The 72,089-nt window shown below is 35.8% G+C and overlaps 2 protein-coding genes across 2 annotated transcripts; one reads left to right on the top strand and one right to left on the bottom strand.

Moving 5' to 3' along the window:
• Window positions 1–42,261: 42,261 nt before the first annotated feature.
• LOC132316343 (uncharacterized) lies at window positions 42,262–43,086 on the top strand. Its single transcript, XM_059814835.1, has 2 exons — window positions 42,262–42,582; window positions 42,763–43,086. The coding sequence occupies exons 1-2, from the start codon at window positions 42,262–42,264 to the stop codon at window positions 43,084–43,086; spliced, it is 645 nt and encodes a 214-aa protein (XP_059670818.1).
• A 9,170-nt stretch (window positions 43,087–52,256) lies between these two features.
• On the bottom strand, window positions 52,257–55,792 carry LOC132266676 (S-adenosyl-L-methionine:benzoic acid/salicylic acid carboxyl methyltransferase 3-like). The gene is made up of 4 exons (XM_059767634.1): window positions 55,642–55,792; window positions 54,855–55,262; window positions 54,432–54,686; window positions 52,257–52,924 (listed from the first exon to the last, which is right to left on the bottom strand). Exons 1-4 carry the CDS (start codon window positions 55,714–55,716, stop codon window positions 52,562–52,564), a joined length of 1,101 nt encoding a protein of 366 aa, XP_059623617.1. The 5' UTR covers window positions 55,717–55,792; the 3' UTR covers window positions 52,257–52,561.
• Window positions 55,793–72,089: the final 16,297 nt, after the last annotated feature.

The following is a 72,089-nucleotide window of genomic DNA, read 5'->3' as shown; positions in this document are numbered from 1 at the left end:
TTAACTTCTCTAGCAAGACATTGGGCTCTTTTAGCCCGGATCAAAAATCTTGTAATGCATCCCCTCCATGTTGGGGTCATAGATGCTTTGAACTCCACCCAACAAATGGTTCTTTGAAGAACTTGTTGGATTAAGTTCAAACGAAACTTTTGGTCCCTTATCAATGCAATCTTCTATGTGCTTATACATCGGGTCAACTAGATGTGCAGCTTCCAAATGTCTTTGAAAGACTTGACCCTCGATGTAAGGTTTCAACCTCTGTCCATTAACCTTAAAAATGTTTCCCTTCTTCAAATTTTTGATTTCAACCCCCCCATAAGGTGCAACAGAGATGATTTCATAAGGACCCTCCCATTTGGTTCTCAATTTCCCAGGAAAGAGTTTCAATCTAGAGTTGAAAAGCCAGGTTTTTTTACCGGGTTCCAAAGACTTTTTCACAATATGCTTATCATGAAAGGCTTTGGTTTTTTCTTTGTAGAATTTGGCATTATCATAAGCATTGTGTCTCAATTCTTCTAACTCACTCAATTGAAGTATTCTCTCCGGCTTTATCAAGGTCAAAATTGAGCTTTTTAACTACCCGTAAGGCTTTATGCTCTAGCTCAACCGGAAGATGGCAAGGCTTTCCATATACAAGTCTATAAGGAGACATGCCAATGGGAGTCTTGTATGCCGTCCGATAAGCCCACAAAGCATCAGTTAGCTTCCTTGACCAATCCATCTGGGTGGTGTTAACCGTTTTCTAAAGAATAAGCTTAATTTTTTGGTTAGACACTTCAACTTGCCCACTTGTTTGAGGATGGTAGGGAGTGACTATTTTATGAGTGACAGAGTACTTAAGAAATAAGTGCCTCAAGAATTGATTGCCAAAATGTTTTCCTCTATCACTTATTATAGCCCTTGGCATACCAAAACAAGCAAAGATATTGGATTTAATGAATTAAAAGACCACAGAGTGGTCATTTGTTTTGGTAGCACATGCTTCCACCCACTTGGAAACATAATCAACGACAAGAAGAATGTATTGAAAACCATAGGACATAGGAAATGGACCCATAAAATCTATGCCCCATATATCAAAGATCTCAACAACAAGTATATTGGTCAAAGGCATCATATCACTTCTAGACATTGTCCCCATCTTTTGACATCTCTCACATGATTTGCAAAAATTGTAGGCATCTCTATGAATAGTGGGCCAAAAGAGCCCACTTTGAAGAACCTTTAAGGCGATCTTCTTTGCACTAAAATGCCCACCATATGCAAGAGTGTGACAAAACGCTAGGACGCCATCTTCTCAATAATAATTTCGGATGTTGGCAAAGAAACGATATAAGACAGGGTCTTCCTAATAATAATTTTGGATGTTGGCAAAGAAATGATTCTTTTCATTCTTCGACCAAGAAGTTGGTAGCTTGCCTACTGCCAAATAATTCACAATGTCGGCAAACCAAGGCATTTTTCCATTAGAAATTTGAAAGAGTTGTTCATCCGGAAAAGAGTCACAGATTGGTAGACTAAGGAAAGGCTCTATCGATAACCTAGAAAGATGATCGGTAACCACATTTTCGATGCCTTTCTTGTCCTTGATTTCAAAATCAAATTCCTGAAGAAGCAAAATCCATCTAATTAGCCTAGGTTTTGTTTCCCTTTCTATCAATAGATGTCTCAAGGCAGCATGATCAGAATAAACAACAACCTTGGACCCTAAGAGATAGAAACGAAATTTATCAAGAGCATACACTACGACAAGTAATTCTTTCTCGGTAGTGGAGTAATTCAATTGAGCTCCCGAGAAAGTTTTACTTGCGTAGTAGATGGCACAAGGAAGCTTAGCCACTCTTTGTCCCAAAACTGCTCCCATGGTATAGTCAGAAACATCACACATGATTTCAAATGGCAATGACCAGTTGGGAAGTTGCATGATAGGAGCAGATGATAATAATTCACCCAATTTATGAAAATCTTCTAGGCATGCTTGGTCAAAGACAAAAGGGGACAAGAAGATTGCACAAGGGTCGAGCAATTTTGCTTAAGTCTTTGATGAAACAGCGATAAAAACCAGCATGACCTAGAAAGGAGCGAACCTCTCTCACTGTTGAAGGTGGAGGCAATTCAGAATTAAGCTTGACCTTTGCTTTATCTACCTCTATTCCTCTCCTTGAGATAGCGTGACCCAAAGCAATACCTTCTTGAACCATGAAATGGCTCTTTTCCCAGCTAAGTACAAGGTTGGTTTCACGACATCTCTTAAGCACTAGATCTAAATTTTTGAGGCATGCATTAAATGAGGACCCAAAAATAGAAAAATCATCCATAAAAACCTCTAGATACTCTTCCACTATATTCGAGAAAATTGACATCATACATCTTTGGAATGTGGCAGGTGCATTGCACAAACCAAAAGGCATCTGTCTATAAGCAAATGTGCCGAATGAACATGTAAAGGTGGTTTTCTCTTGGTCTAGTGGGTCGAGGGCTACTTGATTGTACCCCGAATAGCTATCAAGGAAGCAATAATATTGTTACTCGGCCAATCTCTCTAGAATTTTATCAATGAATGGCAAGGGGAAGTGATCCTTCCTAGTGGCGGCATTCAATTTACGGTAATCAATGCAGACACGCCATGAATTGGTGGTACGCTTAGAGATTTCCTCACCCTTTACATTTTCCACCACCGTAATCCATAATTTTTTAGGAACTACTTGAGTTAGACTCACCCATTTACTGTCGGAGATTGGGTAAATGATTCCGGCATCTAAAAGTTTGACAACTTCCTTCTTAACTACCTCCTTCATGTTTGGATTAAGTCTCCTTTGGGCATCCCTAAAGGGTTTTACATCATCTTCCATAAGTATACGATGCATACAAATAGAAAGGTCAATTCCCTTAAGATCCGCCACACTCCATCCTATGGCTTCCTAATTTTCTTTAAGCACACTTAAGAGAGCATCTTTTTGGTCTTTTTCAAGACTTGAAGAAATGATAACCGGAAGAGTCTCTTTTGGTCCTAAGAATGCATACTTGAGATTGGAAGGTAGAGTTTTAAGCTCAAGAATTGGTGGAGAGACTAAAGATGAGACCGGTGGAGTGCTAGAGAGTGGAGGAAGAGGTTCTATTGGAGTTTTCCAAGATGGAAGATCCAAGCTTGCAACAGATTCCATAAGATTGCTTACTTCATTCATTGATTTTTCATCATCGAATCCACAACTTCCATACATTTCAAGAAGACAAGAAGCAAGAGGATCATCAGATAAAAGAGATGAAAGACTATCCTCAATTGGTTATTTCATTACTATTATTGGAATCGATTCCTCAACAACCTCATCTAACACATCAACAAGGCAACACTCATCTTTATCTATGGGATGTCGACTTGCATAGAAAATATTGAGTTTGACCATCATATTGCCAAAAGAAAGGTCCATAATCCCGGATCTACAATTAATTATTGCATTTGCGGTGGCAAGGAATGGTCTTCCCAAGATGATTGGGATGTGGTTGGAGGGATTAGCAACCGGTTCGGTATCAAGAACTACGAAATCAACCGGAAAGTAGAATTTATCCACCTTGACAAGAACGTCCTCAACCATGCCCTTAGGTGTTTTGACGGATCTATCGGCCATTTGAAGCACCACCGAAGTTGGCTTCAATTCATTCAACCCTAATTGGACATATACGGAGTAAAAAATCAAATTTACACTTGCACCTAAGTCAATAAGAGCTCTACGAATTTCATGAGTTCTAATTACACAAGAAATAGTTGGAGCACCGGGATCTTTGAACTTAAGCGGAGTGTTTTGTTAAAGAATGGAACTCACTTGCTCCGTGAGGAACACTTTTTTAGGGCTTAGTCCATTGCTCTTCCTCTTTTGTGTGCAAAGATCTTTCAAGAATTTTGCATAAGGCGGAATTTGCTTAATAGCATCCAAAAGAGGAAGATTGATGTTGACTTGCTTAAAAACTTCCATCATGTCATGTGTTTTCCCTTCTTGCCTCCCATAAAGCGAAGTTTCTTTTAAAGCATAAGGGAATGGAGCATTTGGCTCACAAGACTTTGGAATTTGAAAGGATGATGGAGAAGATTGAGAATTCTGGTTAGGAACATCTTCATTCAAAGGAGTAGGAGTGGAATTGGGAATTGGATGGGTGACAACTTTAGGTTGCACCGGTTCACTATCTTCCTTTGGTAGTTCAACCCTATTGTCCACTTGCTTACCACTTCTCAAGGTGCTGATGGCTTGTGCTTGAACCTGGGAAGAATACCCCGATGTAGGGTTTGCTTCCATACAACATTGGGCCTTTGGATTCCTCTCGGGTTGACTAGGTAATTTCCCAATTTCTCTTGCATTCAATGCATTAGCTATGGTCCCAATTTGGGATTCAAGCTTTGATATGGATTAAGAGTGGGAATGCAACAAGTTGGTATCCTTTTCTAAGCTACCCAAGGCCATCAAAACCTTATCTTCAAATGTAGAATTACTAGAAACTGTTTGAGGATAATGGAAGCCAACTTGGGAATCATACATTTGAAGATGTGAGAGGTCATGCATTCTTTGATGATGGAAAGAGGGAGAAACAAACTCTTGAGAACCTCCATTTCTTTTATGAGGTGGAATGTATTTTCTTTGAAAATTTTTAGCTTGATAAAGGCTTGAGCTTTCATTCCACAATGGAACATATGCATTTGAATAAGGGTGAGCAAATGTAGCATTAACTTGTTCAAAGTGTTCATTAACAACATGTCCATGGGGACAATCGAAAATAGTATGCAAAATACTTGAACATGTCATGCAAGGTTCATAAAGATGAGTTGTACAATGAAAAGGAGATGCATTGATAGCCGGTTTTTGATTCAACAAGAATTGATCAAGTTTTTGAGAAAAAGTTTTAACCTCGGCTACAATTTCCCTTGAACTTTCAATTTGACACACTGTTACACTTTTCTCCTTTTTATTAAAACCACGATCAAGCCGAGAAGAGTAACATTTGTGCAAAGAATTTTCACTCATTTTTTCAAAGAGGTGCCAAATGTCATCTTCATGTTTTCCAAAATACGAACATCCATATGAGGTATCAACTATGTCCTTTTGCATGTCGGATAGGCTTTCATAGAAGTATTGGACAACTTGCCATTTTGGAATACCATGATGTGGACACTTTCTTAGCAAGTCATTCAATCTCTCCCAAGCCTCACGCAACAACTCTCCTTCCCTTTGAGAAAATTCCCTAATTGAAGCGCACATTACATTGGTCAAACTTACGGGGTAAAATTTTTTTTAAAACTCATTTTGCATTTGTGCTCAAGATGTTATTGAATTTACCCCTAAAGTATTGAACCAATGCTTTACTTTATTTTTAAGTGTGAAAGGGAAGAGGAGTAATTTAAGAACTTCCTCTAGGACATCCATGTACCTCACGGTTGAACATAGTTCAAGAAATTCATTAAGATGCTTATATGGTTCTTCTTCATCTAAGCATAAAAGAGTGGACACATTTGAATGGTCTCGGGCTTGATTTCATATTGATTAGCTTCAAAATTAGGCAACACAATGCAAGTAGGTGTATGATATACATGAAGATTATAATGATCACGAAGGACCATTGGAGGAATTGGAGCTTGAACTCTGGGGTCATGTTGATTAAGAGGTAGGTTTTGCATGAAGCGTGGGCCTAAGTAGCCAAGATTACCCTATAGATTTTTCATGTGAATGCCTAGAATGTATGATATGACAAGGTCTATTCCCGACTACAAGCGACATACAAATCACAACAAAACAGGCAAGCATTCCTCATTCGCAACAAATCAACAATCAACAAACTTCCTCCACATACAATGATCCCATACTCCTATACTCAAACAATATGCAAGAAAAGTAAATTGCCTCCACGAGGGCTCACGATTTATCTAAGGAATTGAGTAAGAAAGTCTCACAGAGGTCCTTTAGCACATCAACTCCAAATTTAAAGCTTAGCTTAGCAAATTTTTTAAATTTTTAGCACTTTTCCTTGCTTGCTTAGCTCCTTTGCTTACCTCCTAACTCAATGCTCCTTGTCAAAGATAAACAAACATAATAAGTAATCAAAAGAAAAATAAAAACAAAGTAAAGACACGATCAAAAGAGTACTAATTCCTAATTGATTCCACAAATACAATGTTGCCTAATCCCCGGCAACGGCGCCAAAATTTGACTGGTGTGTCGCCGCACCACAAGCTTAAAGAGTATGAATTTTATGCAATGGCCAAGTTTTACATTTATAAAAGTCACTACTACATTCACTAAAAATATAGTTAGGGTGAGTAGGGATCGTCCCAAGGGATTGGAGTCGTACTTGGTTATGGAATCGCTATTAGGGTTAGTAGGTCGAGTGATCAAACAAATAGTTGGTTGGTTGATTAAACTAGAGAGAAAATTAAACTAAATAACTGAATGCAATAAGGAGTAAGTAAGAGAGAGAAAAAGCTTGGGGTTTAGAGGTCACCACCAAGCAATGCTTTTCTATACCCTTAACAAGTGATTAATGAGGGTAATGTGTGTTGTAATATTGATGTGTGTGTGTGTGTTTGGTTGATTCAATTAGCAAGGGTGACCAATTAAGTATACATTGTCTAATCAAAATGTGAAAAGCACAATATATCTACCAATTAAGTATATATTGTCTAAATAGCATGTGAGAAGCACAACATATCTAGCAAGTCATTAATCCTTTCATTAAGCTCACAAGCCAAATACACCACAAGGTTAGAGACTTATGCTACTTACATTCAAAAGTATGGAACATCAAATAACAAGCATGGGTTGTCCTTCTATCTAACAACTATGCTACCACTACACTATAATTAAGCTAATGACATAAAATTAAACTAATTAAGCTAAGGGAGAGGCACAATCCATCAAGAAATGAGCATGGACCATCTAGAAAATCAGAAGAGCATTCTTTTAAGCACAATGTTTTGACAATCTCTAGATTTATAGCATTAATACACATAGACATGCATCAATAACACAAGAAATAGAGACAAACACATGAACATCTATTCTAGCATACATAGACATATGGATAGAATAAAATGATCAATTGGAAGCATTAAACCACATAAATCATTGAATAAACAAGATCTATATATATATAAGTGTCAAAACATGTATTACAACACTAATCCCTCAATAATACACAAGATTAAGATATAGAAAGCATGCTTGGGGCTAACTCTAGCCCCAAGAGGATTTCTAGCCACTCATGGTGAAGTTGCTCGAACCCTCAAGGGCTAACTCCATGGTTGAGAGTTGCTCCTTGGATGATGATGAGTCTCCAATGGTGTCTCTAGCCTCCTCGTCCTCTTCTTCCTCCCTAAAGCTTGCCTCCTTTGAGAATAATCCCTAGAATTGTATATCTCTCAAAAAGTGCATCATATTCCTTTTATAGGTAGGTCAAGTGACACACAAAATGAGCTGGGGTCGTGCAAAGAATATTCTCTAATGATTGGATAGAGGACGAATTGAACAAGCTGACTTTTTAACTTTTTTGCACTAGAGGAAGTTCGATCGATCGAACCTTGGACTTGGATCGATCGAACATGGCTGAGATTTATCGAACTGAGGCTGGATCGATCCAACTGATTGAGCTTTTTGGGAAAAGACAAATCCGAGATATTTTGGGAGATATTTTTAGGAAAAGGACAAAAGTGGTTAGTGGGTGGTACAGCTGCGGATAAGATCAATCATTTGAGTAAGGACAAAAGTGTTCGATCGATCAAAGGGTGGTGTTGGATCGATCGAACTTTAGACTTTCTGCTTTAGGTCAAGGTTTGGATCTATCTTGAAGTACTGAGATCGATTAGTGTTCGATCGATCGAACCTTGAAATTGGATCGATCGAACTTTGCTACTTCCCACTTTTGGCTTCATTTGCTTTATTCTTTCTCCACTTTGCTCCTTTCTTTGTTTAATCCCAGAATTGCTTCAATTAAGCTCTTATTTGGCTAAGTTAACTTATTTTCGGGATAACTGCCTGAAAATGGAAATAATTCGAAATCAATCTTAAACGGTAAAGTAAGATAGATAAAGGTACTAGAATACTTAAGCTTAAGGGGTTTAAATACGCACCTTTCAGCGCTCATCAACCCAATAAATGATCCATCACTACTATCCAAATTCATCTCCTCTTTAAATTATAATTAAACTTAAAATAAAACAATTAATCATTTAAAACTAACAAATAAAATCATTTAAAACTAATATACAAGAAACTTCACATAGTTCAAATAAACAACTAATCATTTAAAACTAACAAACAAAATCATTTAAAACTAATCAAATAAACACATAGCCACCTAATTACTAAAAATGCACAAGAAATAAAAATGTAAATTCCAATTATATCCTTTTGAAAACTAGAGGTATTACAGCCTAAGAAGCCCTCAAGGAGGGACTTGAAGGAAATTGCAGGGAGCTTTTGGTTGGATCTGTGTTAAGCAATAAATGGGAAACAAAAGCAGAGTTGAAGAAGCAGAACGTATTTGCCCCCTCTTCGTATTTGGTACCAGATAATTAAAGGGTAGTTCAGACTTTTCAGTTTCAAATACATTTGATTGTAAATATTAATATATAATTCATGGGCAACATTGTAAAATCATACATTTCCGTTAGTAAAGTGAACAACCGTCAGTGATAGGGGGTGTAGGTGAAATTATGAAATGTAGAGGGTGTGTAAGTGGAATATAGGCAAACGTCAGGGGGTGTAGGTGAAATTAACCCAAAAAGATTCTTTTAAGTACAACGTCTTTCAATTGAAGAAAATAAAATTATTACACAAAATTTGCCCGTCAGAAGACAAGAATTATTGTAATTAGTTTATAATTCAAAAAGTATCCCTTACCGTACATATGGCACTACCGTACCCTATATTCTTTTTTCGTATCTGATACACAAAATTAGAGATTTATTTTCTTCTATTTTTTTCTTTTTTTATATGCAATAATAGTTTTTTTTAAAAATCAGTAATTAGGTAAACTTTTTTTAGGTGGAGATGCAGTTTTTGGCTTTCAGCAGCTTTAGGTCTTAATTTTAGAGCCACACCCATTTTTATTTGTTAATAATATGATATGACATGAAAGACAGTTTGTTTAAAAGTTAGCCAAGACCACACGATTTAAGTGGTACTGGTATAACCTTAGAATGATTGATTCGTTATCCTAAATATAAAGAAGTGACGTCCATACCTATATATATATATATATATATATATATATATATATATATATATATAATCTCGTTTATAGACATTGTTTGGTGAAGGATTTCAAATTTTATCTTGTTTATAAATAGTGGTCGGTCGAGAATTTCACCTATAGACAATATTAGATCAATGAGGGATTCAAATCTAGCTCGGCCCAATAATTTGCCAATCTACCATGAATTGGTATAACTCCCCTGTTCTTCATAAATATATGATATGGAGGAATAAAAAAGAATCGCATTTTCTTCTCTATCCCCTATTTTCTTGGAATTGTAGTTTAATTGGTCAGAGCACCACCCTGTCAAGGCGGAAGCCCGGTCAGTCAGAACGGATCTAATAAAAAAATTCGCCCCTTAGTTCTTTTTTCTTTCCTTTTTCCTTTCGCATTAAACAAATGGGAAAATTTGCATTACTTTAACTTATACTGATTGATGGGATAAAGACATATGTGGATTAAGTAGGAAATCCTCAACCGGAGTAACATTCCTCTTCTTAACAAAGAAGATTTTGAATTTTAATTAGTCTTTTAAATATAATCAAAATGTGTGAATTTACTCAGTACAAAAGATATATATATATATATATATATATATATATATATATATATATATATATATATATTAGGTTATGTATCAATTAATTGAATACAGTTTTTTGTTTCTTTCTTTGGACAAAATTTGTCTATTCACCGGTGAGTAGGACTGATATTGTCTAATCACAAATGCACAAGTGGTCCGTAATTACAAAATTAAGAAAGTAATAAGTAAAGAAATTAGAGAGGCTGATTGAATTTATTCACAAATATATATATATATATTGTCCTTATTTTGTAATTACAAAATATTTGTACATTTATGATTGAACCACATCAGCGATGAGGATAAATGACCTACTCATCGGTGAGTAGGCAAGTTTTGACCATTTTTTTTTTCTTTTTATTGTGTTTTTTTTTTATGCATATTTTTTTAGCTAAAACATTTACACTTTGTTGACTTGGACGAAAGGAATTAAAAAGAAGGGTTAATTTCACTAACACCCCCTCAGGTTTGGTCAAATATTACCTTCAAACATCGTTTGAAAATAACTATCACTCACGTTACAAACTTTTGCTCCATTTTTCACTCACCCCCTAACCGTTAGTGGAACGAATTTGACACGATATAAAATGACTTAAATACCCTTTGAATTTGTTAAAACAACCTCTAGCCTAAATAATTAAATTGAAAGACTAAAATACCCCTAAAATTTTGTAAATTTACAAATTACATGTATATATATATATATATATATATATATATATATATATATACACATACACACACACACAAACATAGATACACACAGAGCATCCCCCATTGTCGTCACTGCCGCTTCCCACACAACCCCAGCCCATCACCAATATATATACACACACAAACATAGATACAAACAAAGCATCCATCATCGCCACCTCCCACACAATCCTAACCCATCACCAATATACACACACATAGTCATAGATATACACACAGAGCATCCGTCATCGCTGTCATTGCCACCGCTGCCCATACAGTCCCAGCCTACCACCAATTGCCGCCGTCTTCACCCACACAATCCAAATCCCAACCCATCACCATTCGTCGCTGCCACCACCACCCACACAATCCCATTCCCAACCCATTACAAATCGCCGCCGTGACCACAACCACCATTGTCCTAACCCTTCATCAATCTCGTTGCCATAATCTGCAAGACTCATTAAACTCTTCTTTCAGCACCTTCAACTTTAGTTTGAGAATCTCGCTTTCTTGGCCACCGAAGTCTGTGACAAATTTCGGTGTTGTGTTTACCCAAACATTGTTTTTATCCTATATCGCCGGAATCTATAAAACCCATCTGTCGCCATCACAACCACCACTGGCAACACCATCCATCATCGAATTCTGCAAAACCCATCTGTAGTTGTCCTTGGAGTGTCATCGGAATCTATAAATGTCGGAGTCAGAGTTGTGAGTCTCTGTTAAACCAGTGGTGGCCGTCCTCGAAGTGTTTGTCGCTACGTCGTCGGAATTGGACGCGGAACCGCTCTATTAATCTGATCCAACAAAGATTGATATGGTAATTTGATATGGATTGATATAGTAATCTAATATGGATTGATATGGTAATCTATGACTTCATTACCATAACTTTTCCTCCTCTGTTTGTTATAATTATGGAGGCGTGGAGAGACGAAAGAGAGAGAGACAGAGAAAGAGAGAGGCAAGTGTGTGGGTTGTTGGGTTATGGTGGTTGGTGGGTGAAATAATAAGGGGGTATATATGGTAATCTGATAATTATGATTAAAAGATTAGGGGCAAAAATGTCTTTTACAAATTTTTAACGGATTCTGTGACAAAATAGTGAGAATGGACCTAAGTGATAGTTATTTTTGAAAGATATTTGAAAGTGATATTTGGTCAAACATGAGGGGGTGTGAGTGAAATTTATCCTAAAAAGAAAGGAGGGATGGCTTAGTTTTACTTTGTTTCAAATTTGAGAAAATATGAAATTAAAGAAAAATGAGAGAGAAAAAAAAAATGTTAGCTTAACCCCTCAAATAAAGCTCTTCGGAGAAGAAATGTGTTATTTTAGAAAACGATGAGATCGATAATGCTAGCCCAGACTCTGGTGAGATATTATTATTATCAATTTTTTTTTTTTTTTTTTCATTCTTAAATACTAATTCAATGTACACCTGTACAGGTGAATGCTACCCATTATTTTTTTTTTCTCCCACAACTAAAATTATATTTTTCAAATTTATTTACCAAAAAAAAAATTATTATATTTTTCTTTCTTTTTCCTACTAATATAGAGCTTCAAGTGTTAGAACTAGGGGTGGCAAATGGACGGGTTACGTCGGGTTTGGGCTAGGTTGAAAAGGGGCAGATCAAACATGGGTCAAAAATCATATTCAACTCGTTCAGAACAAGTTGAAAATGGGCAGGTCAAAAATATATAGGGTCAACCCGTTATGATCCGTGAACTCATTAATTATATTTTTTAGTTTTTTATTATTTTTTATTATATTTTTTTCCGGAAGGTTTTAAAATTTTATTTAATAACAAATAATAAAAAAAATCTCAAACTCAACAATATTTATCGACTCATTTTAGAGAGAAAGTGAAGGAAAGAGAAGAAATTTCTGGAGACAGCTAGGGGATTGATAAAAGATAAATTTAGAGAGAGAGAGGATCGTAAGTGAGAATTTTAGAGAGAGAAAAATGAGTTAAGTGCAATATAGAATAGATGTGTGTAGTGTGTTACCATATTTAACCCATATTGACTCTCAAATTAAGTGATTAAAAATTACCCAATCCATTTTTGATCCATTTTAATTATGATTCACTAAAAATCATTAAAAAATTAACGAATATGAACGAATTGATAGATTGTGACCTATTTTACCACCCCTGGTTAGATACTCCATATTGCATTAATATGACATAACACTAATTCGTGTCTTCCATGCAACTTTATGCTTCACGAAGAACACACTATAATAAGTACCGAATAATGTCTTTTTTTAAGGAATGTGGTCATCTGCCACAATTTGCGTGTGTGTGTGTGTTTTCCTTTTCTTGATAAAAGGTCCAAAGCTTAGTGGGTTGCTTTATCAAAGTGAATATAGAGGAGAGAAGGAATTTTCTATACCAGAGTACCATTCTTGGCTGTCTCAGTCAATTCACACATGAACTCCAATCAGGCTTTTACGCGATGGTGAAAACCTGCATTTTCAAACTCTCTCTTTCTTTCTTTCATCTCAAAACAGGTTTCATATTTTATGGTCATTTTCACACTCACATTTTGAAAAGAAAAAGATGTACTCAATTACCCGACTACTCATCTGGATATGTGTAAACTCTATCATATTGTGAATTTCACACATTCCCGTGTGAGTGGTTGTAAGAACGGACTGCATGTAGTCAAACATAATAGTACTCATTTCGATATTCCCATTAAACAACCAAACTTAGAGCATCACCATAGATATAACCTTTAGAGATATGTTGATGGAAAATAGAGGTTGAAAGCAATAAGGGCGGAGTTAGAAATTACAAGTTGGGGGGAAAATGTGGAAAATAAACCTAAATAAGTAGTTATGAAAACTGATATGAAAAAGGGAAAAAAATTAAAGAAGATGAAGAGATGAGTTGAGTTATAAATTATATTTTAAGGTGACATAACTTATATTTATTTTTGAAAACGGGAGAAATTAAAATTTTATATGTACTTTAGAGGTCACAAGTAAAGCTATTTATATAACATAACAATTTTAAATATGGTATAGTGAAAACAAGACTCGAGTATCGAGATAGATATAATATAAGTTATATAATTCTTCTAAACATGTGCCGCTCTAACGCTACACGTGTGCTCTAACTTTTGCCCTCCTCGTATGCTCTTGCTCTCGATTTTACTGTGTAACTTACATTTTGCTGCCTCCATATTTCTACTCTTGTATTCTCGTATATATTATTTAAACATTACGCTATCTTTTATTTGGGGTTCGTTTGGTTAAATAAAAAGTTAATAATAAATTTTGAAAGTAAAAAAATGTAAAATGAATGAAAAAAATATAAGTTTTTTAATGTGCATTTGATTAGCATAAAAAGAATTCAAAAAGTTACAACAAATTACCAATTTAGGAAAAATGAGCTTACAAGAATTTTTTTTTTTTTTTTTTTGGTTCGATAGTCATGTTTATTACTATATGGATTTTTTTTTGTAGTACAAGGCATTCGAGGGATTCACCGTCTTTATATTTATTTGTATGCAATGTATATGCGATCACGCGTGTAAATCCTTGTGAACTGTTTAAAAGTGGAATCCACCCCACCCCTATCTTTAATGTAATTCAACTATAGGAATGTAAACGCATTGGTGTGTGGATTGGATTGCCTGTCATTGTCAAACGATATCTTTTTTATTTTTCAATGTTTGCACACAAAAAGTTGTTTGTGATTGTTAAGTGACACTATGAATTCTTTATAGTACAAGGCATTCGAGAGACTCACCGTCTTTATATTTATTTGTATGCGATGTATATGTGTTGACACCCATTTTGGCAGTTGGGTTTGAGATATAATTGGGCTGCAAGAAAAGAGTGGGCTTTGCATTTTGGTAGTTGGGCTTAAGATATAGTGACATGGCAAGAGATTGGGCTACTAGAAAAGGTTGGGCTTTGCATATGGTTTAAGTGGGCCAAGAACATAGAAGTGGACTTTAGGAGAAGAAGCAATGACGTGGCAAATTTTTACACAAGAATAAAGCTACACACAAGGACATTACTGATTAAGTGGAATATTTTTGAACTATTTTTGAACTTTATGCTGGATATGATTTATGGGTTTACTTGATTTTTGAATTAGTGTTTATCTAGGAATGTTTAGTTTGAATTCATTTTTCAGTTGTATTATAGAGTTACAATACAATTAGAATGCTTGTATTTAGGATGTTGGTTTACGGTATTATCTGTAAATAAACAAGGACACATGCTGTACTAGAGGTCCAACACCCTCAGAATCCTTTAATTTATTTGTTTGCTTTCTTAAGCTCTTTCCTAGAATAGCATCCTTGTTATTTCTTCTTTCTTTCTATCTCTCTCAATCTTTCACTCTATCTATTTCTCTCTCTCTCTCTCAATCTTTCTTTCTATATTTCTTTCTATATCTGTTTCTCCCTTTTTCTATTTTCTAATCGTTACTATAATTTTTTCAATTAAAAGTCCTTTTAACTAAGGCAATTCTTGAACTCTAAGAGGAGTATCATTGTTCTCTTTATCCTCGCATCGTCTAAAAGTCAATCTTCTAAAGAAACTACAATTGACTAATTACAATCAAACCATAAAATTGGTTCTGGCACGCCCGTTGTACATCAATTTAAGATTGGCTCTAGCTGGCCGATTTTAGCATCAACATTTTTAGCACGTCCGGTGGGACCAATCAGGACAGCAAATTATAGCAAATATGTCTCCCAGGCTAAGAAATTCGAAAGGTATGACTACAGGTGACAATACTGACGAAGAGAACCAGTAACTCGGCGTTGGCGATGATGCCGATTCTTCTATTCCATCCGATGTTCCTTTGGGTAGGATATTGGAATCAATTATGCAGAAAATGGGCGCCCAACAAGCTTAGATCGGCAAGGTAAGGTCCCAAATAAGAGAATCAAATTAAATTTTGGTCGCTCAAATACATGAGATGAGGTCAATGACCGGGGAGTTAAATCAAATGATGTATGCTCAACTGGAAAAGATGAGTCAGAAATTTGAAATCAGTAGATTAGCTAATCTAAACCGACATGATCAAGCCGAAGTATCTCACGCAAATGAATCCATATTTCAGCGTATGTCGACCCCACGGATACATATATCTCAGGGGCCTCGAACAACATCAACAGGCATCATATCGCTAAGCACAGCACTTGGCATTACAATAGGCTATGTGCCGAATCTTACTCTCAGCATGCCGAATGGTAATCCACCAATATTATCAGATCCGCCGGCAGTAACTACTGTGCCGGTGTATAAGCCACCAGTAAATAATTAACATAATCAAAATGTGCAGTGTCCACATGTGCAGCCAATTCCTCCAGTGAGAGATCAACAAGAGGTGGTGGGTAACCAAAACCAAGGTAGGGCTAATCTATTAATACCTTCGGCAGCTACCGGGGAACATATAAATGCAAATCCACAACGAGAGTGGTTAACCCATTTGTTCTATTTCACCCAAATGATCCTCCAGGTCAGAATGTGGGGATCGATATGGCTCAGATTTTGGCTTTAATACAGGCCGAAGTTGCACAGGGACGCAGACAAGCTCGGCCAATATACAGAAAACCCTATCCCGATCATATCGATGCCCATGAGTTGCCTAGAAATTATCGGTACCCCAATTTTTCTATGTACTGTGGAGAAGAGAATTTTTTTACGGTGCAACACATTGTGAGGTTCACAGCACAATGTGGTGAAACAGGTCCTAGTCCTTGGTTGAGGATGAGGTTATTCTATAGCTCTCTTGCCTGGGCGGCGTTTGAATGGTACAACAACTTACCAGTCAATTCTATTCAGACATGGGATGAAATGGAGGAAGCTTTCCATACCCAATTATATAGAACAGAAACAGAAGCTAAGCTGGTAGATATATCTCGATTATCTCAATTGCCGAGCAAATCGTTGAGACTTTTGTGGCTAAGTTCAAAAAGGCTAAACTCAAATGCTGAGTGAGTTTCCCAGAACCAGAATATATCAACTTAGCATTAAATGGTTTAGATATTGAACATCGCAAGAAGTTTGATGGGGCGGAGTTTCAAAATCTCTTTGATTTAGCAGACAGGGCTTCTAGGTATGAGGAGATACTTAAAGAGGAGAAAGAGATGAAGAATTCTTCTAAGGGTACCGATTATAAGGACCCTAATTATGAGGTATTCTCGGCAGAAGTTGGAGATGAATTAGAAGTTGACGTTGCTGAGGTCAATATCAAGAAGCCATACATCTGTGAGACATTGGTCAAACCTAAGCCGACCACGGGAGGCAATGCAGTATCAACATCGACAGCAAGGAAAGGAGCAGCCGATACTGGAAAAAGCTACTCTTTTGACTTGTCAAAAATAGATCAAATCTTTGATCACTTGATGGCTGATAAAATGATATCTTTGCCTAAGGGGCATAAGATTCCATCGGCAAGTGACCTGAAAGGAAAAGAGTACTATAAGTATTATAACTCTAGGAACCTTCCTACTAATGATTGTACTGTTTTATGAGGTGTATTGCAGAAAGCTATTGACGAAGGTACTTTAAAATTCTCGGAGAAAACTTCAGAGACCTTGAAAGTAGATACCAATCTAATCCCTAAAATCACATCTACGAATGTGATAAGCTTAGCCAAGCGAAGAAATCAGCAGGAGGCTGAAAAGATATCAGGTGAGTTCCTTTCATCAAATGCGACACCTGAAAAGATGGCAGAACTTCAGAGAGAATTAAGAGAGGCTCAATTGGCCTTGATTGATCATGGTTGTTGCCCAAATTACAAGGGAAAGCAGAAACCAAAAGAAGAAGAACCAGTAGAGGTTCAACCAAAGAAGAAAGGAATTCTTGAAAGGCTTACTTTCCCAATTAAGCCTGGGGAAGAGCCTCGGTAAGATGATTCTAGCAGCAGTCATTTGAAGACAGAAAAGCAGAATCGGCATCCCAGTTTTAAAAGGCGTTCACCAGTCCAATCAGAAATTTGGGTGCAAAAAGGAGCCGATTCACATAGAGTATGAACTGTAAAACCAAGAACAGACTCAACTGAGGATAGATGGACTCGAGTCAATCATCCAAAATTCCCTAAGGTTCAACAACATCAGAGTGAAGGCCTTACTAGATCTCAAAAATGCAGGGAACAAAGGAGAAGGGCCGAGGAGAAAAGGAAAGCAGAAGAGGTAGGTTAAGAAGAGTTGGCTGAGCAAGTTAGTATTCCAGATGAAAATCAATCGGATAAGGTAGAGGAGCATTAGCAGACATGGCCCAGACACAAAAATGAGTTGAAAATTCAGTTTGGCAATTTCCTAGAGGAAATGTCTTGTAATATGGTATTCGTATTACCAGCAATGTTCTAGGCCCCATCGGCATCAAATGTAAATACTGAAAAGAATGAGGAAATAGAGGATAAAGGTAGTACCAAGGAGAAAGAAACTCAGCCGATTCAGAATTTTTTTATTCTTTCTTCAGAAGAGGCAGAGAAAGTAGTTTTTGAGAAACCTTTGTTAGCAATGACTCAACAATTAAGGCCTTTATATGTCAAGGTATGGGTAAAAGGCCAACCTATTAATTGAGTCTTAGTAGACAATGGCTCGGTTCTGAATGTAATTCCAGCTAATACGTTGAAGAAACTCGGCAAAAGTATGGAATATGTTATTCCCACTGATGTAGTAATTTGTGGGTTTAACGGAGGTTCTACTAGCACTAAAGGGATTCTTCCTTTAGAAATCAAAATTGAAGGAAGGACATCCTTCGCGGCATTTTTTTATTATCGAATCTATGGCTTCATATAATTTGTTATTAGGCCGTGACTGGATTCATCCAAATGTATGCATCACATCATCATTACACCAGATGCTGATCTTTTGGGATGGTGATAAGGTAAAAATAGTGAATGCCGATGATAAGCCATTTGTGGCAAAAATGTACTTTGCAGATGCTGTTTTGTATGATGAAGAGTGTGTTCCTATTCGATTTATGGGAATAGGAGCCGATGGAAGACCTATATCGGCAACCATGAGAAGAAGTCTTGCCGATCAAGAAATCAGCGAGTTATAGTAGGAAAGGTCTAGGCTGAAGGTAGAATTCCCTCATCTTACTATAGTTGAAGAAGAAGTTGTTAATGGAGGCGAAACTTGAAAGAAAACGACTACCAAAATTGGGTTACAAGTATACATAGCTGAAAAATGACTGGAAAAGGAAACAACAATATAATCAGGACTATCGGCTAATATTGCTGAAGTTGATCAAATTGATAACGAAAAGTTGGATGCTATTCAACTAGAGGACTTAGAATTGGCACCAATTAAGCTTGATGATCTTAAAGCAGAAACTCAAGATCCATTGAAGGAGGTAAATTTAGGTACTGATGCAGAGCCTAGACCAACTAACATCAGTGCACTGTTAGAACCAGAAATACAAGCCGAGATGATCGGTATGTTAAAAGAATACAGTGATTGCTTTGCTTGGAATAATGAGGAAATGTCGGATTTATCCAGAGATCTGGTGGAACATCAGTTGCCTATTAAAGATGGTTATAAGCCATATAAACAGTCGCCTTGCCGAATGTCCCAAGAGGTGGTAGATAAAATTAAGGTGGAAATTGAACGATTGTTGGATGCTGGTTTTATTCAAATTACGAGTATGTATTGATTTTCAAAATATAAACTCGGCAACCCCAAAAGATGAGTATCCTATGCCAATAGCTAATCAATTGATTGATGTGGTTTCCAAGTATAAAATCATGTCTTTTATGGATGGACACTCAGGATATAACCAAATTTATATAGTCGAGGAAGATATCCCAAAGACAGCTTTCAGATGTCCAGGATCGATTAGAACTTTTGAGTGGGTGGTAATGCCTTTTGGATTGAAGAATGCTGGTTCTACATATCAACGAGCTATGAATTCGATTTTTCATGATATGCTCGACAAGTTTATGGAGGTATATATTGATGATGTAGTGGTGAAATCAGGAACAAAAAAGGAACACTTAGTTCATCTCAAAGCATCTTTTGAGAGAATGAGGGCTCATAAGTTAAAGATGAATCCAATAAAGTGTGCCTTTGGAATATCAGCAGGAAACTTTTTGGGATTTTTTGTACACCAAAGGGGTATAGAGATCGATAGGAATAAATTTAAGGCGATTATTGATGCTAGTGCGTTGAAAAACAAGAAGCAATTATAGAGGTTACTTGGTCAAGTAAACTATCTTAGATGATTTATTACCAATATAGCTGGTAAATTACATAAGTTTTCCCCTTTACTTAAGTTGAAGCCGATGAAAGAATTCAAATGGGATGATACACATCAGAGGGCATTTGAACAGATCAAGAAATACTTGTCGAGTCCTCCTGTGATGATGCCGCCGAGGAAGAAGTGGCCGATGAAAGTATATTTATCGGTTGCTGAATAATCCATCAGGGTATGCTGGCATAAGAGAACGAAGCAGGAAGTGAACAAACAATATACTATCTAAGCCGAGTTTTAACTCCAGTCGAGTGTAGATATTCGCCGATTGAGAAATTATGTTTGGCTTTATATTTTACAGCAAAGACATTAAGAGTATATATGTTGACTGTGTTGGTTTATATTATTTGTCAGATAGATCTTATAAAGTATATGCTATCAAGGCCACTAATTACAAGCTGGATTGGCAAATGGGCCCTCTCATTAATGGAGTTTAACTTTGCTTATGTACCACAAAAAGAGATTAAGGGAAGAGCACTGGCAGATTTTCTTGCCGATCATCCCTTATCTGAAATCGAATCACAAGTATTTGATGAGCTTGACTCGACAGCCATTTTTATGACCCCTTAGACTTTAATGCTCGATAGGTCGAGTACTAGTGAAGGTTCAGGAGCTGGTATAGCAATAATATCCCCATCCAGGAACCAATTTTTGTTTTCCTTCTTTTTTGATTTCAGGTGCTCAAATAATCAAGCCGAATATGAAGTATTGATTATCGGCTTGGAAATTCTTCTGGAGATGGCTGTTAAAGATGTCCACATTGTGGGGGACTCGAGTTTGGTGATTAATCAAATCTCAGAAGATTTTAAATGTTTGAATTGACAATTAAGGCCATTTCATTCACTGGCAACCCAATTGGTCAACCAAATTTACAATGTAACTTTGGAATACAGACCAAGAGCCATGAATAAAATAGCTAATGATTTAGCATAAACTACTTCAGGAATCAGGGTGCCGAGTGGTATAAAGGAAAGGATAATGAAAATCACACATTGATCTCTTCCATCAGTTGAAACAAAAAATCAAGTTATGGAAGAAGTGTTTGCCACTGATGTTGCCGAGTTAGATGATGATGCTTGGTGAATCTCTTATATCTTGTTCTTACAACATCCAACTCTAGAAGCCGATCGAAGAATAAAAAGGAGTGCAGTTGATTATGTACTTATGGATGTAGATCTTTATAGAAGATCGGCTAATGATGGTTTACTATTTTAATGTATTAGCAAGTTTGAAGGTTTAAAGATTATGGCGGAGGTACATGAAGGAATATGTGGAGCTTACCAAGCTGGCATAAAAATGAAGTGGTTGATATGCCAATATGGATATTATTGGCCTGGAATGAGAAAAGACTGTATGACTTATGCAAAAGGTTGTACAGATTGTCAAAAGCATGGTCCAATGCAGTGGGTTCCAGCAATAGAGATACAGTTATTAGTCAAACCATGGCCTTTCAGAGGTTAGGCCATGGACCTAATCGGCAAGATCAATCCTCCGTCATCAAAGGGCCATCATTGGATTATTTTAGCTACCGATTATTTTACTAAATGAGTAGAAGTCGAGGAATATGTCTCAGTAACTCACAACACTGTGATACAGTTTTTGGAGCGACACATCTTTCACTGATTTGGTTTACCCGAAACAATTGTTGCCGATAATGGATCTGTGTTTCGAGCAGGAAAAGTGTTATAACTCGGCCGCGATATGTAAGAAAAAATGTTAACTTCGACACCATATTATGCTCAAGTGAATGGCCAAACAGAAGCTTCAAATAAAGTTGTGATTGAAATTATTAAGAAAATGATCAAGGACAAGCCAAGACGTTGGCATGAAACCCTTTCAGGAGCTTTGTGGGCTTATAGAAATTCAAAGCGAACAAGTATTGGAACTACTCCTTATCGGCTAACATTTGGCCATGCTGATGTGCTGCCGATGGAGTTAAATGTAAAATCGGCAAGGGTAGCTTTACAACACAATCTTATACCTGTCGATTACAACGAAGCTATGCTTAGACCACCTTATGGTCCATAAAGCAAAGGTAATGAAAGCTTACAACAAAAGTGTGAAGTTTAAGTCATTTACAGAAGGTGATATGGTTTGGCAAATAATTCTTTCACCTGGAAAGGTGGATAGAACTTATGGAAAATGGTCACCTACTTGGAAAGGGCCATATATAGTTCATCAGGTGTTGCATGGAGGTGTATATAAGTTGAAGGATTTGGATGGTGTAGTGCATGAAAGGCCAAGAAATGGAAGGTACCTTAAAAAATATAAACCAACTATTTTTGAACTCACGGAAGAAAAAAAAAAAGTCTCCAATAAGTTGAAATAGTTTGGGTTATATTCACTTTGTTTTATGCAAATTATGTAATTCAGTTTTATGCGGAGAATAAAATAGTAGCATATTTAAGCATTATTGCAAAGAAGTTCAAAATTACAAACCATTAAAAAGATAAAAATAATTGTTCAAAGTTAAGTAAAATTTTTGTGAAAGTATTCAAATTTGGTCTTGAAATCTGCCCAGGAGGTGGTGGCTTGCCAGAGCTTGGCTTTCGCTTGCTTCTTAAATTGCTCCAACTTAGGCAATTGGGCCTACAGCGCTTTGAATTTGGGAGCAGCAGTTTCAGCTTGAACTTTCAGTTCCATCACTTTGCCATTGAGTTGGGTTTTGTCTAGCTGCAACTGAGCCAGCTTGGCTTAAAGCTTTTTCTCTTGGGTATCTAGCTCGGCAGCTTCTTTCTTCAAAGCTAAGTGGAACTCTTTTCCCATTTTCAACGTCTTGGCAAGCTTTTCTTTTTCTTGGTACTGGATGGAGCAGTGTTGGAGAACCTGGTTTGATTCAATGTATGCAGTGATCATGGTAGGAATTTGAAGCTGAAAGTTCTTGAAAAAGGCCGAATCACTTAAGGAGAATCCTGGATCGCTACTTAGGAAAGAGAGTGTCTCGGTGAACTCATTTTTAAATGAAAGGGTAAAAGACAAGTCTTGTTGTACCATGTTGGATAAAATCTGAACAGCCTGTGCTACCTCCAAAGGAGTTTTAGGAGCTGGTTCAGTTGGGATTGCAGGAAGTTCAGGATTTAGAGAGTCAAATAAGGAGTTCAGGGCTGCAAAAAGAAAACTTGGGTTGGCATCGGCAAGCACGGTAGGAGTGGTTGAGTCTTTCTGTGCCTGAAATATTTTGGGTTAGTCTCAATTATTACAAGTATACAAAAGATAGGTTAAACAAAATCACAACTTACTTCTTCAGAGTTTCTAATATGCTCATTCATTGGAGTTGCAGCTAGGTGTTGAGAAGAAGCTAGAGAAATCCTTTTAGGGGACCTTTGTTCTTGTTCTACTAAAATTTTAACCCTTTCCTTTTCAACATTGTCTACAGTAATTTCTCGACTTGATTTTTGTTCTAAGGAGAGTGGAGTTTTCTGAAAATTGTGCCGATTTAGTTATATTTTGAACAAACATAATATTTGAAATCAAACATCAAGAAACCTTATATTGGGAGATTCAGTGGCAGATTTCCTTTTTTTGGACATAACTTCATCCTCATCTACTTCACCATCATCAATCAAGACAAAGTGTCTCTTAGCCTTTGATTTTTTAACAGGTTTCTTTCCAATAGTTTTCTTCCTTGTTTTTCCCTGAAAAAGAAGTGTTAGCTAATAAAAAGATATACATCAAAAGAATGAGGATGGTTTAATTATGAGTGTTACCTGAGTAATAGCTATAAGAGGCATACTTTGAAGAGGAATATAGAGATCAATTGGGGTTGATTCTGACAAAGTTGGATTTATTTTTTCTGAGGTAGAGGGTGGAGCACCTGCAGTTTAATATAATAACAAATCTATGCTAAAAGTAGAGATGTTTATTGATGAGGTGCGAAGAGAACCACAACATACTTTGCTAAGAGCGTGATTTGGTCCTACTTGCTGGAGTTGTATGTGGGGCATGACTGGTGGATTTAATGGGCTTATTCTCTGGCATAGGAGCCGTGGTGAGATCAACAGGTGGGATGGTTTTTCTTCCTTGAAAAGAGAGAGATATAAATTTATAGGATCTAAGGAAAGTTTTGGCAAGCTGCATGGCTTTTTTTGACCTGGTAAAGCCAATATACGAAGACCACAATTCTTCAAAAATTGAAAATTGCATAATAGTTTTTCAAATTTGTTGGTAACATCACGGACCTGATCACTGTCTGTCAACTTCACTTTTTTATAAAAATTTTTGTTATATGAGGTATGAGGAGGTACTGGAATTAGTTAGGTCAACCCAAATTGCCTAGCCAGTTGAGCAGTGTTATAGAACTCTACCCTAGTCCCGCTTTTTGCAAGGTAGGGTGCCACAGTGTTGCAAGAAATATCCCATGCAATTAGAAAATGACCCTGTGATACCCCTCGAATCCGGGACACGGGTTGATCAGGCCCAGGCCCAAACCCGAGAGAATATCAAATAATTAAAGTATTTTAAACCGAACACAGAATACAAAATGAATTTAAGAAATAAAAGTTTAAAGCTGAATGAAATCTAAAATATAATCCTTTAAATTAAATACTTAAAATCCCACATAATAAAGATTTAAATAATCCAACTCCAAAACCTCCAAGGGTACATACAACTCGGGAATCCATCCAGTGGACCCCTAATAAGAAAACCAAACTGAAAGAAAACTAGAAGAAATCCATAATTAAATCATGGAGAGAGATCCTACGTCGTCCGAAGAATGAGTGACCGTCTCTGCTCAGCACGAACAAGCTCAAGCCTCGAACTGACGTACACCTGAAAAATAGGAGTGGGTCAGGCCCACGAACAAGTTCCATCCTACTACAATTTAAGCAGAGACTCGACGCATATACACTCTAACCAACTCAACAATAGCTATATAATCCGTATATATATATATATATATATATATATATATATATATATATATATCCACACTATGGACTTTCACTGGACTATGATGTGGATCTCAACTTGAGTAGAAGGCATCACACAAAACGCACCTGAGTGGGCATGATTACCTAAGCCTAACAGGGTATACCTCAAGTAACATAGCCAGCTACACGTCCTACTGCATATACGCTCCCTAACCGTTGACTCTGAGACTTAGGCTCATGTCACGGTACCATAAAAATATATCTAAAATCCGTTCATAACCATCCACAAGAATCCAGTAAGTCGTTCAGCGTAATCCACTGCACAGACTTATATATAAGGAGTATTCTATTTAATAACCCGTACCCTTATTCCAAAATAGATAAGACTTAGCAATTTGAGCTAATCTAAATTTAGTATGTCACCGTCCCATACCAGTGCATACAATCCAATCCATCCAATAATTGATAAAGCATAAAGTCAAAGCACATACCAACTGATCCATAACATCCATAATTGATAATATAATAAATAAATATAAGCATTAATTGTTCCATATTAAGCATGATAAAAAGGTTGTCAATTAACAAGCTTAATCCATACTCCTTCGCAATGTCCAATAATTGATATTACAGGTTATACATGTAAATCAATTAATTCTAATTACACAAAATAGAATATAAAAGTTCGCATGCTTAGTTTAATAACATTGGAACTTAATTTAAAACAAATCATCCATGAGAATTGCTATCGTAAAAGTAAGCAACATAAAATCCTTTCTTTTCAGAAACCGTAAACCAACTATGTTTCAAATAAGCATACTATATTATATATATCCATATGCTTATTTTTATAACACTGGGATAGATTTAACTGTAAATTTTATTACTAAGAATTTCTATCCTACACTTTAAGCAATTCAAAATCCTTTTATCCAGAAAAGTAAATTGATATACTTAGTCTTTGCTTACTGTTGCATTAAAACAAAGTTGCTCTATTTTACATACATCTTCTCTCAGGGATTTTAATCAAGCTTTGAACATCTCCAAACACCTCAATATAGCTTCCAACAGAAACTGAAAATTCCAAAATCCAAGTTCTGTAGCCCACATAGTCGCAGAAAAACTGAAAAACGCACACCCGAAGGAAGAGCCAGCTCTACCAAAAGAAGAGCCTGCGCTTCTCATCTTGGAGCCAGCTCTCCTAGCTTTGGAGGTGGCTCCAAGACCCTTTAGAGCCGGTTCTACTTAAAAGAGAGCCTGCTCTTTGGCTCCAAGAGCCGGCTCTTCAAAACCGTGAGCCGTCTCTCCTCTGTTCCTTCATCTTCTCCACGTCCGATGAATTTTTGATGAACTATCCTCCATTCCTAAGACTTCTGGGTCTCTAAATTGAGTTCCAGTATGTTCAATAGACAATTAAATTCTTTATACAAACCCAGTTATCTATCGAAACACAACCTACGTAACAAAACTTAGAACGAAGTAATTGTTTATTCCTGAACACTCACTGATTAAAGCATTCAACCCTATGATCCAGTTTAATTCCACTGTATTCCCATGTGTTCCAGATTAATTAAAACCCTATATACATCAATTTACATGCATTCAATTAAAGGTTGAACAAGAAAACCTCAAACAAGCAATACATAAACATACAATGTCGGTCAGTTATAAAACAACAAAAACACGAAGACGCAGATTAATTTAAATCATTTTTATCTTCCTGGAGTTGTATTAGATATGCAAAGAACACGAGCCAAAGGAAAAGAGATAGGATTAGAACTTGCCTTTAGGTCTCAGTTTGAAACCTTGCACCGTTGCTTCCTAAATTCTCCGACGAACTCCGACTATTGAAAACCTTCCTCTGCTCTCTCTCTGCCTCCACAGATGTGTTTAGGTTCTAAAAACCCTAGGTAGAACCTTATTATGTATATTTATAGGTTTACACAAAACCCTAGTTTAATTCAAACCCTACACTAAATCCTTAGCCGGCCCATAGAAAAACCTAATTGATGAACTATGTTGGCTACATACGTGACTTCTTAAAAGAACCCTAATCTAAAACTTTAAACGAAAACAAATAATTAAATTAAAATAATGATTCAAATAAATAAAAAATTATGTCATTTAAAAACTTACCAATTTAAAATTAAATTCAATTAACTCAACTAATTCACATAATTCAAATAATTCAAGTAATTCAAAAAAAAAAAAACAATTTAAATAATTAAAATGCAACAAAATAATTAATCAAAAATACCAGGACTATCCTTTTAAAATTAGGGGTGTTACAAACCCCAAGAAGTGTTATACAGTTCAATTTGTTCTACTGAGGAATTGGCAGTGGGAGGGAACAACCACGAGGGGGCCAGTCGACAATTGGCAAAGGGGAGAAATTGAGACCGGGTTCAAAAAGTACACTGATGATAAAAGAACTGAAAATAGTCAAGGAATGACTGCTCTTTGGGTTTAGCCTGGGCATACCTAAATGAAATCAATGAATCTTTTATTGAGAGATGGATTTTTGGAGATAACTCAGGAAAGTACGAATGTAACCAGAATTGATAAAGCCAAAACGGTCCTCTAGACCAAGAAAAGTTTGAAACAGTGAAGTCTAATAAACCCCTATATAACGATGCTAAAAGAAATGAAGCTAAGGCCATGGGTTTTCCTTTAAATAGCGCTATAGCTAATTGGGTAAGATCTTTTGTAATTTGGATAGCGGGGGCACACAGTAAGTGCCAGCATAACCACAATAACAGAAAACCTATATGTTCTTGTTCACTAACTTCAATCCCACCTTCTCCATTCATTTTTTTCAGAAATGGTCCATAAGATTGGATATGATGCTTAGGGCCATCCTATTCCGGAAAATTAAAATTTGTTTCTGAATCCTGGAGAAGGTAATTAATATCTTCTCCTCCGAGCTTTAAACCCGTAAGGAAGCAAACATCCCCTAGAGTAGGGGCTATCATACCACAACGCAGATGTAATGAGTTGGTGGTAGGTGACCAAAAGTGTAATGATACAAGGAACAGAGCTCTATCGAGAGTCAAAGGAATCTTATTGATTTGGATGATATCGAAGATACCCATCTCTTTTCATAGATCTCTTTTGGCAGTTGACACCCAGTCCACCCAATTATTCCATTAGAGCATGGGAGGATGCCAATTCCTGATTCACAGTGACGACCTTTCACCTTCAACAGTTTGATACATAGGTTTAAGGAGTGGAAGTTGGGTCTCCCCTTGTGGATAGAAAGGGGATAGTGATGGAGAAAATTGGTTAATGAATACTGGGCTAAGGCCTTTAGCATTATTCACCAGATCAATGAGGGTTGCATTGTCCAGTTCAGGAGACGGTAGGGTTTTGAGGGAAATCTTTGTCATTTGAGTATGAGATGTTGATTCTGGTATTGGCAACTCTAGATTAAGAACGGCATTTTGCTTTTGAGTCTTGGAAGACATACTGAAAATAAAAGGGATTTTGATTAGAGATGAAGGGAAAGATCGTTGGGGGAGGAGTCTGATGTAGAGGTAAATGGATTTGAGAGATATGAGGCTTGTGTGATTAGAAGAATGAGAGGTTACGGCAGCATTAAAGATGGATTAGATAGGTAAGGTGAATCGGTAGATTTTAGAAACTGAAACCATTATGACAATAGTTGGAAATTATACGGTGTATGTAGAACTCTGATACAATGGGTGTTATTTGAATTTTGGAAGCCGAATGGTTAAAACAGCTACCAAAATTGGGGGGCATTATTGACACCCATCTTAGCAGTTGGGTTTGAGATATAATTGGGCTGCAAGAAAAGAGTGGGCTTTGCATTTTGGCAATTGGGCTTAAGATACAGTGACATGGCAAGAGATTGGGCTACAAGAAAAGGTTGGGCTTTGCATATGGTTTAAGTGGGCCAAGAACATAGAAGTGGACTTCAGGAGAAGAAGCAATGACGCGGCAGATTTTTACACAAGAATAAAGCTACACACAAGGGCATTACTGATTGGGTGGAATATTTTTGAACTATTTTTGAACTTTATGCTCGATAAGATTTATGTTTACTTGATTTTTGAATTAGTGTTTATCTATGAATGTTTAGTTTGAATTCATTTTTCAGTTGTATTATAAAGTTACAATACAATTACAATGCTTGTATTTAGGATGTTGGTTTACGTATTATCTATAAATAAACAAAAAGGCATGTTGTACTAGAGGTCCAGCACCCTCAGAATCCTTTAGTTTATTTGTTTGTTTTCTCAAGCTCTTTCCTAGAATAGCACCATTACTATTTCTTCTTTCTTTCTATCTCTCTCAATCTCTCGCTCTATCTATTTCTCTCTCTCTCTCAATCTTTCTTTCTATATTTCTTTCTATATCTGTTTCTCCCTCTTTCTATTCTCTAATCATTATTATAATTTATTCAATTAAAAGTCCTTTTAACTATGGAAATTCTTGAACTCTAAGAGGAGTATCACTGTTTTCTTTATCCTCGCATCGTCTGAAAGTCAATCTTCCAAAGAGACTACAGTTGACTAATTACAATTGAACCACAAAATTGGTTCTGGCACGCCCGTTATACTTCATTTAAGATCGGCTCTAGCTGGCCAATTTTAGCGTCAATAATATGCGATCACACTCGTGAACCGTTAAAAAAAAGTTGAATCCACCCTACCCCCAACTTTTATGTAATTCAACAATTAAAATGTAAACGCATTGGTGTGTGGATTGGATTGCCTGTGATTGTCAAAGGATATCTTTTTTTTATCTTTTTAATGTTCACAAATAAAAAGTTGCATGTGATTGTCAAGCGATACTATGAATTCTTTATGGTATAAGGCATTCGAGGGATTCATCGTCTTTATATTTATATGTATGTGATGGATATGCGATCACACTCGAAAACTTGTTAAAAAAAAAATCCCCCCACCCCAACTTTAATGTGATGTATACATAGGTTTATTTACGGCTTTTGATCTACAAATTCATTATTCTTAAAAGCCTTAGGAAGATTATTTTTGTAGAAAATCATAGTTGATTTTTTTGTCATCTTTCTAGAACACATACACATAAACACATAGTGAGTTTAGAGTTGTGGTGTTCAAATCCTGATCATGATCATACAGTTGTATTAACATCGATTAGACGAAGCAGATCTTCTTCTACATCATTCAGACAGTTGAAGAACAGAAGTAAACGCAGTCACACTTTGAAAGGGTTGGAACATTCGTGGAGTGCTATCTGATCTACCTATTACTCTTCTACAAATATCAAGTGTAAGCCTGAGGTCAATTTGTTGTTGGATGGGAAGTCGCAAAACCAGAGGATTGTTAGCGGTTGGTGTGGTGTAGAACAATAGGGTGTGAGCCAGAGTTAAAGTTCGATATACTTTGTTTTAAGCATACTGGATTGGTGTGATACCCCTCGATTCTAGAGCCACGGGTGATCAAGTCCGAGTACAGATCCGAAGGATACCAAATAATTAATATGTAATTGAACACAGAATACAAAACGAAATAATAAATAAATAATAAAGGCTGAAAAGATAACTAAAATAAAAATCCTTAAAATTAAATGATATAATTAAAATCCAATAATCCAAAACCTCCATAAATAACCTCCAATAATTAACAACTCGGGAATCCATCTCTAATGGACCCCTAACAAAAGTCCCAAACCGAAAAGTAAATTACTAGAATAAAATCCAAAGGTGATACTGAAATAAAGAAACAGTCTAACATAATCGGAAGAATGAGTGACTGTCTCTGCTCAGCTCGATCAAGCTCTAAGACTGGAACCGCCTAATACCTGAAAAATAAGAGTGGGGTCAGGCCCACGCGTAAGTTCTATACTACTACAATCCAAGCAGAGGCTTGATACGCATGTGCATCCTAAACAACTCAACAATAACTATGTAGTCTGTACATATATATATCCACACTAAAAGACTCTCACTGGACTATGAAGGTGGTCTCAACCTGAATAAAGGCACCATGCAAAACTCACCCAAAGGGGGCATGTATACCTAGGCCTAACAAAGTACACCGCTACCTATCATTACCAGTTATGCATCCCAATGCATATACGCTTCTTAACCGTTGACTTTAAGTCGCAAGCTTATATCGCGGTACCATAAATATATATATATATAATCCATCCAAACCAGAGTATATCATTCAATTGTTCATTGATCTGACATACAGTAAAATAACAAGTAATCCAGTTAGTCACTCAACTTATTCAGTTGATCTGACTTAAAATATAAGTAGGATTTAAATTTTATAATCCATTCCCTTATTCCAGAATAGGTAGGTTTTAGTATTTTGATACTAAACCGTCCTTAGTATGCCACCGTCCCATATCGGTGCATGCAATCCATCAGTCTAACAATTGATAATACATACATTAAATGTAACCATCAATTGATCCATAATAAGCATAACAAAATATATAAGTTAAGATGCTTATTTGATACTACTCCAACAATATCCATATAATTGACAACATAGATAGAGTATGTAACCATCAATTAATTTCTAATAAGCATAATAGAAATTTTATGCATCAACATGCTTATTCTACCCACTAAGGCATGATTTAAAATGTATTAAACATAAATCAACTGCTAATTTCAAGATTTAACAACCTGGATCATTCGCAACAAAAATTCAATATGTAAGTTTACTTAAGGATCTCTTACTGTTCCACATACAAGTTCCCTGTGATTTATTATGCATTATCACACCATTTGGATTTTTAATAAGGCTTTAGATGTTATTGAAAAATCCCTGTACAGCTCCTAATTACATCTGAAAACTTCAAAATCCGAGCACCGTAGCAAAAATCTCACTTAAAAGCTAGAAAAAAAAAAAAATAAGTAAAAAAAAAAAAAAAAAACTGAAAGAGCAGGCTCCTTCAAAGAGGGAGCCGCCTTTAAGCTTCATGGAGTCGGCTCCCTCCTTAAGGGAGCTACCTCCAAGGCCCATAGAGCCGGCTACCCACAAAGGGGAGCCGTTTTTTTACTTAGAGGAGCCTACTCCCTTCAAAAAGGAGCCGGCTCTCCTCCCGTTTCACTCATTTGCTTCGCCTCTGGCGACTTCCAGACCCTTCGTTCCTCGATTCCAAGATCTCTACTGCTCAGTTCTAAGTTCCAGTGTGTTCCAAAAAATATTAAACCCTTTTTATGCTTGATAATATTAATTCACATAAGCGTTCATGCAAGAAAATGAGATTAAGCAATTAAACTATCGTTAACATAAATATCGTCTTAATCAGTTTTTGCTTAAACTATCGTTAACATACATATCTTCTTAATCAGTTTCAACAGGCACAAAAAGTCAGTTTTAATATTCAATTACTCCTAGCATTGATTAGGCATGTAAAGAACACGAGCCAAAGGGAGAGAGATAGTTATAAAACTTGCCAGTGAGATTTCGGTTCAAAATCTCGACGTCGTCTTCCTAAGTGTTTCCATCGAATTTCGATTACTGTAAAGCCTTCCTCTGTTCTCTCTCTACCTCCACTGTCCTGAATAGGGTTCTAAAACCCTAGACATAACTATTACATATATTTATAGGCCAAACTAAAACCTAGCTCCAATTATAATCGGAGACGGAAAACCTATCTCAACCCTAGTCGGCCCAAAACCTGATATAAAAGAATAACACCTTATTTTTACATTAATAATTAAAACAACTAATTAACTACCACCTAAGTCTATTTTACAAAAAAATAACTAATAAAACCATATAAACAATTAAAACTAATTTAATCCAATTAAAGAAAATAACAATACAATTAAATAAACAATTAAACAACCAATTCAATTAAATAAAAATAACAATTAGACGAATAGGCAAATAAACAAATAAGCAAATAATCAACTAAAAATGCTAAAAATATGCAAGAAAACAATAATGAAAATGACGAGACTATCCTTTTAAAATTAGGGGTATTACAATTGGTTTACTTTGGACTACACAAGTCTACGAGGTTTTTCCCATAACAGTTGACGTATTTTATCAACTAGGATTTCCTCGCTAAAATCCTGGTGTCAGCTATAACTTTATACTTTACTTTATTTTACTGCATGCAATTAATTGTTTAACTGCTAAAATAAGTAAAGTTGGTAACGACACAGATCTGTTTTACAAAATCTAATACTTTCCTTAAATACATTCCGCTGCGTACAACTCACAAATTGGTATAAGAGCCAATCTCTACACATTGAGTTGATCCTTGTTGAAAGTTTTGATTTGTTTTTTTTTTTTCAAATATTGTTTTCATGATGTCTAAAAATTCTAAAAGGTTCCTTAAAACTAGAAAGAATATAAATTGTAATAAAGGAGATCCTTCTAAATTGAAAGATAAAGAAAATAATAAAGATGCTTCTATTGCTTTTATTGCTCATGTTGATAATGATACTGCTAATAATTCTTTTTTGTGTGTAGGAAATCTTACCCAACTTGAGTTATTGAGCAATGATGTCAAGAAGCAATCTAAGAAGTTGAGAGAGATAGAAAACATGAATGATGCATTGAAAAAGGAAAGAGATACCTTGAAGATGGAGAATGATTCCTTAAAGAAGAAGAATGAGCAAAAACAGAAATTGCTTGAGGAGAATAAATCTGAAATTCAAAATCTTCATGACAAGGTAAAATTCTTTGAAAGCGAAGTAAGTCGAGCTAATTCTGCTAGAGAATCTTTTATTGCCAAATTTAATTTTCTTGTACTTGAATTGAAAAAATCTCAAGAGAAATTAATTGTTTTTACTTCTGGGCAGATTAAGCTTGATAAGATGATTAGTGTTGGTAAGCATGTAAGTGATAAAACTGGATTAGGTTTTAATGGGGCTTCATTTAGAAAAAAGGGTCAAACTGTTTTTGTTAAACCCATGAACTTGAATGTTCCAATTGTTAAGCCTAAATTTTTTGTTGAGCCTATGCATGCTAAGAATGTGTCCAATGTGCTTTATTGTTCTTATTGTGGTAGAACTAGACATAGTCAACACTATTGTTATAAAAAGAAAAGAGATAATTCTTTTTATGATTTTCATGGTTATAATTCCTTTACAGAAAATAGGTTTCATGCTAAGAAGCAAAATTGGAATAAATCTAGAAATTTTCATGCTAAAAGGAATTCACACTGGAAAAAGAAAGATTTTTTTTTTATTTTCATTCTCATGATATTCATGCAAAGAAAAAGGTGTCTTCTAAAAAGAAAAAGGTTTTTGTGTCACCTAAGTTTTCTAAAGCTGAAAATTTGCCTAACAAAGAGGTAAAGAATGAAGGAGAATTTCAAGAAGTGAGAGTGAACGCTATGTGGATCAAAAAGTCTAATTTGATCGATTATATGCCTATTAAGTCCTTGGAACAAGTTTCCAACTTTCCAAAAGGACTTCACATTCAAACTGAGTCCTACAAAATTCAGTGATCATAGCCTGTGTTTAAAAGAAAATTTTGTTACGTTGGATCACTTGTTAGGGTTTGGTTAGGGTTTGAGTTTTTTATCATAATTTTTTTGGTATACAGGTGAACATTCTTTTAAAGAATTTTTGATCTATTTTGAATGCAAATTGAGACACACGATAATTTGAATAAAAATAGATTTTTGGTATGCAATGTATACATTGAAAGATGATTTGCATTGTTTAGGAGATTTTTAAATTTGAATCTCTTAAATTCATAGACTTTTTTGCACTAGTCCATCTCTGACAAATTTAGTTGAAAATCTTTTGATCTGTTTACTAGAGTTTATTGTTCACAAAAGTTTTAAAGGTCAATGTCTTAAAAAATAGGAGCTTTAAAAAAAATTTGAAAAATATTCAACCTGAAAAGAAAAAAAAAATATTGCTGAATACTTTGCTAAGGAAAAGGCTACCTATTGAGATTTGATCGAAAGCTTCCACTAAATTGTGAATTGAAGTGAAAAGTGGAGATAAGTTGAGTTGGGGAATTGCTGACTACTCTTTAGAGTGAAAGCCATCTTACTTAGAAAAATTGCTCAAAACAATTTTATCTTGATGCTTTTTGATTAATAAGGTTTAGACAATGATCGGTTGAAATTCAACTAAAGATAGATTAGATTGGATTTCACACACACACATGAACTTGCTTGATTAATTTATAAATTTTTCAGTAAAATTTGCAAGTTTGATTTCATGTTGTGATTACTTTCTGAGATTTGAAATTATTTGAAAAATCTGTGGAGTCAAATATTCGTTTTTTGAGATATTTTTAAAATTCTTTAAAAGGGTTTTGAATCGTGTGTTGACTGGATGTTTTTAATGATTGGTGATTTAGTTTTTAGTTTTAATTGAAAAAAACATATAAAAAAAATGAAAAAATTTGGAAAATTCTAAAAGATTTTGATTTTTAGGTTTTCAGTTGTTTTTGTTTGATAGTTTTAAACACTAATGTGTTAAAAATATTTTTCTAGAAATAATTTAAAACATTTTGTTTAAAAAAATTTCTGAGTATTTAACACTGGGAGTCTTGAACCGATTCACTAGGGGTTGAACCAGTTCAAGATAGTCACTAGGACAAGCATGAGGTGACCGTCTATCTTGAACCGGTTCAAGATGGCTGAACCGGTTCAAGCTTAATGCACAATTGTGCATTGTCCTTCTTGAACCGGTTCAAGAAGGCTGAACCGGTTCAAAAGCTCGGGTATTTGTGTTTAAATCATGCTTCAGGCCTCATTTTTGCATACACCACTCCATCTCTCTTGCTTTCCTTCACTCCATGTCATTACCCAACTCATATATTTTAAACACATTCATGATATATATGATCATACATGATATTCATAAGATTGAAGACAAGAATTGAAGAGTGTGAATATTGAAAATTTGTAAAATGGGTTTGAATGGAAGTTATGGAGTTTGGGCTTGAAATCTTGAAGGATTGATTAAGTTGTTGGTTGATTGAAGAAATTGAAGCTTCATTGTGCTAGGGGAATTCAAGTTTGCAATTGTTGTTGATTTTGGGGAAGATTGAAGATTGAATCAATCTTTTCTCTATAACACCTTTGGGGTTGCACACCAGGTGTTCGATAAAATTCTTGAAAGAGTTACAAGCTTTCAAGTGAGAAATTTTCTAAAGAACATGGCTCCTAAATTGACTAAGGAAGCAAAGGGAAAAAGAATTACAAATCCAAGACCACCAGAAAGGTCTCGAACCGGCATCTCCATCCACGAACCTCAAAGTGGTTCACAAGCACTTAGCATGGCTCCAATGAGATATCCATCAGTTTCTAGCACTGTTAAGATTGAATTTGATGCGTCCCATTTTTACAACGAGGAAGCTTGGAAGGTGTATTTCTCTGTTTACAAACATAGCCCAATAAAGACAGAGAGGAATGTTAATCTTCAGAAACTCCAAGACACACAAGGGTGTAAGCTCGTGAACTACATCAAATCGAATAATTAGCTTTATTTCACTAAGTTTGGCAAAGGATATTATTGTCCAAATATGATTAGCTATTTCTATGCTAATATCCGTGAAGTTCATGACACTTACTTCGTTATCTCCCTGTTTGAAGTTGATTATTCGATTGACAAGGATGATATCGAGACTATTCTTGGTCTTCAGGACAGTCGGCATTTGTGTGGACATACTCTGCTTTTGACAGTCACGGGTCCTGCTTTTTCCCGGATTATTCCAAAGATATGTGTGCCGAACTCCTCTATGAATAGAGATAGTATTCCAGCTCGATTTCTGACAGATGAAACCGCTTTCTTCAACTTGTTTGCTATGGCTAATTTGGGTTACTTTGGAAAGAAGGATGAACTACCTCTTTAGCGAGCATAAGTAATTTATTTTCTTGCTAATAATGAGACTATCCTACTTACAGACTCTATTTTGCAGCTTATGATAGCTCATTATAAGAAAAATTCTCGAAGTATTCTTCTCCGTTTCCAGTGATCATCATGGAAAGTCTTAAACAGAAGAATGTGCAAATTCCTCCAAGGGCTTATCATAAGTGTATCATAACTTAATTGGATCCTCGTGCTTTGAACAAGTCAAAGACTGCTCGAGAGAATACTCAGAAATCTAGAAGAACTGTTAATGAGGGGTCATCACAGGTTTCAGAGATTACTCAGCTATTTCCTCCAAAGGGAACTTTTTCGAGAGCAGATACAAATGTCATGTATTCTCATCTACTTCAGCATCAGACTTCATTGTTTGATAGGATGATGCTTGAGATCCGAGATCTCAAACTACAGATGACTCAGCTGAGAGGTCAGCCATCAAGAGTTCCGGATGAGGATGTATACAAGCCTGCACCTCCAGATCCATCACTGTGAGCTGAAGATGAGGAAGAAGATGAGGAAGGGGATGAGTATACAAATGAGGATGAGGATGACGATGAGGAAGAGAGTGGTAGAGACTAAAGATGTTGTTTATTGTCTCTGAGTGGTTGAGGGAACATGTTGCTACTTTTAATGTTATTTTCTCATGCATCATGACATCATGTTTTATTTAAATAATTACACCACTTGTCTTTGTTTTTGGATATTCCTAGAATATGCTTTCAATGACTTCAATATGCTTTAATTGACTTCGTTGGATTGGAATTATCTATTCTATTATTTGTCCCTATGCTTTGTCAATTTGTTACAAAAAAGGGGAGACCAAATGTGATGTTAAGGGGGAGATAAAATTTTGGATATTTACTTAAGGGGGAGTTCTCATAAATTTTTATTTATTAAAATTCACTGATAGTTGTTGCTTGATAGTGTGCAGGAAATAGGTCAATCCTTGAATCCAAGAAGAACAGTGTTCCTACTCCATATTTTTGTCTTTAAGCAAATAATGTAATTTACTTTTCTGCTTTGGGTAGATTGCAAAAATTATTTTTAGAGTTTTGTCACGAAATTTCCAAAGGGGGAGATTGTGAGATATTAATTTATTTTTGGCAATTATCATAGACATAACAAGTCCAAGTTGAGTTGTAATTCAAATTACTTATTCTACAAGTTATCAAGTTCGACAGGGACTATAGAACTGGGAAGGAGTTTAAACTTACCATACTTGAAGATTTTTGAAGAAAAAGGTAAGAACACCACATAGGAAAGATTCTAAACAAGGTTGGACACATTCTATACTTTCCATTTTGTTCGGAACAAGTTTTCACACTCTGTCCATCTTAAAATGATTCAAGGATAATCGAACGAGTTCATCTTGAACTGGTTCAAGAATAATCGAACAGGTTCAACTTCAGCAGAGTGGAGATTTTACGTTCTGTCCATCTTGAACTAGTTCAAGATTTATCGAACATATTCATCTTGAATTGGTTCAAGATTTATCGAACATGTTCAAGAAGTCCTGTTCACTATACAACTTCAGTTTCCTTATCCTGAATTGTTTCCCAATTGGTCTAAAATAGTATTAAATCCTATGCACGAATTTTACCTTATTTCCAGAGGGATTAGGTCATTCTAAACTCTATATAAACCATGTCATATACATCGAATTATTTATGGCTTTTGATCTACAAATTTATTATTCTTAAAAACCTTAAGAAGATTATTTTTGCAGAAAATCAGAGTTGATTTTTCTGTCATCTTTCTAGAACACATACACATAAACACATAGTGAGTTTAGAGTTGTGGTGTTCAAATCCAGATCGTGATCATACAGTTATATTAACATCGATCAAACGAAGTAGATCTTCTTCTACATCATTCAGACGGTTAAAGAACAGAAGTAAATGCAATCACACTTTGAAAGGGTTGGAGCATTCGTGGAGTGCTGTCTGATCTACTTGCTACTCTTCTACAAATATCAAATGTAAGCCTGAGGTCAAGTTGTTGTTGGACGGGGAGTCGTAAAGCCAGAGGATCGTCAGCTGTTGGTATAGTGTAGAACGATAGGGTGTAAGCCAGAGTCAAAGTTCGGTATACTTTGTTTCAAGCATAGTGGATTGGTTTACTTTGGATTGCACAAGTCCACGAGGTTTTTCCCATAACAGTTGACGTATTTTATCAACTGGGGTTTCCTCGCTAAAATCCTGGTGTCATCTCTAACTCTATACTTTGCTTTATTTCATTGCATACGATTAATTGTTTAACTGCTAAAATAAGTAAAGTTGGTAACAGACACAGATCTGTTTTACAAAATCTAATACTTTCCTAAAATATGTTCTGCTGTGTACAACTCACAGGATAGAAAAATAGGCGAAAAGGAGGACGAGAGATGGATGAGAAAACTTTCAGAAAAGGCACCTGAATGAGGTAATTTTTTTTTTTGGAAATAAAGAAAAAATTTATTTATTATTTTTACCAATATACCCTCATTATGTCTAAAAGAATTTATGTAAGATAAAACAAGCTATTTGGTAAATAATAAAAGATTAAAATTGGTTTTACATTTTATTAGATCATTTATTATTTCTTTCCCTAGTCTCCTCGGCTCAAATTTGAACAGATAAAAAAACAATAGGTTAAGAATGATGTTTCATTCCTCCTTACTTCATCTCATTCTTGCCTTTCCTCCAACCAAATATGAGAAGCATCATATATCTCTCCTCTCATCCATCTTCACTTTATCCTTTATTCTAACCAAACATAACATAAAGTGATATGTGCATACATGCATATGATCATAGTTTACTGAATTGACTGGTTCAACATGAGCCAACCGATTCACAACTACTAAATTTGATTTTCATTTATTTACTGAAGATAAAAATAAAATAAAAAATACAACAGAATTGTTCGATTTAAACCGAGAACCTTTTGAATTTTTTGTTTCTCGATAGAACCAGTTGCATAGAACTTAGTTGGTTTGAGACTAATTTGATATATTGATTCCCAAAGTGGCCATGTCCATCCCAAAGACTCGAAGGCTCTATTTACATATGCCTTTTTCGTTGTGTACTTTTAAAAAAAAAAAAAAATTAATTTTAATTTTAATTCTAATTCTAATTCTCACAAATTAGAGAGACTCTACCAACTAATTGTTTCTCACTGAAATTGCCCTCAGTAGTTTTGCATTAAGTTCATTTCGTCACTGTTCTTTTTTGTAACTCTACACTACGTATATTTCTCAGACGTTCTTGGCTTTATGATTTCCCTACAACGTGCCATATTCTCACACGATCACCCCTCTTTCTCATCATATGCTCGACCACATCTACCGACCACCGTTATTGGCGGTGCATTCGACTACGTCTCCTCGCCGCGGACCACAACTCGTCGTCACCACCCCTTCGATCTCAAAATGCTTCTGAGGATGCCAAAGACAGCTCGGGCCAGATCCAACTCGAATAACAAAGTTTGGGCCTAATAATTGACATGGACCCAAACTTGACATCCACAAAGCAGACCGGGTGTAGTGGATTGACTAAAAAAGGCTTTCAAAGAGGATTCAGGCCCATAACCATTTAACCTTGAGGATACGCCCAGCGACCGAAGTTAGTTAAGAATACTCTAAAATAATGCAAATTGTCTATAAAAAGAAAGGAGAAAGTAGGAATGGGGGATCGAAATATTTGAAGTGTAATGAAACTCTGTCAATTTAGAGAGAGAAAATTCATGTATCTTCAATGGCGCCGTCTGTGGGAACCAACGAAGATTGATGAGTGTTAGATTCAGCTTGATTCGATCTAGAATAGTTCATTAGGACGAAGCTAGATCACTAAAGGCAGAGTCGTGATCAGTGAAATCACAGTTTGTGTTACCGAATCTCGATTTCGTTTGATTTGGAAAGCTCGATAGGTCACTTTACATAGCTCTGGTTTACATTTGTTCTGATGAGTTGTGTGGTTGAGATCAGTAGAGATTACTGAGTTTGTTGAATTTGTCGTTGTAGCAATCCAGATCCAGTCAATTGCAGTCAGAATTCGACCGAGCTTGAGTCTGGATCTAGTGCATTTGTATTAGCAAAGCTCAGATCTAACAGATAATTTGCAGTGAATGACTTTGCTTGGATCCGGTATGATGATCGAAGGAGAGAGCTCGAATCTATTGGATAATGGCCAGCAATTGAAGCTCAATGAGTTGATGAATATAATTGATGCGTTACGAAAAGATAATGCCGAACTGCGAGCTGGAATAGAGCGTCGTGAGGCTCCTGCAATTCCAAGGCCATCTCCGATAGTTGAAGCAGTTGCGCCGTCCAATGCTGCTTATCATAACGATCTGGAAGGGGAACGTCGCATGGATCCTCACCGCGACGAGATGGTGCAAGTTGATCTACCTCCTAACCTCAGATAGATGGAGGATAGGGAGGGATCTATCCACCACGATCCGCACCGCGAACGAGTCACGCAAGAAGGAGCCGCAGCGTTTGATCCAAATCATGGAGGATTGCTACATGATGAAGCAATGGTGGTCGATCAACACGGAACCTCGTCGCCATGGCAGAGAGGATTTGTGGAGGAGAGGTCGTTCGATCCGCCCTACCGTCCTTCAATGTCGACCTATGGTTATAAGAGTTCCGACGAGAGGTCGGCGAATCCGAGGGTTCTATCGCGATTTTCAAGGGAGAATAAGGCGCTTTGCTCGTCTACAAGAATGGTTGCCTCTTTATTTACTAATAAGATCCTGAACGCTCCGAATCCGAGGAAGTTCTCCATGCATGTGTTCATTCTTTTTTATGGAACAACCGATCCGATTGATCACATTTACCATACTCAGTTGAAAATGTCTTTGAACACGAACAACGATCCATTGATGTACAAGTGCTTTCCAACAAGCTTAGCTGGCTCAGCCTTCAATTGGTTCAAGAACTTGGCTCAAGGTTCAATTGCTAGCTTTCAAGATTTGTGCGATAAGTTCATAAGTCAGTATTATGGAAATAAACGTTCGGCAAAAGATGTGTCAAGTTTGTTTACAATGAAGCAGCATGAGGATGAGCGGCTCCAGGCCTTTCTCACCAGGTTTAACCTCGTTAAAAGTATGGTTATGGAATGTCATCCATCAACAGCCGTTCAAGCGTTCAAGCTAGTAATGACCCAAGGGACTCCGTTCCATACAAGTCTAGTAGTAAACACACCAAAGACGATGGACGAGCTGAATGAGAGAGCTGATGGTTTCATTTGTCTAGAAGAAGAAGAAGCAACTAACGCTAGGAAGACGTCTATCATCTCTACAAAGGAGAAGTCCAAAGCCAAGATTCGGCAGAAACAACCCCCGCCGCAGCATCAGATCTCCTGGAAGGCAGAGAAAAAGCCCCAAAAGGATGAACTGATTTCCCCACTCAAAGTTACATTGGCGAGGCTCTACCAAGAAAACAAAGATAAGTTTCGTCTTCCCTTACCAATCAGATAACCTTTCGAGCAGAGGGATCAATTTCATAGTGATTTTGGTCATCAAACTAACGAATGCAGGAATCTGAGGAGGCAAGTGGAAATGCTGATCGCCAGAGGCGAGTTTGCAGGGTATGTTCAAGGGCCGGCACAAGAGCAAAATCGTCCAGCTGAGCAGGTCAAGAGAAACCAAAAACCAAACCACCATAATGCTCAGCCCGGACGGATTTTCAACGCAATCTATGGCCGACCCGAGCAGACCGCAGAATCCAAGGATTTACTCCGAACACGCCTCCGCCAAGCGCAAATGAAGAGGCGAGTAGGCAGTGTCAACACCTTGCACCAATAAAGCTCGGCCATGCAAATAAGGTTTGATAAGACAGACCTGATGCGAGTTCAGATTCTGTATGAAGATCCCTTGGTTGTCAGTTTGACAGTGGCAGAATGCTTAGTACGAAGAGTGCTCGTCGATCCGAGTAGCAGTGCGAATATCATGCCTAGAGTCACTTTTGATTGGCTTGAAATTAAGCCAGAGGAGCTCAAGTCTACAGGAAATCCGTTGTTGGGTTTTGATTGCAAACGAGTCGAACCGATCGGCACCGTTGAATTGGTGGTCCGAGCAGCTGAGAGGGACTTAGTCGAAAGTTTTGTGGTGATGGAGATCTATACCTTCTATAATTTGTTGATGGGGAGAGAATGGATCCATAGGGTATAGGGAGTCCCCTCAACCCTACACCAAGTGATGAAATGCCTAAGCCCAGATGGGAGCAAGGTGATTGATATCCATGGGGATCAGGTTGCAGCAAAGGAATGCTACTCAGTAACTCTGAAAGCCGCAAGGAAGGGAAAGGCTCCCATCCGATCTGTTACTGTACAATAGCAATTACAGGAACCTCCCCTAGGCATGAGCAGGGAGGAGGAGCCCACGATGCTGACCGAAGAGCCTCTGGACAAAGTTCAAATTGATCATTTGAGGCCAGACCGAGCCACAAAAGTAGGATCGCGACTCTCAGATGAAAAAAAATGCCAGTTAATTGATTTCCTTTCTCAAAATGCAGATGTGTTCGCTTGGAGCCATTCGGACATGCCAGGGATCAACCCTTCTGTCAGCCTTGTAAGGCAGAAGCAGAGGAGGTTCGCCCCGGAACGCAACCAGATCATTGCTGAGGAGGTAAACCGATTGTTCGAAGCTGGGTTCATTCGAGAAGTATAATATCCGAGCTGGTTGTCAAATGTGGTTGTAGTGCAGAAGAAGAATGGAAAATGGAGAGTTTGTATTGACTTCACCAATCTGAATAAAGCCTGCCCGAATGATAGCTTTCCACTTCCGAAGATTGATCAAATGGTGGACGCTACAACAGGGTATGAGCAGTTAACTTTTCTTGATACTTATTCAGGCTATAATAAAATTCCTATTGATCCGAACGATGAACAAAAAACTTTTTTTTATCACCGAACGAGGGATCTATTGTTACAAGGTCATACCGTTCGGATTGAAAAATGCTGGAGCTACGTACCAAAGGTTGGTTTGCAAAATTTTTAAGGATCAAATGGGCAAAACAGTGGAGGCTTACATCGACGATATGGTGATAAAGAGCAAGCAGAAAGGACATCATTTGAAGCATTTGCAAGAAGTGTTCAATGTATTAAGAAGGTATGGAATGAGATTAAATCCGACAAAGTGCTCGTTCGGCGTGGGATCAGGGCAGTTCCTTGGCCACGTGGTCAACAACAGAGGGATTGAGGTCAGCCCAACCCAAGCGGAAGCTCTGCTTAAAAATACAGAACCGTGCACTATTAAGGAAGTTCAGGCTTTTACCGGACACATAGCGGCATTGAGTTGGTTTATTTCCAAGTTATCTGATCGGTGTAAACCATTCTTTGATACAATCAGAGGTCACAGAAAACAGTCATGGGGGAATGAACAGAGGCAAGCACTGACCAATCTGAAAGAATATATGCGAAACCCACCAGTTTTGAATACCCCAGAGCCAGGTGAAAAAAATTTCTTATACCTCAGAGTTTCTAGCATTGCAACCAGCGGTGTTCTGATCCGGTGTGCTGAGGGTAAGCAGTTCCCAGTCTTTTATGTAAGCAAAACATTGGCCGAGCCAGAGAGAAGATATTTAAAGGCTGAACGAGTGATCTTGTCCTTGGTGAATGCAAAAAGAAAGCTCGGGCACTACTTTGAATCCCATCCAATAGTCGTTCTGACCACATTTCCCATAAGGGTGACCCTGCATTAGCCCGATCTGTCCGGACGAATGACGAAGTGGGCGATAGAGTTAAGCTCTTTTGATATCACATATGAACCCCGAACGGCCATCAAAGGGCAAGCGGTGGCTGATTTCTTACTGGAGTGTGATACGAAAGAGCCACATGCATGTTTGGAAGAATCCTCATGGAAGCTCTTCGTTGATGGCTCCTCAAATCAAATGGGGGCAGGAATCGGGGTCAAACTGCAAACACCAGAGGGCACTGTGCTGAGCCAAGCAATTAAGCTTGAGTTTAGGGCAACCAACAATGAAGCAGAGTATAAAGCGTTATTGGCTGGATTAAGGTTGGCCAAGGAACTAAAAGTTAAAAACTTAGTCGCCTTCAGTGAATTGCAGTTGATCATTCGACAAATAACTGGGGAGTATGGTACCAAAGATGAAACTATGGAAGCATACTATTCAGCCGTTATGCACGAGGCCAGCAATTTCAATCAGATCAAGTTCATTCAAGTGCCGTGGGAGCACAATGAAGATGCCGACCATTTGGCCTACAGTGCATCGAGCTCGGGTAAGACATTAGCAAGGGTGATTCCAGTTGGTATGCTGTGCCAGCTATTTATCTCGGAGGAGTTGTCAAGCTCGGACCCATGGCAGGTGAATGTCATACCATATGAGCCAAGCTGGATAGATCCAATTATTGCATTTATCCGAGATGATGTTTTGCCCGAACGAAGGGATGAGGCAAGGAGGATCAGATCAAATGCTTCGAAATATGCCGTGGTACACGATCAGTTCTACATGAGGTCTTATTTAGGACCTTATCTAAAGTGTGTAACCCTGCAGAAGCTCAGCAAATATTGAGGACCATTCATGAAGGTGTGTGTGGCAATCATTCAGGGGGGAGATCCCTAGCACACAAAGCAATAACACAAGGGTACTTTTGGCCGAACATGTCACGGGACGTGGAGGAATTTTTGAGAAGATGTGATAAATGCCAACGATATGGACCCCTGATCCACCAACCACCAGAAGACTTACACGTAATGGCCAAACCATGGCCTTTCGCATATTGGGGGATGGATGTGGTTGGTCCGTTACCTACTGCCAAGTCACAAAATAAGTACGTTCTGCTTGCAACAGATTACTTCACCAAATGGGTAGAGGCAGAACCGTACCCTAGTGTCACTCAGACTCACGTGAGACGTTTCATTTGGAGTAATATCATTTGTCGACTTGGTGTACCGAAGTCGATCATCATAGACAATGGGACTAATCTCGATAGCAAGCAGGTGAGAGAGTTGCTAGAAGAATATGGAATCAATCAGAAGTTAGTAGCGGTCAGCCATCCACAGGCGAATGGTCAGGCTGAGATCACAAATAGAACAATATTCGCTTGCATAAAGAAGAAGCTTGAAGATGAGAAAGGGAAGTGGTTGGATGAACTCCCAAACGTTCTGTGGGCATATAGAACGACACCGAGGCGACCAACTGGGGAGAGCCCGTTCGCTATAGCATATGGTACCGAGGCAGTAATACCGATGGAGCATCAAGTTCCCACTGTTCAAAGCCTAGCATGGAATCAAGAGCAGAATGATCATATGCTGAGGTTTAACCTCCATTTTCTTGAGGAAAAGAGAAATGTTGCGGCAGTAAGGCTTGCGTCATATCAGCAAACACTTATGAATAGCCATAACAGGAAGGTGAGGCATAGGGATTTTGTACTTGGTGATTTAGTTCTGAAAAGAAAAGTTGGAATTATCAAGAAAATGATGTCACCTTGGGAAGGACCGTATAGAATTGCAGAAGTTATAGGAAAGGGGGCATATGTGTTGGAAACTATGGCTGGAAGGCTGGTAAACAAGCCTTGGAACGCCACATTTTTGAAAAGGTATTATCAATAAAAATAAATTTTTGTTTGAGCAATATTTACTTTTGAGTGTATAATTGCAAATTGACAAAACCTCGGGAAATTGGTAGAAGTATTGCCTTCATGAACAAAGGCACTTATGTAAGGTAAGTGGCAGCTAGCACTACGAGCCGAACGTCAAACACTTGCCAAAAAGCAAGAAACCAAGTGGCAAGTGGCATTCTAGCCGAGCGCCAGGCACTTATGCAAGGTAAGTAGCAGCTGGCACTACGAGCCGAACGCCAAACACTTGCCAAAAAGCAAGAAGCCAAGTGGCAAGTGGCATTCTAGCCGAGCGCCAGGCACTTATGCAAGGTAAATGGCAACTGGCACTACGAGCCGAACGCCAAACACATGCCAAAAAATAAGAAGCCAAGTGGCAAGTGGCATTCTAGCCGAGCGCCAGGCACTTATGCAAGGTAAGTGGCAGCTGGCACTATGAGCCGAATGCCAAACACTTGCCAAAAAGCAAGAAACCAAGTGGCAAGTAGCATTTTAGCCAAGCGGCAGGCACTTATGCAAGGTAAGTGGCAGCTGGCACTACGAGCCGAATGCCAAACACTTGCCAAAAATCAAGAAGCCAAGTGGCAAGTGGCGTTCTAGCCAAGCGCCAGGCACTTATGCAAGGTAAGTGGCAGCTGGCACTACGAGCCGAAAGCCAAACGCTTGCCAAAAAGTAAGAAGACAAGTGGCAAGTGGCATTCTAGCTGAGCGCCAGGCACTTATGCAAGGTAAGTGGCAGCTGGTACTACGAGCCGAATGCCAAATACTTGTCAAAAAGTAAGAAGCCAACTGGCAAATGGCATTCTAGCCGAGCGTCATGCACTTATACAAGGTAACTGACAGCTGGCACTATGAGCCGAACGCCAAATACTTGTCAAAAAGTAAGAAGCCAACTGGCAAATGGCATTCTAGCCGAGCGCCAAACACTTAGACATTTTAAGTGGCAAGCTGGCACTATGAGCCGAACGCCAAATACTTGCCAATTAGTAATAGACAAAGGATTCAAAATAAAGTGGTAATTCATTCACACAAACAGTTATTGACAAACGATGCAAAGTTTAAAATCATGAGTAATAGAAATCATCATTTTCATTTATATAAGGAGTTGTGAGAGTTACAAAGAAGATGATATAAAGAAAATATAAGTACAATTAAGCAATGCTCATCTCCTCATTAACCCGCTCAGCCTCATTAACTCGCTTAGCTTTAACAATCCCCTCAACGTTGCTAGCGTTCCTTTCCCCATCAGTGGCTGCAGCATCACTATGAGGAAGGGAATATAGCTGGATCACTGTTTCATTCTGCAGGGTTCCGCCCTTGGCAGCAGTTGCGGATGGAACCACGATAGATAAAGGATTCTACAGGGTTCCGCCCTTGGCAGTGGTTGCAGATGGAACCACGACAGACAGAGAAGGAGCATCTAAAGGTGGAGAAGGAGGGGCAGGTATGACCCCGGAAGAAGCAATATCCTGGCATTCATCAAAGATATGCTCGGTATGAGAGGAGTCTGGGTCGATATAGATTCCTGGTGGATCGATCTTGAGTTCATTGTCAATGTCATCTAGAGTGGAACCGGTCTAACCCTCAGCAGGAAGACGGTCATTATAACCCTCTCTGAACCCTTCAGCATATCTGAGGGCTCCGATTCTAGAGAAGCGACCATGCAGAGCTGTCACCCCTCTATTAACCTTACCAATAATGCCAAGCAAGGCATTGCGCTCATCTAGAGCCCTCTTCTCAAAGGTCATGCGCTCTGCTTGTTCGTCATGAAGCAAGCGCTGAAGGTTGTCCCTTTCAGCCTTAAGTGACCCTCGTTCGGTCTACCAAATATTCTTCTCAAGCTGAAGGGCATTCTTCTCATCCTGAAGGGAGTCTGCTTCCTTCTTCAGACTATCCCTTTGATTCTCAACCTTGTTCAGTTGCACCATGAATTCAGCATTTTTGGTGTTAATGATCTAGTTCTCTTGGTAACCTACTTCAACGTCTTTGGCGAATTTTCGTGCCTTAACGTTGGCAGCCTCAACATGCTTTTGCATGGCCATCATACCAAACAGAGTCTGCAAAACAATACATGAATACTAATTAAGCCGAACCTATGTTCAAAGAAATTATAAAATGAATATACTTCTGAGGTGACTAAGACCTAGGTAGGTAATTACCTCCATAGCAGCCAAAGGAAAACGGCTGAACACTTCTTTCTGAGAAAGAGCTTTGGCAACCTCAACATCTTTGGGGGACCACATGTTCTTGTAATAAGCCATGGCTGTTAGGCCATCTTTGAACATGGTGTCACTCGGTTTAACAACCGATCCATCCGTTCGGACAAATTGAGGAGTCCAAGGAGCCTCACCAGAGGCAGAAGCAGTGGTCTTGCCAGATCCAGAAAGAGCAACCAGTCTGATCTGGGGGGGTATGGGCATGTTCGGCCCAGAAGTCCGAACCCTCCTCGTCAGGGGAAGGTCATCAGGATTGCCCTTACTGTAAGGTTGGGGCCTTTTTCCTCGCTCTTTGTCTTAAGTGGATGCAGCGGGGGCAGAGGGGCCACGAGTCCGAGAAGCGGTGCTCAGATTGAGAGAAGAAACATTGACGATTGGGTTAGTATTCATTGCATTTGGAGTAGTGTTGGAGGTAGTAGCAGAAGACGATGCTGAGGCTAGAGAAGAAGAAGCTGCAGGAGTCATCACAGCCCTAGGAGGAGCCTTCTTCCTACTGAAGGAAGGGATCTGGAGTTGACTCATTATGGAACCGAGGACTGAAATGTCACTAAGGTTTTCAGATGTGAGAAGCTCCAAACAAGAGGGGACGTTGCTCAGCACGTGTTCCTTCAGGTATATGATCTTATCCCTGCAAATACTGTAACTGAGTTCATTATCCAAAGTGATACCCAGAGAATTGCAAAGAAAAGAACAAAAACGGGGAATGTAAATTTCACAAAGGCAGTCAGCCTTATGAGTCTTGAACTTCTTATAAGAAGAGACAGAACATTCGCCAAAGGCATTCGGGATAGGATATTCATTGGCTACTGGAGCAAACTAAGCTCCACGAACCCCAATAATGCCTCTTTTCCACCCTTTTTCAGATTTAAGTTTGTCCATACAGATGGACATTTTCTCGAACAGATAGAAATGGTAGTAAGCCTCATCCAACCTGATCTTGCTAACTTTGTAACAAATGAGAAGATCAATTAAATCAAGATCCAAACCTCTGTCACGATTCAGAAGCAACAGAACAGATAGAACCCTAAAAAAGTTGGGGTTAACTTAGAGGGGAGAAATTTTCAACCTATTAAATACATAACAAAAGAAAAGATGCAGAGGGAATCTAATAATGTTTAAATGATGGAGGCAAAATAAGGTTTCACCGGGAAGAAAGCCTTCACCAGTTCTGATATTTACATTTATGGGGCACTCCCTAACATGAATATTATTGGGAAGATGGAGTTTCAAGCGAAGAACATCTAAATCGATGGGCATGGTGAAAGAGATTATGAGCCTTGGCAAAGAATGCAGAGATTTTAGGAGGAGAGGGGCAACAAGACTAACCTCAAAGGATATTGCAAGGAAACTGAAGATGAAGAATCTTTCACAAGATTCGCCGGAGAAGATGAGATGTGACCGAAAAAGATGCAGTTCGCCTTGAGAAATTGGACTGAATTGATTGACAGCAGGATGTAAGAGATGCAACAAGAAAAGCTTCGATCGTGGAAAAGGGTATTTAAAGGGAAAGTGGTCCCATTGCTGAGATGTCAGGAAGCTGAAGGGATTTGAATTTCAAAAGGGACATTAATTCCGAGACCGACCGCTCGGTGCCCCATGCAATCGTCTTGAGCCGTCAAATCATCATAAGCCGTCAAGTCATCATTGAGTCTCTGAATAATCACACCCTAATTAATGAGGGAGTGATTATGGGGGTAGTTGAGGACGCCAAAGACTGCTCGGGCCAGATCCAACTCGCATAACAAAGTTTGGGCCTGATAATTGACATGGGCCCAAACTTGACGTCCACAAAACAGACCGGGTGTAGTGGATTGACTAAAAAAGGCCTTCAAAGAGGATTCAGGCCCATAACCATTTAACCTTGAGGATAGGCCCAGCGGCGGAAGTTAGTTAAGAATGCTATAGAATAATGCAAATTGTCTATAAATAGAAAGGAGAAAGGAGGAATGGGGGATCGAAATATTTGAAGTGTAATAAAACTCTGTCAATTTAGAGAGAGAAAATTCATGCATCTTCAGCTTCATAATTGCCATATCTCTATACTGGTTTAGTTTTTCTCTCCGCAAAATTAATCTTTGCTGCATTCAATGGAATTCAGGAATTAGGGTTTTGGTTGGGTTTTGTTTTGTTTTTTCTCAATTGATATTATTTTTTTATTATCTTTTTAATGTTTGCACAGAAAAAGTTGCATGTGATTGTCAAGCGATATCTGTTTCTCAAACCCTAACTCTCACTCTTCGTCTGCAAACCTCTCAATCACCTCTGTCCTCATTCTTCGATCAACCGTCAGAGACACAGACAATGACAACTACTCACTAGGATTTGAGATTGCTCTTTTCATCTGTAAGTTTCAAAATTTGAAGGGTATCTCTCAATCACTTCACAACTTGTTCTTTTTTCTACCCAAATCTGGTACTTTGTAAAGCAGATTGCATTTTGCAGCGTAGGCTTTTGATATGCTTTTGAAAAATCCCCTCTTTTGCTCTCTCTCTCTCTTGCCAGGATTTGTTGGTGGAGTTCTTTGTTTCTTTGAATGCTGTGTCAGCAATATTGGTGCAATATTGGTGCTAATACTCCGGCATTGGTTTGATTTAGTTGAACTTTGTTTTGTAGACAATTCTATATATTTGATATTATTATGACTTGAAAATTTTCTATTCGTTTAGTTCCATTTTCTTTTGTTGAACTGACATGTTGGAAGGATACCGGGTGTTTTGAAATATGTGATGGACTAGGATAATTAACCAGTCCAATTGAGATATGTTATATTTTTTAAAGTTAAATAGGTCAATCTATATTCAGGATAACTTAATTTCAAATTCTGGACCATCATCATATATGCTCTATTTTTACCCGTTAAATAGGTCAATCTATATTCATGATAACTTAATTTCAAATTCTGGACCATCATGATTTTTCTATGAAACTTGCAGTATTATTGTTCATGATTATCTTTTTCTGATTTAACTCTTATCATGCTGCAATATATATATTTCTAGTTTCCGTGGTCATACTTGATAGTTCCTTCTTGTACGTTATATTAGTATTTCTTTTGTTGAATTTGAAACAAGCCTAATAGATAAATAAGTATCGTGTCTAAGAATCCCTTTCATTTGAAAAATCTTTTCCGGGTGTCTTTGATAATGTGAGATTCCCCTGTTTTACATTGTGTTTTTCATGGCCTTTTTTGGAAACCGAAGTAACAAAAGTTATAATAATATGATTTTTGCTACTTTTTAATAATTAAACAATTTCAATTATATTATTCTTTGGTTGGTGCAGTTTATACTGATGGGAGGGTTATTATTGTCTCCAGCTATTAAACTGACTTATATACCAGCCCTGGACTTTATAAGGATTGCCATCTAAATAATCTAAGAACTCTCTTCAAAACTAACAAATTAGGAACAAAATATATGATATATACATTTGATGTCAATGACAATCTAGGTAAGGATTTTGGATATTAATTGACAATAAAGTTGTCCTATTCATTGTTCCAATGCCATCCATAAATAAGGTTATGGTATATATTCTCTTGAGTCAGCACCATGTCAATTATATTGATAAAAAAACATACAAGAAAAAGCATGAATTTGCACCAAATTCCAAACTCTCAAACATAACAAACTATATAATTCTCAAACTATATATATACATGGAGTTCTTTTTAAATAGTCAATTTGCTCACACCCTTATACATGGTTGGTGTTCATGAGCGAGGTTATGTGGTTGGATTCTTGCGTGTAGGATGATGTAACTCAATTATGGTTGCTCTTTTTTATTGATGATGTAACTCAATTATGGTTGTAAAAGGGAAGCTTGGGACCTTAGGCCCATGAACTGATCAGGCGCATATAGCTAAATACTGCCCCATTGTAATAACTCACAAATCTTCGCCTTTGCCATGGCTTTATTGGGCCTTAGATTTTGGGCCTAGCTCCTCAAAGCTTAACTGCCTTGGTCCAGCCATGTCCACATCCGTAAGTTCGTACATATCACAAAATTACAACCAAAATGTTGAATCTCAAAATATAGATGCAGGATGGACTTATATATATTAAATTTGCATTAGATAATAAAAATACAATCATTTTTTTTTTTTTTTTTGGACAAGATTCGTACACCCATTTGTTCCTACGGAGATTCGAACCCTCCTTATTAGAGGATGAAAACACGAGCAAATTGCAAAGCTACCCACAAAAAGCAACTCATTGCAAAACATTACAAAAAGCAAATCATTGCAAAACATTACAGTGCCACATTATACATATAACATTACCGGATAAAAGATAGTCTATATTAGGTGAATCTAGGTCGTCCAATTTTGCTAGCCAAGCTTGATGATCATCCTGTTTTAGTCATGGCAATGACCACATTGATGAATTGTGTTTTCTCCTTGGACATTCGGTCTACAATGATCTCTCTGTACCTGCGAAAAACCTCATCCATCATGGCTTCACTGAAGTGGCTGACGAGCAAGGGCTCAGCCACAGCTCTCATGCACTGTGCAACATTGTATGATCCACCATCCTTGAAGCCATTAGACAAGGACAATCCATTTTCACAGGCGTTCCAATCGACTTCGGAGGCTTCCAGGCGGTCGATCGCAAATGATCCTTCTTTTTCAACTGCAATTTTTACTTCTGATGGAGATGGTGTGTACTGAGGAATGTTGAAGGAGTCCATTTTCTCTTGTTCTATCAGCCCCTGCAATCAAAACTTTCTTTAGATCAATTTGAAAACTTAACCAAACTCCATTCGGTTAAGTTTTCAAAACTATAAATTATTATATGTTCGGACTAATTATGTGTGGTCATATGAACAAATGTGTCAGTTTTATATCAATTTTAACTCCGACTTTTATTTATGTATCAATATGTGAGTGGCCAGACCAATAATCTCACATAATGTAATAATTTCTGATGCAATAAATTAAAAGCTCGAGAGGGTCCCACCCCATTGGAGATGTGATAGAGTTCCAAGTGTTTTTATCTCTTCAGTCACTCATTTGAATCCATGATTAGTTATTATGTAAAATAATATTAAAAATTAAATTTTATGACATAAGTTCCTATCATGAAATTTAATATTCTCTTTTTTTTTTCTGGAAATGAAATTTAATATTCTTTAAAAAGTAAAAAATGAGTACTAGCTTTTAAGGTTTTTTTTTTTTTTTTAATTTACCTAATAAAAAATTCAAATGCCAAAAGGGTCATAAAATTGGGGCCGAAAGACTGTATTATTTTATTTATTTTTGGATCTGTTAGTTTTGTAGGTTACCAAGTCGGTTGTTAAAATAACTAGCTTACTTAAGAACTCTGAATCAATTTCTACTTTCACACTTTAAATTAAATAACATAATCTTGGAGACTCTTGTAGAGGTCAAACTCTGCTGGCTATATATATATATTACTAAATTCTAAACAATTAATATATATTTTGTTCATGTCATGTAAATTCCTGTTTTATCCTTACTATTTACAAAATAAGTTAACTCCGGATCAAAATCTACTTTCACACACTAAATTAAATAACATAATCTTGGAGAATCTTGTATAGGTCAAACTCTGGCTATATATATATATATCACTAAATTCTAAACAATTACTATATATTTTGTTCATATCATGTAAATTCCTGTTTTATCCTTACTATTTACAAAATAAAATACTTTTTCATTTCTTTTCTCTCCCCATCATATTTTCATTATGAAATTTCAACATAAATTAACATTATCTTATTTATTTTTTATTTTTTCATAACTAATAATATCTATCTTTTTTATTCCTCTTATGCCCCTCAGCAAATCCAAAAATACCCCACCCTCACAACTCTCTGTCATGTAAAGGAATTTCAATTCATATGGAACCACATGGGCCAAACTCCGACCAACATTATTGGATTTACCCACCATTTTCAGTGTTGTGTTGTGTTGTGTTGTGGGGTTGGGACTGACTCTGCGTCACTTCACCCTTTTTTTTTTTTTTTTTTGGGTTAAATGCGTCACTTCACCTTTCCTAAAATGTCTATGCTCCTTACCGAATTCAGTTGACTAGAAACACACATATACCCACTTGCATTTAAGAGAACAAAAACCATGGAATCTTTTAACTTTAAAAATCAAGCAAATACAATTAAGACTATAATTATTATTCGAGAGTTTAAAGTTGTTAAAAATAATAATAATAATAATAAATAAATAAATAAAAACTACCTCAGAAACCATTTCTCTGAGAGCCATTGCTAAAAGTTCCCAAATGTAGCAACACTCTTTGCTAGATGGATCTTCACTTTTCCTCCCCAAAATTGTTAAAGCCATACGTCCTCCTCTCACCATTTCCTCCGAACGACACTTGAGAAACACTGAAAAATCTCTCTGAAACTGCTCATAGTAGGCTTTGAGCACTCCTGGTGGGCTACTACTTGCCATGTATATGTTACCTTTGTTACCCTCTATCCCTTCAGGAACCTGATAAATTAATGAGCTGAAAATAAAAAAATCGTACAAATATATATATATATATATATATATATATATATATATATATGTATGTATGTTTGATTGACTGTTTTCAAAAACTCTACTAAAATAATGTTTGTTTTTAGAAAACTGAACCAAACAGATGCATAAACTTACCTGAGATAGCCATTGGAGACTATAAGAAGAATGGACAAAATGAAGACTTTCTGTAGGGAAGAGCCTCCCGTAGAACGAACCGGGGACCGCGGAGACAAAACACGGGCCAAAAGAAGACCCCAATTTTGTTCTGATTTGTTGTTGGAAACTTGGCAAGAAGGACTTGAAAATGGTGTTGAAATCATTTCCGGGAAGGTCATTCAAGTTCACGACAAATTCCGGCGATTGGTGGCCTAGTTCTTTGCATATCTTGTCAACTGTCTTGATGAGTTCAGAGGCCACAAAGAGAGTGTTTGGTCCAGAGGAACAACCCAAGTCTGCTATGCAAAGTCTCTTTGGTAATGTGCTGCAGTAGAGATCAATTATGGCTTTCTCTGTTATAGGCTTTGTCATTGCTATTACCTTCTTCTGTCAAAGCCAAAAAACACCAAATCAATATATATATATATATATATATATATTACTTACATTCATAATATGACATGGGATGATTGAGTGTATGTATATACATTCTTGAGATGAAATGCATGCATGAAAAAGATGGGCAGTCGTGTGAGAGGGGACCGAGGTTTCTCAGTAGTGCAGCACAAGTGTTCTGCTATCGTAGAGGTTCATTTCACACACTACTGTGTGAAATGGTTCTCATCTTTCAAAGCAGTTCAACGCCTGTGTTGTACTACAAGAATCTCAATTCGTGAGTGTAATTTAACCAATTTTGACATATATATGTGTGTGTGTGTATATATGTATATGTATTCATATGGACTGATAGAATAGACATGTATACCTGAACCAAAGAGTTGTTTGCATAACTTGCGTCTCCAATCCCACCATTCATGTGGAGCACTTCAATCACTTCCATCTCTTTCTCTCTCTCTCCCCCTCTCTTCTCTCTCTTTCTCTAAATATTATCACCCTTTTACTCTGTTTGATACTTGATAGTCTTCTGTGGGGATGTTACCTATTTATAGTTACAATTGTGGTGATGCACGGTGGTTGTGATTATTTTACTCCCAATTATTGCACATGAAAGCTCCATCAGCAAAACTGTACCTTTTTTATTTTTGGTTTCACACCAACCATTTTTTATTTTTGTTTTGTTTTGTTTTGTTTTTTTGGTAATAAAGAAAACAATGTAAAACCGAATTAAAGATTCCTCCGCTTTATATCATCTTCCATTTTTTAAATATTTTGTAAGACACCATTGAAAAAATTTAGTTTTCACTTCTTTACCTCAGTCAAGTTATTTGCTATCATATTTTTTTTTACTATCTCTATAATTTAGTAGCTTGAAAATTCATTTTTCAATACATATATATATATGATTGGAGCCTTCCTAGCTCTTTCATCAAGTCTCATGTTTCTTATTCTACTTTTTATGCTTATGTTTTTTTGTTGCTTAAATGGTTTGTTCAGTGGTAGGGTGCAACTGGAGCAACTTCGAGGCTCAACTCGAAATATGAATTCTTCAACTCTAACCTAATTCAATCCGACAATCAAACCAAACCCAATCCATATTTAATTTTTTAAGCTCAGGTTGAATTTAGGCTCGCAAATCGAACTAAAATTTCGGACTAAATTTAAGCTTCCAATTCAAGTTGATATTTCGAATTGCTGTAATAACAAATAAAACAACTTTTGTTAAAATAATTGAAGATAAATGGATGACAGAATAATAAATGGATCAAAAGCTAAAAAGTTCCATATGGCATGTGTTGCAACCAATTAAGTGAACCCACAAAATAATCAATCACATACAACCAACACAAATATATATATATATATATATATATATATATATCAAGTTCATCTAGTTTTGTAATTTAGGATGGGATTTGAGTTGCCCAGCACAATAATTTATGTGAATTCTGAGAGGAAGTGTTGGAGGGTTTCTGGGGCACCAAACGGCACCGTTTTGATCAGAAATGGACGGTATACATAAAATCATGTGAGAGGAGCAATAATGAATTTTTTTAATTATTCTGGGAGATGGAAGTAATAGTAATATTCTATATGTATATAATTGAAAAAAATAATAAGGGTATATTACTTAAAATAAAAATTAGGGCCCCCCACATACATTTAGGGCTCATGAATGTTTTTGCTTTCAATTATCTTATTGTCTTATACAAGTACGATACCAACACATGCAGAACACAGTCCGAAATATGTTCTCACACAACTAAAAATATTATGAATTTTAATTATTATTATTATTTTAATTGGACACGAGTCACACGAGTGGGAAAATGTTCCAGAATAAGCAACGTAGTTTTGTAATTGTTTTTTAAAATTTAATATTTTAGAACATATTATGAGTTGTTAGAAAAATAATATAAATTCTAAAAAAAACAAAAACAGCATCTATTCAACTCTATGCCAAAAATACAAGAGTTTTATAGTCTAATGATATTTGTTTACCTTTTAAACTAAAAGGTCAGAGTTATTATTATTTTTAAAAAAAATTTATCATGTTGATGTGTCCATACTTGGTTGAATTTTTTTTTTTTTTTTATTTGAATTAATAAAACTCAGCTTGACCACCATGATTAAAGAAAGTAAGAAAAAATTTAGCCTATGTAAACAAAGCTTGTTCAGCTTGCATTTTATTTATTCATTTTAGGTATAAGTTTACTAGAATTGATACATTATTACGACTGTGAACGGGAAACTATCAAATCATATATCTAACCCCATCTAACCTCGTGTTATATGCTTCTGCCGTCCTCCACCTAATCACTACCTTGAACCATTACTTGCTGACTACATACGAATCTAGTACCAACATTCGTCACCTTAGAAAAGCATGCTTACTTCATGCTAATGACCTCATTTCTTAGGTCATAAATGTAAACTTGAATTAATTCGTGAAAATCATTAATTACAAATTTACATAAATCCCAAATCTTAAAATTTTATAATTTTCACATATCTATAATGTATAAATAAATAATTGATATAAATACCTCGTTCTGTAATTATAAAACTCGAAGAGATCAAGGCAAATAGTCAAAGCGTGAAAACTCATTTCTTGCACACATAAATATTATACGTGTTGTTTTCATTAGCGTACATAATTGAAAGGGAATATGCACTTTATAAAGATAGAGAGATGACCAGTTTTTCTTTTTAGTAACTTTAATTTTACTTTCCATCAAGGTAAGGAATAAATAAAAAAACATTTCTCCAACAATTAATTACTAAAAAGGTAATTTATAAGTTGTCCAAATAATATAATATTAATCTGAAATCTATTTTATTTAATTACCAAATAATAAAAGTAAATCACGTGTCCAAATGATGTGGGCCACAAATATAAGAAAATGTCTTACAATAAATTCGAATTCCAATCCCTTGGCGTGGAGAAGGGATTATGCGTCTTGGTTCTGAGTTGTGTTTAGATGAAAAAAGTTGTTATTATTGTATAGATAATGTAAATAGGGTTGTGAGGGGCCGAGCCAGTATTGGTTCGAGGACACTGGATCAAGTTGGCTCATTTGTTAGGTCATAAATGCGAATTCCCATCCATGTAGAGGGAATTTTATGTCTTGGTTATGAGTCGTGTTTACACCAAAGTACAAAAAAAAATTGTTATTATTGTATAAACAATGTAAATAGGATTGCGAGGAGCAGAGTCAGTGTGGGCCTGAGGGCACCGGATCAAGTTGGCCCATTAATTTTTTCATCTGTAAACTTATATAATTTTTATAATATTATATAATGCCTCGTAAAATATCTTTTTTTAATAAACTTCTAAATTTTGTTCATTCTTTTCCTTCTTACCCTTTTTCTTCTTTTTCAATTTTTTTATTTATTTTCTTTAATTAATTTGCATTCCCTTTCTTTTGTGGCCATAATCAAATAAGCATTTCCAATATTTAATCGTAAGTCAAGGTCATATATTAAAAAATCCACGTACCCAACCATCACCACATCTTTTTAATTGTATTAGATATTCATTATATCATCGGCGTAAGTAATGTAATGACGCAAGACACTTACAAATGCACTTTATTTTTAATATGGAATGACATATTTATTCTTTTTTCAAATCATAAATATATATATATATATATATGTCAAAATGGTATCGGGTAAAAGATTTCGAGTTTAAATTTCACTGTCATTACGATACTTAAAATTTGAAACACGTTTATTTAAATATTAAAGTTAAACTCTCTTTGACAGTTAAAGTTTTTAGAGTGGTTTATTAACATTAAAAAAGGTATTTACGACATTTAATTTAAAAAAACAAAACAAAAAGTAGAGTATATTTATTGTTTCACTAAATTATGTTGTTTTCTTTCTCTAGCAATTATTTTTAGAGTAATTAGGTAGTTGAAGTTCGCTAATATTATATTTAGAAGTATTGAATTGATGTTTAAGATTTAAAATTGGAAGAAGTTTAATTCAAAATTTATACTAAAATTTTTATTATCAAAAATTCAAGACGCTGTTTGGTTTGGATACTGTTAAAATTGTAAAGTTCGAAAGAAGCGTGATGATATTTAGCCAGCTACCTCATTGTTGTTTTATGGTATAAAGTACAGCACATGCATGAAACACGAGGAGGATGATCAAATCGCGAGCAGCTCTGGTTTCTTGTGCTGTCAATAATTTACAGTGTGTGGATCAAAACTTGTCAGTTGTCACCATGGTGAGTTCATGGTAGTGAGGTCATTTTGGTAACATTATTATATCCTACGGCTACATATATTTCAGGTCATAATTAATAATTTCATATTCTTTCTTAATCAAGTAATTGTTTTTCTATTGGGGAGTGACAGAATTGTCAACATCTTATTGTTTTAATTTTTTTTTAATTTTTAATTTAGGGTTTGGTAAATTTTGGTTGGCGGTTATGGTATGGACTTGATATTTTTTTAAGGTGGTTATGATTCAAAAAACAGCCAAGCTAAAATTAATTTTAAATGTTAATTAATTTTAAAGAGCCGTGTAAGTTAAACGTATTGTGAGTCATTTAAAATACAAGTATTGTAAGTTTAAAGTTAAAGTCAAGCTAAAATTAATTTTAAAAAGAGCCGTGTAAGTTAAACGTAAATAAAGGATGACGTTATTGTAATGACTCACGATTTTTTGTGACAAATTATTAGATATTCAATATAAATATTTGTTAATTTTTTAAAAATATATTAATATCTTCTTGTTAAAATTATTTTCACTACTGCAAAGACTGAATTGAATTGACTTATCAAATGATTCACAATCGCCCAATAATTTTTTCACTCCACTGCAATTAAAAATCAAATGTGTTGGGACTTTCAGTTTATCATTTTCCAATCATAAAAGGCGTTACCATCATTACCTTATTACACAAAAGATAATTAACCTAGGTTTTGGGTAATACGTAGTATATAGTAGTCATATATATATATAGATACACATCCAATCTCCTAGTTAATCGAAATATCCATGCCATTCGTCGGTGTCCTAATTATATGATCGCGAACATATCTCGACCGCACATTGTGTCATAGTGTGAGCGCGCGCATATCATGACCCCGCCAGACCACGAGTATTCATTTCCTTAAATAATTATGAATCTTAAGGATTTTTTTTTTTTTTTGACAGTGAGTGAATTAAGGATTTGGCACCTGCAAAAAGAGGGTGGAAAAAGGCAAGTGGGACCCAGTGCCTCATAAGTTCATGGACAACATTTTTTTATTTTTATTTTTTGGGTTCATCATTTATTTGTGAACCACTTCCCCTTTGCCTAAAATAACAAAAAGAATTGATACCTCTCAATTATAGAGATGAAGTACGGTATGGCATGTGAAGTTAAAACATGGTAGTTGCTTTGTTAGTCCATTGCATTAATAACCATGATATTGAATTATTATTATTATTATTATTATTATTATTATGATCATCATCATCATCATCATTACTATTATTTTAGAGTTGCAAAAATAAAAGAAAAGTTGGATTACTGTTTGTTGCATATCAACCCTTAAACTATCATAAAGTTACATTGTGATTCCTTTTCGGTAACCGGAGATCAATTTCTTGGTATTTTACAATTATGATATTTTATAAACAGGGCTAAATAGATAATTTCGATCCTATGTGACTGTCAAAAATTGATTTCTTGTCACTGAAAGGGGTCACAACAAACAATAGTCCAAAGAGATTTTTTCAGGTCTAAAATAGTTTAGAAGAGTTTCTCGCACTTTTACCTTATTATTTATAAGGAAAATGATGCCAGTCATTTCTGTCCAAGTGGCACCACTTTCACGCCTTATAATCAAATAAAAAACTTGGGGTTGTAAACCTTACTTTAATATTTTATTTTCATTGGTCAAACCATAAAAAAGATTCTTTTAACTCCATCTTAATTTGAGTACAGCCTCTTTCAATTGAAGAAAATAAATTATTACACAAAATTTGGGTACAACCTCTTTCACTTGAAGAAAATAAAATTATTACACAAAATTTGCTCATCAGAAGACAAGAATTATAGTAATTAGTTATAATTCAAAAAGTATCAAACACATAATCATGCATTTATAATTGCAATTTGGTTCTGCACCATGTCGCATGAGGGTTAGGTACCCACGCTTGTTTTGGAGCATTTTCAAAAATAAGAAAATTTCAAATAAAATCTTAAATTTGAAAAAAAAAAATTAAAAGAAAAAGAATTTAAACCAACGATACATTTGGACATTATAACTTATTAATCATTCTAGAAACTTGAATAATTGCGCTGCATATGGGAGACAAATACATATGGCACTACCCTATATTCTCTTTTCGTATCTGATGCACAAAAGTAGAGGTTTTTTGTTTCTTATTTTTTATTTTTTATTTTATATGTGATTTTAAAAAGCGTGTCTCTTTTAAAAAATTATAAAAAGAGACATTATTTTTAAAATAAAGAGAATAATAATCAATAATTATGCAACCTTTCACGGTGGAGATGCAGTTTATGACTTTCAGTAGCTTTAGATCTTAATTTTAGAGCCACACCCATTTTTATCAGTTAATAGCATGTGTGTTTAAAAGTTAGTCAAGACCACGATTTAAGTGGTACTAGTATAACCTTTTTCTAATCACAATGTTTTAGTCGAATGATTAATATGTTAGCCTAAATATAAGGAAGTGAGGTTGTTTTTTTTTTTTTTTTTTTTTTCTTTTTGTTTTTTAATCTCGTTTATAAACAATGTTCGGTGGAGGATTTCTAACTTTATATTGCTTATGTTCGGTCGGGGATTTTAAACTTTATCTCGCCTATAGACAGTGTTAGACCTAGGATTTCGGTTGAAATCCTCGAACGGAGTAACACAGCTCTTCTTAACAAAGAGGATTTCGAACTTTAATTAGTCTTATAAATATGATAAAATTGTGTGAATTATTTACCTCAGCGGAAAGAAAAAAAAATTGTTAGTCTACGTATCAATTAATTGAATACAATCCTTTGTTTTTTTTCTTTAGACAAGATTTGCCTATTCACCTATGAGCTATAAAGCACAAACACTCCTTCCAAAGATCCCGTACCAATGTCAGATACTTTTTGGACATGGACATACGTGTTCGAAGATCGGACACGTGTTCGACACTTTTGTGAAGTGTTCAGAAATTATTTTTTATTGAACAGGGGTGGACACGCTCAGACATGGCTCGGACACGCAAGGTATATTTTGTAATTTTTTTAAAAGATAAATGGGGTACCTAATGTAATTTACTAATTTTAAAAGTTTAAAAGTAAAATTTTGAAAAAATAAAAAAACAACTATAGACAATAGAGTATTACACAGAAAATTTATTTTCTCTCACTTCCTCTCCCAGTCTCTCCCCTTCTTCAATTTATTTTCTCGAACAAGACATTTTTTTTTTTTTTAAGTTACATGAACAAGACATATATATATTTTTTAAGTTACATGAATAAGACTTTATGAAAGACTGAAAGTATATATGTTTATTTATGTACATATTTAGCCGATTATAATTATGTCTCTTCTGCACATATTCGTTTGGAATTTAAGTCAACTTTATTTTTCATTTATTTTCTGTTTTGTCTTGTCTATATTTTTCTTATAACGAGATGAAATTATTGAAATTGGTCATGTTATTTGTTGTTGTTTTATTTGCAATTTTGTATTTATATATACCTATTTGTTATTAGGAAAATGAATGTACAAGGTTCTAGTAATTATATTTTGAATATATATATATTATTTGGGCAAAGTCCAAAAAAAACCCCTTTGACTTTCACCATTTTTCACTAAACCCCCCTTGACTATTTTTATTCCAAAAAAACCCCCCTCAACTATCAGAGGGGGTATTAAACGCACGTTAGTAAAGAATGCAAAATGACTAAAGTATCCATTGGGCAAACTTTTTTTTTTTTTTTTCGGAAAGTCAACATTAGACAAATTTTGTACGTCGAGCAAAAGCCACTTTTTTTTCTCTTTTTCAATTCTGAGTTTGCTCTCTTATCATACCTCTCTAATTGGGCTAGGGTTCATAATCATCTCATGGTTCTCTAGTTCACTAATCTATGTTCGCAACTTCCAGGTAAGTGCTTTCGTGATCAATATTTTTCTAGGATTTTTTCTGTATGATCGATTTGGACTTTTTTTTTTTCTTTTTTCTTTTTTCTTTTTTCCTTTGGTTTAAGGTATACCCTAAGTCACATAAAGCGGGAATGTAAGAGCGGCATACTTAAATCATAAATAGCCGTTTGGTGATTTGTTTAAAATGTATGAATCGCTACAATTTCAAGTGTTTTACGAGTAGGTGGATGGATTTAAGCTGCATGGTAGGGTATTGTTCTATACTAAATTCAAGCTGATGGGGCATTAAATAGAACATTAGGGCTTGAAAAAATAAATATTTTTTGCTCTATGTTATATCTAGGGTCTGCTTATATATTGAATAGTATTTTCTGTTTCGCTACTACATTTCATGTCCTTTTTATAATTATGGATTGTCATAGTGTTTAATTTCTAAAAAATGTTTTCACTTTTGGAGTTCAATTAAATCTCTTTACTTATTTTGCAGTTTCTCTCAACTTGGGGCCTTTTAACATAAACATCAAATCCTCTTTTTAATTTTATAGTTATGATATTGTGTACTTCCTGTATTGCATCATGTAACACCCAATCAAAATCTATACAATAATGTTTCAAGTTTCATAATGGAACAAATTTTTTTGTTTTTTGTTTTTAACTTTTACCCATCTAATCTATTTTTTGTATTTGATGTATAGGTGAGAGTTACTTCAACACAAAAGACTCATGAAAGTCATTTTGAGGTACCTCTGTCAACACGAAACACCCCTACATCTTCTTGAAGGTATACTAGTTTATATTAACTTTAATAACTGATTAATATATGGGGGGTCAACAATAAACATATGCTCATTCAACTTGATTTGCACGCAACAAAAGTTGGACTAGTGTTTTGAGATGTGCTTTTGGTGAGAGTTAGAAGAAAGTTGATTTTTGGTGGTTTAATTTGATGATATTGTGGAAAAAGGACGTGTTTTTTGTGGCATTGAAAAACAGTTATGTTATTGGTCATGTGTTTTTACTTTTTGTGATTGCTAATATATTTCTAATGTCGTTTTTATGGTGATGGACTTTTGGTGTTTTTATGTTATTATGTGTGTCTATTTATTTTGACAGCAACAGGAAATTGAATGGGATACTACCAAGGGCGGATCCAGGATTGTTGATTGGGGTGGGCTAATTTAGGATTGGGCTAATTTTGGGTGGGCTAAATTATTTTTTTTTTTTTTGGGCTGGGCTGAAAGTAGTATAGTAAAAATAAATAAAAAATAATAATTTTTGGGGTGGGCTGAAGCCCACCTTTGCCCACCCCTCCCTCCGCCCTTGGATAGTACTACATATTTAACGGGTATAAGGGTATTGTTGTCTCAAAAATATTTGGGAAACAATTAATGTCCACTTTTGTGTTCTCAGTTAACGGCGTGTTGAATCTGTTACCCCCTTTGATAGTTGAGGGGGGGTTTTTTGGAATAAAAATAGTCAAAAGGGGTTTAGTGGAAATGGGTGAAAGTCAAAGGGGGTTTTTTGCACTTTGCCCTATATTATTTTATAGGCATATCCCCGCCGTGTTCGTGTCCTATTTTTTGAAATTTGCCGTGTCGCCGTATTCGTGTCGTATTGTACCCGTATCTCATGTCTGTGTCCGTGCTTCGTGTCCGTATCCGTGTCCGTGAGTATCGCTAATGTGGTCTAATCATAAATGTACAAATAGTCTGTAATTACAAAATTATGAAAATAATAAATAAGGAAATTAGAGAGGGTAATTGAATTTATCCACAAAAAGTTATTGTCCTTATTTTATAAATACAAAATATTTATCAATTTATGATTAAACCACATCAGCGATAAGGATCGATGACCCACTCACAGGTGAATAGGCAAATCTTGACCTTTTTCTTTTATATTTTTTTATTTTTATTGTGTTTTTTGTTTGTTATGCATATTTTTTAAGATAAAAACATTTACACTTTGTTGACTTGGAAGAAAGAGATTAAAAAGAAAGGAGGGATGGCTTAATTTTACTTTGTTTCAAATTTGAGAAAATATGAAATTAAGGAAAAATGAGAGAAAAAAAAAAAAATTAGCTTAACCCCCAAATAAAGCTCTTCAATGAAGTGTGTTATTTTAGAAAATGAGATAACGTAGCTCAACTCTGGTGAGATATTATTATTATCATTTTTTATTTCATTCTCAAATACTAATTCAATGTACACTAGTATAGGTGAATGCTATCCATTATTATTATTATTTTTTTTTTCTCCCACAACTAAAATTATAATTTTCAAATTTATTTACCAAAAAATATATATATATATTTTTCTTTCTTTGCTTCATGTGTTAGAATCTCCATATTGCATTAATATCACATAACAATAATTCGTGTCTTCCTTGCAACTTTATGCTTCACGAAGAACACACTGTAATAAGTACAGAATAATGTCCTTTTTTAAGGAATGTGGTCCATCTGCCGCAATTTGTGTGTGTGTGTGTGTGTGTTTTCGTTTTCTTGATAAATGATGGTCCAAAGCTTAGTGGGTTGCTTTATCAAAGTGAAGATAAAGGAGAGAAGGAATTTTCTATACCAGAGTACCATTCTTGGCTGTCTCAGTCAATTCACACATGAACTCCCGTCAGGCTTTTACCAGATGGTGCAAACATCGATCATGTATAATGATAGTGAGGAATATTATACAGTAACTTTTATTTAGGTGAAATTCTAATTTTAAAATGGACCTATACATTTTTTATAATACGGTCATTTTCATCCCAAAACCTACATTTTCAAACTCATTCTCTTTCATCTCAAAACACGTTGATATTAAACGGTCATTTTCATGTTCACATTTTGAAAAGAAAAAGATATAATCAATTACCCAACTACTCATTTGGGCTTGTGTGGACTCTATCATATTATGAATTTCACACATTCTTGTGTGAGTATTCGTAAAAACTGATTCCATGTAGTCAAATATACCAGTAGTCGATCATTTCGAAATTCCCATTAAACAACCAAACTTGGAGCATCACCATAAATATAACCTTTAGCCAATGGGACATGTTGTTGGAAAATAGAGGCTATAAGCAACAGGGGCGGTGTCGGGAATTACAATTTTGGGGGAAAATGAACCTAAATAAGTAGTTACGAAAACTGATATGCAAAAAGAAAGAAAAAAATAAAGAAGATGAAGAGATGAGTTATATATAGGTAAAAGAAAAAAGTTGTGAAGAAAGAAACATTATTCAAGAATTAAATTTTATTCAACATTGTTACTTTGATTCCACTTTGAGAAAAATATGTCATTAATTATTACCTTGATCGATGAAATTATTAACAGAAAAATTTAGCATTTTAATTTATTTTTTTTTTTTAAACAAAACACAGTTAGCAATACTTTAATAATTTATATAAGGAGTAGTTATAGAATTTGTCCTCTAACATGTGACAATTAAAAATATTAGTATATGTAATAATATTACTGTTGTTGGCATTATTGTTATCTTGGTATCACAATCTTTTTAATTTTTTTTTTTTTTTACTATTTATCATGAATTAATTCACGAAGAATGTTCATGTATTTTGTAAATAAATTAAATAATATTCCGTAATGTATTGTTGTAAAATTTTACCAACAACAAATTTATATATTTTTTTTACAAGATTAATTTGAGCTTTCAAAAGTAGGTTAGAAAGGTCCGAAATAAAATTTTATATGACTTTTGAGGTGACATAACTTATATTTATTTTTGAAAACCGGGGAAATTGAAATTTTATATGTACTTTAGAGGTCACAAGTAAGGAACTTTAGAAGTCACAAGTAAAGATATTTATATAACATAACAATTTTAAATGGGGTATAATGAAAACTAGACTAGAGTATCGTGATAGATATAACATAAATTACATAATTCTTCTAAACGTCACTCTTAAGCTACACGTATGTTCTAACTTTTGTCCTCTCTGTACACTCTTGCTTTTTGTAATGTGTACGCTCATGCTCCCGATTTCACCCTATGTCATACCAACCCCCCCCCCCCCCCCCCCGGCCCCGCCCCCACACGCACACAAAAGCTGTACCAGACATATCAATCAACTTACTCTATGTCACCCTATGTCATACCAAAACCCCCCCCCCCCCCCCCCCCCCCCGCGGCGCACGCACGCACGCACGCACGCACGCACACAAAAGCTGTACCAGACATATCAATCAACTTACTCTGATATTGAAGTATAGCCAACCATGATACCATCCCCCACACCCACACCCACACCCTTTAGCCTTTTAGGCTAAAAGCTGGAAAAACACACACTCTTTTGTATTTCAATAATTTCATCAAAGTCACCAATAATTCTCTTCAATGTCACATGAGGATAGTTTAAATAGCTCTTCTTTTGGTGTTGGTGGAATCGACCTACATTTAGATCGAAATAGAACGCCTTCTTCCAAACGTGGCAACAAATAATTGAAGCTAAGCTAACACAAGCTCAAGAATTATCACACAAAATGCTAATGGAATATATATTTATATATTATCATCACATAATGCTACACAGTATGAATGTTTCTTGAGATGCCCATCATAATTTTTTTTTTTTTAATATTATGAAATTAAGTGGAGAGCATTATCTTCGCTGAGAACAAGTACTATATATACCTTGCTGATGCTAAGAAAGTAGGAAAAAGAACACCATAACATTAAACACTTCTCATTGAACTACTTAATTTATTCCGTTAGAGAAAAACTATATATATATATATATATATATATATATATATATATATAGATTTACACACACACACACACACATACATACATATATATTATTTAAATCTTACGTTATCTTTTATTTGGGTCGTTTGGTTAAATAAAAACTAATAATAAAAATTGAAAGTAAAAAAATGTAAAATGAATGAAAGAAAAATAAGTTTTTTAATGTGCATTTGATTAGCATAAAAAAAAAATTCAAAAGTTGCAACAAATTACCAATTCATGGTTTAGAATTTAGGAAAAATGAAACTTACAAGATTTTTTTTTTTTTGTTTCGGTAGTCATTTTTATTACAATAACATTGAAGTACGGATTCTTTATAGTACAAGGCATTCGAGGGATTCACCGTCTTCATATTTATTTGTATGCGATGTATATGCGATCACATGTGTAAAACTCGTGAATCATTTAAAAAAAAAAAAAAAAAAAAGGTGGAATCCACCCCACCCCCAACTTTAATGTAATTCAACTATAGGAGTATAAACGCATTGGTGTGTGATTTGGATTGTCTGTGATTGTCAAACGATATCTTTTTTTATCTTTTTAATGTTTACACACAAAAAGTTGCCTGTGATTGTCAAGCGAGACCATGAATTCTTTATAGTACAAGGCATTTGAGGGATTTACCGTCTTTATATTTATTTGTATGCGATGCATGTATCACACTCGTGAACTGTTAAAAAAAAAAAAAAAAAAATTTGAATCCACCCCACCCCCAACTTTAATGTAATTCAACTACTGAAATGTAAACGCATTGGTGTGTGGATTGGATTGCCTGTGATTGTTAAACGATATTTTTTTTTATCTTTTTAATGTTTGCACACAAAAAGTTGCATGTGATTGTCAAGCGATACTATGAATTCTTTATATTACAAGGCATTCGAGGGATTCAACGTCTTTATATTTATTTGTATGCAATCACACTCGTGAACCATTAAAAAAAAAAAAAAAAAAAAATTGGTTGAATCCACCCCACCCCCAACTTTAATGTAATTCAACTAGTGGAATGTAAACGCATGTAAACGCATTGGTGTGTGGATTTGATGGCCTGTGATTTTTATTTTTTATTTTTTTATCCTAACAATAAGAAAAACAACCATACGCCATCTACAAGTGCTGTCAAAAATGGCCATACAAAGACAAACAAATCATGAAGTAACAAAATAAAAACTGAAGACCAGGCTCCAAATTTGCTGGAAACAAACCAACACACAATAGGGGAAACCACCAAGGGGAGAAGAGCAGTAAGCGGGAGTGACTCAAAGGGCAGTCCATCATCATCAAAGCAATAACTCCAAGGTTGCATCACAAGGCTGTTGGGATTTATATGCCCTGGCATAGCAAATTCCTGTTTGGATTAAAGTGACATATGTTCCTGACGTTTCTGAAATATTTATGTTTTGTACAATTGGTGAATTCAATATATTATGTTTCGATTCATTATAGAATTGATAGTATCCTCTTGATTACAAGAGATATTTATACATGTATGTGATGGCGATCAATACATGAATATAAATAGTAATCATAAATTGTTCATAGTCAGTAATTATGGATGGGATCATAATTAATTAAGACTTGAACTAGATCCGCGTTAAGTTGAGATATATTGCGAGAGCCGTCGTATGCAATTGCTCCCTATCACCGTCATGGCATTACTTTGATTTGTTCGGCGGATTCTTCGGGATCCTTAGACCGACACTTTGGATAGTTATGTAATTAATAGTTAGAGGGTTATATTTTCAATATTTGCATCATTGCTATTTGTATTTTTTTTGTATTGATTATGGTTGATCACAAAGTAAATTCGAAGGTTTTCGTATGTTTTTAGATAAAATGATTTATTATATATTTATTTATTTAAATTATTATTTTTGTCAAACAAATGTTTTATTGTGATCGAGCCAAAAATAATCAATGGTACCAAAATAAATATATTAATTAAGTAGTCGGATTGATGGCTTTATTTATCCGATGACTAATTATGTATAGAGGGGTCAAAGTGTAATATTGACTTAGAGGTTATTTATTATTTAATTGGAGTTCAATTAATTTCTTTTAGTGGAGTAGAAATTAATTTATGAATTAATTGAATTGGATCCATGGACCGGGCCAATTATTAATTCATTGTAGCCAATAAAATAATAGGCCCAATGGATTCTCACTCATAGCCCAACTTGATATTGGAATCATATTAGATTTGAGACATGTGAATTAGAGATTAAGAAGGATTTGTTGTTTCATTTTCTTTATCTTTATGTTGCCTATAAATATACATGGTCTATGTATATTTTAGGAGTGATTTTTGGAAGAAGGAAAAAGGGATCTATTTTCTCTTTCTAGAAAATTAGGGTTTATGTTCTCATCTAATGGAGGCTCCCACAAGCCTAGTTTTCCAAGGTCATTCATGGAGGCTTATGAGTGATTCCTAAAGGCAAAACAATTACCAAGAAGATGGAGATCCAAAGAGAAGGCATCTTACTAAGGGATCTACAATAAATGAAAACATTCACTTTAGAAGAAAGAATTAAAGGTTTACTCAGACCTTTGATGTAAGTATTCAATCTGTTAATTGAATGATACATCATATTTTATTTTTGCATAAAACTTGTCTCTATGTGATGAATCAAGATCTATGTATGAAAATCCCTCAGAAACTTTTTAAAACTAGCACGTTTCCCAACAGTGGTATCAGAGCATGGTTTGATTCATTACTAGAGATCATGATTTTATGAAAATCATCATTCATGGATCCAAATTTATATATGCATATGTATATATTTTTGTTTATATAATCATGATGTATGTATATTTGTGATTGGATGAATGTTGATGTATGTTTGGGCCATGGATGAAACTTATAGGTTCATTGAATGTAATTTTATCTTTGGATGAATGTAATTAAGGCTTTGATTTAGCCGTTTGAAAGTTCAATGATGTAATTTAATTTTTTCCATTGTATTTCAAATTATAAATTTATTTGAAACCATGTAATATTCATCAAAGGGTGCTATGAAGCTTCAAGAAGGTCCAAAAGGGTTTAATTAGGCTTCAGGAATTTTCTGAAATTTTTCCGGAATTTTTCAAAATTTTTCTGGAACTTTTTGGGCTTAATTTATATTTTCTGGAATTATCGACGATTTTCCAGCAACAGGATTGTCGCCGGCGGCAGAGCTATGCCGGAAAGGAGGACGATTGATTGACTGCTTCGCGGTGCACCATATTTTGGTGCAACCGGATCCAGAAGCATTGGATTATTGATGGCGGCTGATGGATAAGGGATATAATCCCATGCGGCGCAACATGGTACATTCAGCGTACCAGCAGGCCTTAGGCACGGGCAGAGCATGCGCTGAATTCAACAGCAAGAAGGAGCTTGCTTGCGCTTGTTCTGTCGCGTGAGGAACATGCGCCAGAACAAGCTGTCTCACTCCACACGCGTGGAGGCACGTCCTTGCGCGTACCACGCGCTGCAGCGCGTGCCAGCTCGTGGGGTCGCGTACAAACGCGCTGCTGCATTCCCAAGGCACGTGCAAGCGCGTGTGGGACCCTCCGGGTGCGTTTCAAGCATTAGTTTGCTTCTCCAGTCGCGTACAAGATCCCTAGAGGTGTATACAAGCCGTTGATGGTCGCCAGAACAACTAAAATAGTATTTAAATGTTAAAAGCTGATTCCATTGACCATTTAATTTGCTTTTGTCTGTTGTTTATTGATGTATGTGATGCACGGGATAGATAATTGTTTATTAATTATTATTCATGCATTGGATCCATGATATTTAATTAAATGACTTGATTTATATTAATTAAATTATGAAAATTAATTGGATTTAAATACTAATTAATTTGAGGGCACTTATTAGGAAACGAAAAATCTTTTTTGTAAATTTATTTTTTAAAGTGTGCTTCAAATTAAAGATTAGTGAATCGTTTAAAGT

The sequence above is a fragment of the Cornus florida genome, unplaced genomic scaffold (assembly GCF_030987335.1).
Source record: "Cornus florida cultivar Cherokee Brave unplaced genomic scaffold, ASM3098733v1 CherokeeBrave_3.0.0_Hap2_Chr07, whole genome shotgun sequence".
In the NCBI taxonomy this organism is placed as follows: Eukaryota; Viridiplantae; Streptophyta; class Magnoliopsida; order Cornales; family Cornaceae; genus Cornus; species Cornus florida.
The sequence above is the reverse complement of the archived record's forward strand: the minus strand, read 5'-3'. Positions and strand labels throughout refer to the sequence as shown.

Coding starts and splice junctions, on each gene's coding strand:
- LOC132316343 (XM_059814835.1), top strand. CDS start 42,262: ATGCGAGTTCAGATTCTGTATGAAGATCCCTTGGTTGTCAGTTTGACA. Junction 42,583..42,762: donor GGAGAGAATGGATCCATAGG/GTATAGGGAGTC, acceptor TAGCAATTACAG/GAACCTCCCCTAGGCATGAG.
- LOC132266676 (XM_059767634.1), bottom strand. CDS start 55,716: ATGGAAGTGATTGAAGTGCTCCACATGAATGGTGGGATTGGAGACGCA. Junction 54,687..54,854: donor GTCTCCAATGGCTATCTCAG/GTAAGTTTATGC, acceptor TTAATTTATCAG/GTTCCTGAAGGGATAGAGGG. Junction 52,925..54,431: donor TCAGAGAAATGGTTTCTGAG/GTAGTTTTTATT, acceptor TTTTGATTGCAG/GGGCTGATAGAACAAGAGAA.